Source organism: Mus caroli, unplaced genomic scaffold (assembly GCF_978045245.1).
Source record: "Mus caroli unplaced genomic scaffold, Mus_caroli_1 scaffold_2, whole genome shotgun sequence".
In the NCBI taxonomy this organism is placed as follows: Eukaryota; Metazoa; Chordata; class Mammalia; order Rodentia; family Muridae; genus Mus; species Mus caroli.
This window is the reverse complement of record NW_028227257.1, coordinates 29,412,596-29,473,543: the sequence shown is the minus strand read 5'-3', so window position 1 is coordinate 29,473,543 and position 60,948 is coordinate 29,412,596. Positions and strand designations below refer to the sequence as shown.

Below are 60,948 nucleotides of genomic sequence, written 5' to 3'. Positions count from 1 at the left end.
ATAGCTTATGCTTTCATTACTAGGCTTAGAGGTGAGATTTCCCCTTTCTCTCCAATAACTGTCTAAAGTGGGACTGGCCAGGAGTGCACAGGGGACAGGAACAGTGGAGCAGCTGGGACAGGATCCTTCCAGTTGCCATCTGCACTCTGGAGCTAAGACTGTTCCATAGCCTTCTGTGTATAGGTCCCGCCAGGAGAGAGCTGGTCTCCCTGGAGTGCTGTCACAGGCCTACAGGCTAACAGGAGGGACTCCATCCAGAGTTAGCAAGACAAAATAACACCAGAGATAACCAAATGGCAAAAGGCAAGCACAAGAACCTTACCAACAGAAACAAAGGCTACTTGGCATCATCAGAACCCCATTCTCCCAAGTACTGGATACCCCAACACACCAAAAAGCAAGACTGGATTTAAAATTACATCTCTGGATTCTAGTAAAGAACTTTAAGGACATAAATAGTTCCCTTAAAGAAATATAGGAGAACACAGGTAAACAGGTAGAAGACCTTAAAGAGGAAACACAAAAACCTCTTAAAGAATTATATGAAAATACAATCAAACAGGTGAAGGAATTGAACAAAACCATCCAGGATCTAAAAAATGGAAGTAGAAACAATGAAGAAATCACAAAGGAAGACAACTCTGGAGATAGAAAGCCTAGGAAAGAAATCAGGAGTCATAGATGCAAACATCACCAACAGAATATAAGAGATAAAAGAGAGAATCTTAGGTGCAGATGATACCTTATTTGATATTCTTAAAGGGAGTACTGGTCTTATCTTCCCTTGAACTTTAACATTGGATGGATTATTGATTTCACAAAAAGTAGAAAGAGCTATTGAAAAACAATTTGTTACTTATATAGATTATTCTTTGCCTTTATATTTGCTGATTTTTATAATGACTCATACACCTACAGAATTATTGTGGCAAAAAGCTCCTCTTACTTGGATATTATAAGGCAGTAGCTCATATGATAATACTTCAAAAAAAACAGACACTGGTTTATTTTGGCAAAGAACCAGACATAATTATTGAGCCTGTTAATGTGGACCAAAACATTTGGCTAAAGCAGCATAGTACAGATTTGTTGCTTGCTCAAATAGGATTTAAAGGCATTATAGACGACCATTACCCTCTATATAGGTTGATAAAAATTTTAAATGTACATTAGGTTTTATTTTCTAGTCTGACATCTTTACAGCCTTTACATAATGTTCTTTTAATTTTTACTGAAGGCTCCTCTAAAGTACATGCAGGATATATCATAACTAATCAAGAAGTAGTCATAGAGACTCCTGGGCTCTCTGCTCAGCTTAACAGCAGTACTATATGTTTTTCAGTCTGTAAATGGTGGCCTGACCTTGATTTTGATCTCTGTCAGTTCATAGCAGGCCTAGTTTCTTAGGACATACCTAACCAATTACCCCATAGGGATCTACCTGACTGTGATAGAAAAGAGTCCTGCTCCCCAGAGTCTTGCCCAAATGAAGGTTTAGATAGAAATTTGAGATGTGGACATTTGGTGCTTAGAGTCAATCTATGCGCTTATCTTTTTTATGTATGTCCCCCAGGATGGCAGGACTAGATCTCAGGCTCATAATTGTGGAGGTGCAGAAAATTTTTCTGTCCTGTCTGGGGATGTGAGACCACAGGAAAAGTTTATTGGAAGGCCCAAGAAGATTTAATTATAGTAGAAAGGAATTGAACAGAATCTGGCCTGTCTAGTTCTAGTTGTAAAGGTACTGACCATTATTATTGTTATAGCCTTAGTTGTGCCTCAGTTTTACTGTCTGGGTCCTGGACAGGAGTAGGATCTTGCATCAGCTCTTCTTGTAATCTCACTATAGTGAAATTCACTGAGTCTGGCAAAAAGGTTAGAGAAGACTGGCTTAAAGGAAGGACTTGGAGACTTAGATTATATAAAACTGGTTATGATGGTGGATTACTCTTTACCATTAAGCTTAAAACTGAACCTATCTGTTTTTCAGTAGGACCTAATAAGATCATATAAATAAGCCTTAAAAGAGGAATGATAAAGATAAAAAGAATACTGCTAATAATAGGAATACTGCTTCCCCATTCTCCAGTGTCTGGTATCCCTCGTAGTTGTATAGTTGCCACCACTACCTTTCCTACATTTGCGACTCCCCTTACAGAATTAATGGTGGGCATGTTTCATGTGCTTAGTGATACTTATCCTAATGTCACTCACTCATATTGACTTTGCTGTCATATAGCCCCTCCTTATTAAGAAGGTAATGCTTTATTATCCAGCAATGTTTCTTACTCTAATAGCTTTTCTGATTGTTGATGGAATCAGAAATCTGGCATAGGTCTTTCTCTACATGAAGTTTCTGGACTAGGTACCTGCATAGTGAAAATTCATAAAGGTAAAAGAGAGCTTATGCAATCAAATGCTTACTGTTTCTACCTCTTCATTCTATTTTATTCCTCCAAAGGTGGGATGGTGGGTTTGTTCCACAGGTCGTACCTGCTGCATTCACATACAAGTGTTTGAAAGCTCCAAAGACTTTTGTGTGTTGGATCAACTTACTCCTAGGCTCACTTATCATTCTTTTTTTTAAATTTATTTTATGTATATGCGTACACTGTAGCTGTCTTTAGACACACACTAGAAGAGGGCATCAGACCCCATTACAGATGGTTGTGAGCCACCATGTGGTTGCTGGGAATTGAACTCAGGACCTCTGGAAGAGCAGTCAGTGCTCTTAACCGCTGAGCCATCTCTCCAGCCCTCACTTATCATTCTTATGACAAGTTCTTGGATCACTGGGAGGCTTCTCTCACCCAAGAGAGAGCTTGCTACAGCATTAACTATTTCAGTACTATTGGGCCTCAGTATGGGAGGAACAGCTACTGGTGCTTCTGCCCTAGTTTTGTAAGGAAAAAGTCATGCACTCATTAGAACTGCAATAGATACAGCTATAGAAAAGATAGGATAGAAACTTCTATTTCCCATTTGCAAGAGAATCTAATCTCCTTCTCTAAAGTACTCCTTCCAAACACTAGAGGATTTGATATTTTATTCCTTCAATAGGGAGGACTATGTGCATACCTCCATGAAGCATGTTGCTTTTACATCAATCATTCAGGAGTAGTAAAGAATTCTATGGCTAAAGTTTGAAAAGGACTGGCCAAAAGGAAAATTAAAAAAGAACAGAATCAGGAATGGTTTGAATCCTGGTTCTCCACTTCCCCATGGCTTACAACTTTCATTTCTACACTGCTTGGACAATTTATTAGAATTTATTTTGATGCTTTTAACTTTTGGATCTTGTATTTTAAACAGATCAGTTGCCTTGATACAGGATTGCTTTCAGTGAGCTCAGCTATTCACCATGGCAGTTATTAATCACTATGAAGAAATGCATTTAGTGTATATGCAGCTCTGAAGTGTCCTTCGTGGATCTGGTCTTATTTGAAAAGAGTGCTATAGAAGACCAGTTAGCCAGAGACAGTAAGACAATTATGAGTGTTCTTGATCTCCTATCGACCTAAGGTAGAGACATACATCAATGCTATGTTTGCTCTACATGATAGGTAAGGAGCAATATAGACACTGACCTAAGACAGGCATGGTCACCTTGGCTATTTTTTACCCTAGATGGGATAATGGAAAACAAGTAAATCTTTTGCCCCCACCCAGCAACTTGTATTCCTCATCTTAAAAAAGGGGGGGGGGGGCGGACTGTAACATTCCCAGCCTTGAGCAGGCTGAGAAGACCTTGAACAACATTTGCCAACTGTTTTTGTTTGTTTGTTTGTTTTTACAAGTTTGCATTTAATAAGCCTGAAACCATTCTCAGCACATGGCATTGTACACGGGCATCTGTGCAAACAGATTCATTTAACAGGTCGTAGTTTTAAAAAGTCATAGATACTGTGAGTTCTATATAAACCGGTGGACGGCAAGTTAGTTCCTTTTGATTTATAAGCCTCATTGTCACCGCAGAATAAAGAATGTAGCCAAAGAAAGCATTATCGGTCACTCGTATAGGACAGTGTTGTTTCTATAATTTGAAGCTTTCTGAATGGACGGGTTCAGGCCTGATCCAACTGTAAAAAGACCACTCAGTGAATAGACTATATGGGAGCTGTACAAAGTGTTATTAACTTCCATCATTAATAGCTTACTCAGCACTATACCACTATTGCTAGTTAAAATAACCTGCTTCTGAGGCCCCACGGAGGGAGGCGGCCTGCGCACGCAGCCTCGATGCCCTGGCCACCTCACGCCCAGGGCGTGCCAATACAGCCCAACAGAAACTTTGGCTTTAGGAAGGAATCACAGACATTGAAAAGAATGGCTTTAATCGTTATTAAATGTGCAGTGGGAGGGAGTGTGCTTCAGATAGTCTGGGCAGGGCTGGCAGCAGGTCACTCCTGCTGCCACAGCTGCAGACACTAGTTTGTATATGACAAGACAATGAGGGAAAGCAGTCCCTTTCAAACAAACTGGAAAAAAAATTGTTCACAGTGGTTTGTATCAACAGAATGCATTTATGACAATTACATGTGGAGACTCACGCACTCTAAGGCTCTCTTTATATCCTAAAGAAAACAGGCATTTACATTACTCATGACGTATACTAAATTAAAAAAAGATCAATTTTACACTTTCTCCTCAGACAGGATAACCTGCCAGGGTGTACAGCTTAACACCATCATCAGAGCCATTCGCAAAGGGAACAAAGGTTCAAAACAAAACAAAATGCTCTCTTGAGAATGAAGTACTTCGCTCGCTGCTATAACCAGCAAGTGCCAGCAGTAATCAAATGCAGGAGGGCCGGACAGCCAGATCTACCTGGGCAAGCTGACCAGCACATCACGGTTTAAAAAGGAAGGTTATGAACGCTATGTTACAAGTCCCAACCAGGCAGTGTCAAGTGACATCTATTACTTTGTGATCATACCCCGTGGTGGTGTGACAGGTCTCGTGGCATTGGGCTCTTTTTCTCTTCAGGCTTTAAAATCTGGGAGGAACACATGAGGGTCTCATCCACACTCATCATGGCGCCTGCATTGTCAAACTCTCCACAGTAGTTGGGTGCAGAAAACAGAGTGACTAACTGCCTCTTTGCAAAAAACTCATAGCCATCCTCAACCACCTGATGGGCTCCACATATAAGATTCAAATCATGCTTATGGAGAAATTTTGCAACCACTTCTGCACCAAATGTGAAGGACACTCCTCTGTCATTTTCACCCCAGCCTAAGACATCTTTATCGGGGTGAGACCACAAAAGATCACAAAGAAGAGCTTGATCTGGTACGTCAGTTGGTCTCATAATTTGCCGAATCTGCTCCATAGATTGAAGATCTGGTGATAAACCTCTATGACAGCAGAATATCTTCTCGTCCACGATGGCTGCTATCCGCAAGCAGTTAAAACAGTCCGTGGATGTTTTCCACAGCTTAATGTTGTATCTTCTTTTACACTCATCATAAAATCCGTAGATCCTATTGATGCTGGTGCACTCGTGGTTCCCTCTGAGAAGAAAGAAGTTCTCCGGATACTTGATTTTGTAGGCCAGCAAGAGGCAGATCGTCTCCAGGGACTGCTTGCCCCTGTCCATATAGTCCCCAAGAAGCAAATAGTTGCTCTCTGGAGGGAAGCCACCGTATTCAAACAGACGGAGCAAATCATAGTACTGCCCGTGGATGTCACCACATATCTTGAGTGGTGCTTCAAGTTCTAAAAGGATAGGCTGACTGAGGAAGATCTCCCGAGACTTCAGGCAGAGTCCTCCTATCTCGTTCTCCTGGAGCTGGACATTCTTGCCTGGCTTGGACCCTCTCACTTCCAGTAGCAGTTGGATGATGCTGTCCATGTTGAGTTTGTCGATATCTGCCATTGCTGTCCTGCCGCCGACCCTCCAGCACTAGCAGAAGCAGTAGCAGCAGCAGCAGCAGCATCAGTGGCACCGCTGCCCACTCGCCCCGGGGTCTCACTCGTCCTCCTTCCTCACACCACGAGCTGGGAACCACCGCCACAACAGGTCTTAAGGCCATGGATAGAGACATCTGCCTTGGCTGCAGTTGCAAGTTCCCATGGGAACTTAGCTGTTTTGGCTACCTGTGCTGACCATGCTCTACAAAATACTCCAGCTGAAGCAGGGGATGGTGTTACATCCACTCCAGTAGTGACTTGCTTGACAGGTTTAGAAACCTGGAAGCAGTCCCGAGGTGAAGAGTTTCACGGAAACTTAGTCTCCTAGAACTTTGGCATCCCATAGCATGTATGCTCCAATTTTGTCCTTGTGAATGGATCTGTGTGCTGTCTTTCAGTATTGTTCTATTATAGTTGCCTCCAAGCAACGACTTGCCAAATACCTAAGCAAAATTGAACTTTGCTTCCTGACCTTCACCAATGCCCTAGGTAGTCCTTGAGCCAACCTTGGGCTTGGAATTCAGTAAGAATGTTGCCTATCAGTGACATCCAGAATTGCCTCTAGAATTGTAAGAGAGATAGTGAAAGAAATCAGGCTTTACTATCTACTACAGAGAGTTAGAAATCTCAGGGCAAGCCGGGCTGTGGTGGTGGTGCACGTTTTTAATCCCAGCACTTGGGAGGTAGAGGCAGGCAGATTTCTGAGTTCGAGGCCAGCCTGGTCTACAAAGTGAGTTCCAGGACAGCCAGGGCTATACAGAGAAACCCTGTATCGAAAAACCAAAACCAAAAAACATAATAATAATAATTATTATTATTATAGTTATGTATGGCAGACTACATTACTTATTAGTAGAAACGTCCCCCCACACTATCACTTAGAATAAAAGCCAAGTCGCTCCCATACACAGGAATTTACAATGGCTTAGGAAGTAGATCAGACTGTGGTTTTAGAGTATTGCATTATTCATGAGAAGGTTAGCTAGAGAGGAACTCCCTAATTAGAACCATGACTTGGGTGTGAAAGCCCTTGCCCCGGGAGTGTAAAGACCTCACACATGGCTTCTAAGAATATAGCTGACCTTAGATAGGGCTGACTGTGTCTCAGTTGTTTTATTGCCCAGTTCCTGCCAGTCTTTGTGTTTGCATTCCTCTGTCTTGTGTAAGACTCATTAAGCATCCAGTAATCTCATTGTACCTTGCCGATGTGTCACATAACTTCCCTATTTTTTTTCTGTATAAAAAGTTTGATGCTCAATTTGACATTACATTCAGATACAGCACACTCTCTTGTGCCCCGTATTTGTTTGTCATTTCTCGCCGACCTTTGCCCACCTGTCTGGAACCCTGAGTTCTCCCGAGGATTGAGGGGGCACAACTGAGGCCGGTCCACGGCAGGATAGGTTTTGTGGTTTTTCCCTTTATAAACACAAAGCTTATTATTAAACTATGAGCTTTGATCAGAACACAGACTTGGCTTAGTGCTTCTCTCGCCCTACTCCCTTTTTAATTTCCAGCCCTCTATTCAGGTGAACCCGGTTTGACCATAGGCTGCTGGATGGCTACAATCTAGAAGCAAATAGTATTAGAAGGAGAGTATATGAGGCTATGGAATTGCTAGGATGAGGAAAAGAGATTAGAGAATTAAAAGATGATGTATACACACATACAACACATACAAAGTCTTTTGTTCTCCTGGCTACTTAAATAATTGGAGATGATAATCCAAGATGCCTGGAGAGACAGTAGAGAGAGCTAACTGCATTACTTACATAAATTTTAAAAGTTTGTAAGGAATAATTTTACTAGTTGTAATATTTCTGTTTTTACATGAAAAGTAATTAAAGACTCCTGTCTGCTATACTAGAAAACCACATGAGCTATGCCCAGCTACCTGTGAAGAACAGGCTGGGTAAAACCTATAAGGGAATGTGCTTTTGTTTGTGTTTAGTTTCTGCTCTGAGGAAGTGGGGATTGAGACTATAAATCCTGAACTCATATATGTATATTTAGAAAATTTTTAAAAATTATTAACAATGAATAAAGCCTTGGGCATGTAATTTTATTTAGTAAAAGACTGGGTTCAGGCTCTCTGGTCAGAAAGGAGAAGGAAGAATGAGGAGAATTCTCGGGAACAGATAGAATACCAGCTTGCATCTACTATTGACTCTACGTCCTTACTCAGAGAGTACCAGCTTGCATCCACTATTGACTCTGAGTCCTTACTCAGTTAGTGCTGCTCCCCTTCAAACCTTTTTTTGGAACCTCCTCACCCTGAGGCTGGACTTTGGCAGCTGTCCTTGCTTCAGAAGCCCCCATCAACATTCCCCTGTAATCAATCTCAACCCAGGTATTACTAGGCTTCTGGGTCTCCTATATCATGGAAGCAAAAACACCACTCTTGCTGCCATGTAGGAAAATCCCCCAACATGGGAGCCAGCTGGTGTCTCAACATCTTCAGAAACTTGGTCTTTTTCTACTCCTATATTTCTTTAGTCTCTGCAGAGGACATGGCAGCATGGCACAGTGAGTTCTTCTGAGGGCCCAAATATGGGGACCACTGGTGTAACTTTTTGCTGAACAAAGTTGGTACCATAGTTCTCTATGTAGCTGCCAGGAGAGAATCAACTAGTTCTTTTTATTTAAGGTAGTTATCTACATATGCCTATTTGGTACTAGGGGATTGGATGGTCTCATTTGATATTCACTTTGCTTCTGAATTGTATACAATAATTTGTATTGTTCCTTCTGAATAAATTGATTGTATCAGAAAAAGACCACAGGGATTTAACTAAGCAACAAAAATGGCTGTTGTAATTAATTTTTAATGTTTTTATTCTTTATCTGTGTATATGTGTCTTACTTAGGATTTTATTGCTGTGAACAGATGCCATGACCAAGGCAACTATTATGCAAACAATATTTAATTGGGCTGGCTTACAGGTTCAGAGGTTCAGTCTGTTATCATCAGTGTTTGGACAGCATGGTGCAGGAGGAGCTGAGAGTTCTACAACTTCATCTGAAGGCCACTAGGGGAAGACTGGCTTCCAGGCAGCTAGGAAGAGGATATAAAGGCAACACACACAGTGACACACCTATTCAAAGTAGGTCACACCTCCAAATAGTGTCACTCCCTGGCCCAAGCATATTCAAAACATCACAATGTATATTATTATTGGGTTTCTGAAAGTCACAGTTAGCATGTAGAGGTCAGAGGACAATTTGTAGAAATTACTTCTTTCCTTCCATTAAGTGGATCGCAGAGATTGAACTCAGATCACTGGGCATGGTGGCAGGTGACTGTGCCTGCTCAACCTTCGATCAAATCATCTAATTAAATGTATATACAATTTTTATTGTTCCCATACTTTAGCAATCACATCAGAATATATAAAAACTTCCATTCTCTAGTTGTACTTTTAAAATTTGCGATACACATTTTATAAACAAATAAAATTCGATCACTTTATTTAAATTTGACATGTTATTCCTAATTGTAAAAGACCCACTAATTGTAAGGTAAAATATGCCCATTTCTATATTACCATCTTGTATGTGATTAGAACACATTCAGAGAAGTTATTCAAATGCCAACTGTGAATGTTAAACATAATACTGGAATTCTAAAACAGTTATGTGACTTTTACAAATGATTTCTATTCCATATTACTTGACTTCCAGGTATTTACATGCTTATCAATAGGATATATGCCATTTTTATGCAAATGCATTTGTACAGATAGAAAGTAAGTAAATTTCTGATTGAAATGAAATAGGAGTTATCAGTTTCTGTGAATTGCATGACTCTTTAAGTCAACTATAAGTTATTTTAAACAGATGAAGGAAACACTGCTGATGTAATGGCATGTACTAAGAGGCACAAAGAAATTCTTTGGTGGGCATAAAGGAAGGAGAAAGGAAATTTAAGAAAGGTTAGCTTAGCAGCAGGATGGTGTCAATTTCAGTACCTAGACGGCCAGACATGGAGGCTAGGATATATTTGGCATGTCAATGAAGGTACAGTTCTCAGAACTGAGAAGTATTGGATACCACAGTGTTCACAAAAATACTAAAAAAACACATAGATACAATTCTAAAAATCTTCAATACTGAAATACAAGAACAACAGAATATATGCAAGCTCTCATAAAGACAGGACATACACATGTAAGTATTGCAGCTCTGAAGGGAACAATTTCCCCTTTACAAGTTCTGCTCAACTGCAAGGAAAGGTTCCCCAATACAACTGAAACATCTCTGCTCTGCATGAGGATGGTTTCCCAGAGAAAGTGTTACAGCTCTGTTGTGGCAAGGGGAAAGTTCCAGAGAAACTGTTACAGCTCTGCTCCTGCCTGGGAAGGTTTACCCAGTGAAGGTATTAACAGCTCTGCTCTGTTACAGATCTACTCCTGAAAGTATTGTGGTGTCTCAGTCAAGATTTCTATTCCTGCACAGAACATCTTGACTGAGAAGGAAGTTGGGGAAGAAAGGGTTTATTCAGCTTATACTTCCATGTTGCTTTTCTTCTTTTCTTTTTTCCTTTTTTGTTTTTTTTTTTTTTGGTTTTTTTTGGTTTTTTTTTTTTTTTTTTTTTTTTTTTTTTGAGACAGGGTTTCTCTGTGTAGCCCTGGCTGTCCTGGAACTCACTTTGTAGACCAGGCTGGAGTTGAACTCAGAAATTCGCCTGCCAATCGCTTCTCGGCCTTTTGGCTAAGATCAAGTGTAGAAATTCACCTGCCTCTGCCTCCCAAGTGCTGGGATCAAAGGCGTGGACCACCACACCCAGCTCCATGTTGCTTTTCATCACCAAAGGAAGTCAGGACTAGAACTAAGCAGATCAGGAAGCAAGAGCTGATGCAGCGGCTATGGCGTGGTGTTACTTATTGGCCTGCTTCCTCTGGCTTTCTCAGCTTGCTTTCTTATAGAACCCAATATTACCAGCCCAGAGATGGTACCACCCACAAGGGGCCCTCACCTTTTCATCACTAATTAAGAAAGTGCCCCACAGATGGATCTCATGGAGCCACTTCCCCAACTGAAGCTCCTTTCTCTGTGATAACTCCAGCTTGTGTCAAATTGACACAAAAAATCAGCCAGTACAAGTGATCCCTCATCAACTGGACACACAAACACATCACTATTAAGCCTCAAACTTTACTTTCTTATTCATCCCCAAGATATAAATAACTTTAAAAGTCCTACAGTCTTTACATATTAAAAGAACAATCCCTTAAAAATATCCAATATCTTTTAAAATTCAGAGTCTTAAAAATTCCAAGTCTCTTAACTGTGGGCTCCACTGAAATACCTTCTTCCTTCAAGAGGAAAAAATATCAGGGCACAGTCACAATAAAAAATAAAATCAAACTCCAACCATCCAATGTCTGAGATCCACTCACAATCTTCTAGGCTCCTCCAAGGGCTTGGGTCACTTCTCCTGTTCTGACCTTTGGAGCACACACCTTGTCTTTTAGGTTCCAGCTGCCTGTAGTCCAAAGCTGCTGCTATTCTTGGTGGTCATCTCGTGGTATTGGCATCTCCAAAACACTGTTGTCTTCAGCTGCAACTAGGCTTTACCAAAAGCCTCTAATAGGAGCTCTTCACGGTTCCAAGATTCAACTCCTTTGCATGACCCCTTCAGTTCTGGGCCATCAATTGCAACCGAGGCTGCACCTTCACCAATGGCCTTCCATGGCCTCACAGTGCTGAGTCTCAGCTGCTCTTCACGACCCCTTCAAAACCTATTACCACCTGAGTGATTCTTACACATTACCATGTCCAGCTGCAGCAGTAGGTAGAAGAACCTTGGCTATATCTGGAACACAGCCTCTTTGTGCTCTCTGAAATCACTTTCCAGAAGTTTTTACCTCAATGATGCTGGTCTCTTCCTAATCACCACTAATTTCTTAGCTGAAGCTAACCAGCATCAGTAGTCCCAGTAATGCAAAGTTTTCAATTTAGTAGTTCTGGTATCTTGTTTATCACAGCTGATTCTTCAGCCCAGGGTAACCAGAACCACAGAATCTTTTCAATCAAAATAGCAACAATCCATAAGAGATTTTAATCTTCCCTCAGTAATTTCACAAGCCAGGTCTTCATCTTCTGCACTGTTCTCAACATTATCTTCCAAGCTCCTACAGAACATCCCACAGAGTTCTGCGGGTTTATTCAGCTTACACTTCCATGATGCTGTTCATCTCCAAAGGAAGTCAGGAGTAGAACTAAGCAGGTCAGGAAGCAGGAGCTGATGCAGAGGCTGTGGAGGGATGTTACTTATTGGCTTGCTTCACCTGGCTTGCTTGGCTTGCTCTTATAGAACCCAAGACTAGTAGAACTAGGGATAGCACCACCCACAATGGGCCATCCCCACTTGATCACTACTTGATGAAATGCCTTACAGCTGGATCTCATGGAGGCATTTCCTCATCTGAGGCTCCTTTCTTTGTGATAACTCCAGCTTGTGTCCAATTGACACACAAAACCAGGCAGTACACCTGGCAACAGACAACCAAGAAATGCCTCAAAGTCACATCACACAACAAACCTAACACAAGAGATATATTGGGAGGGACAAACCCAGGAAGATGGCTGCCTGACCAGAAGCAGAAGAGAACTGGGCAGAACCAGATGTAGAAGATCCAGGCTTTAAAGTATGTGCCTACTTTCAACCACTTGAGGATATGCAATAAACCTGGAAGGTATAATAAGAGCAGAGCTCAGCACAGGTGTGTATATTTACTTTATTTTGCTGTTGCTGTGAGCAAACAGCTAGCAAGAAACAAAGAAATCGGACATGCCTGTCATCCTAAGAGCAGGCAGTGAGGAGAAGATCAGACATTCAAGGTCACCCCTAACTACAGTACAAACCAAAAGTAAATGAAGACAGGAAAGAAAAAAAAAGGAAGGAAGAAAAAGAAAGAAAGAAACAAAGAAAGAAAGAGAGAGAGGGAGGGAGGGAGGGGGAGAGAGAGAGAGAGAGAGAGAGAGAGAGAGAGGAAGGAAGAAAGAAAGAAGGAAGAAGAGAGAATGTAAGTAAAAGATGGCAACAGGTAATGATGGAGGAAATATAGAAAAGATGAAAAGAGGAAGGAAACAAAGGATAAATGTTAAAATGTTTAAAAGTTAGCAATGATTATTGATGATGTGCTTGCTTTAACTTTAGTTCCTTTATTTTTCCTTTTAATTCAGCCAGGGACCTAATCCCATGTATGGCAAAACCCAAGATTGTGGTGTGCCTTCCCTTAACTCTCTAGAACTCCCCTCAGTTAGCTGTTTCAACATTCCCTGAGACTCTGTTCCACCCCCTTTGCCTGCATTTCTTGTAGACAGGATTTTAGGGTTGAACCTTTTGAGGGTGGGTTGGTGTCTCTATTGCTCCTCTGGGGTTCCTGCCTGGCTACAGGAGATGGCCTCCCCAGGTTCCATACCCCCAATTTCATGACTCACATCTAGGGTAACCTTCACTGATTCTTGGGTGCCTCCCTTATCCCAGTGTTTTTTTCTTTACCTGGAGATTTCCCCTTCCTTCTCTCCCATAAGTCACAGATTTCCATTCATATTTGTGGCCATCTAGCCATCTCTCCTGTTCTCTCCACACCTGAAGCCGCCATTCCGTCCCATCTCCCTCCCTCCATCTGCTGCTTATGACTATTTTGGTTGAGCCATCTCCCTCCCTCCATCTGCTGCTTATGACTATTTTGGTTAACCTCTTTTATAAGCTGCTTTAGACATAGTGTTTTTCTACAGAAACATAAAAAGCACTTTTGTAAATATATTTGCAAGACATATAACAACCTTCAATATCTACTCAAAATCTTTCAAAATAAAAAGCATTATACCTGGATGAGCTATTTCATATCATTGTTCAAGAATATGATTATAAGTGCAAACAAAATAAACAAGGATTATTGTGTTTGCAAGTGTAGACAAAAGAAAGAGGTACCTCACATCATAATGTTTGAATGGGTTGTTGGCCCTTGTCACTTTTTTTTTTTGTCTAATCTTGTGAAACTGAATGTTAGTGTGACAGCTATACATATCACAAATCCATTATAGTTATAGACTTTCTCTCCAGGAGAAATACTTTCATGATGATGAAGATGGCAGAAATGTTCAAATATTTGACCATATTAAATATATTCAAGTTTTGCCCCAGTATGAATTATTTCATGATGACTAAGGCTTGTGAAATGTGAAAAGGCTTGATCTGATGTAGTGTACATTCATAGTTTCGCTCCAGTATGGATTTCTTACGTAAAGATGAAGATAATAGAAATGTACAAAGGCTTCACCATATTAAATATACTCACAGAGTTTCTCTACAATAATGTTTCTTTAGTACTCTGAAGATGTCTGACATGCCAAGGCTATATCACATTGATTACAGTCACAGGGTTTCTCTCCTGTATGTGTTGTGTTCTTTTATGATATTGCAGACCACTTTGACAATTGAAGGGTTTACCACACTGCTTACATTCATAGGGTTTCTCTCCAGTATGTGTTCTTTTATGTACTTGGAGATTACTGTGATTTGCAAAGGCTTTGCCACATTGCTTGCATCCATAGGGTTTCTGTCCAGTATGTATTCTTTTATGTTTTAGGAGAAGAGTGTTTCGAGCAAAGGCTTTATCACATTGGTCACATTGAAAGGGTTTCTCTCCAGTATGTGTCCTTTTATGTATTTGAAGATAACTGTGAAGTACAAAGGCTTTACCACATTCACTACATTCATATGGCTTCTCACCAGTGTGTGTTTTTTTATGATTCAGGAGACTAGTTTGACATGCAAATGCCTTATCACACTGATTACATTCATAGGGTTTCTCTCCAGTATGTGTTCGTTTATGCTTTTGCAGACCACTTTGAAACCCAAAGGATTTACCACACTGCTTACATTCATAGGGTTTCTCTCCAGTGTGCGTTTTTTTATGCACTTGGAGATTACTATTACTTGCAAAGGCTTTGCCACATTGCTCACATTCATAGGGTTTCTCTCCAGTATGTGTCCTTTTATGTGTTAGGAGATGACTGTTTTGTGCAAATGCCTTATCACACTGGTCACATTCAAAGGGTTTCTCTCCAGTATGTGTTCTTTTATGTATCTGAAGATAACTTTGAACTACAAAGGTTTTGCCACATTCATTACAGCCATAGAGTTTATCTCCAGAATGTGTTCTTTTATGATACAGGAGACTAGTTTGACATGCAAAGGCTTTATCACATTGATTACATTCATAAGGTTTCTCTCCAGTATGTGTTCTTTTATGTCGTACAAAATGGTTGCTTTGTGCAAAGAATTTACCACATTGATTACATTTATAGGGTTTCTCTACAGTATGAATTCTTTGATGCCTTCGAAGATGACAGCGAAGAGTAAAGGCTTTATCACACTGGTTACATTCATAGGACTTCTCTCCAGTATGTGTTCTTTTATGCTGTTGCAGATCACTTTGACATGCAAAGGCTTTACCACATCGCTTACATTCATAGGATTTCTCTCCATGATGTGTTTTTTTATGCTGTTGGAGACCACTCTGACATGCAAAGGATTTACCACATTGCTTACATTCATAGGGTTTCTCTCCAGTATGTGTTCTTTTATGTAATTGGAGACTGCTGTTTTGTGAAAAGGCTTTACCGCATTGGTTACATTCATAGGGTTTCTCCCCAGTATGAATTCTTTCATGCCTTTCAAGATGACTGTGATGTATAAAGGTTTTATCACAGAATATACATTCATAAGGTTTCTCTCCAGTATGCGTTCTTTGATATACTTGGAGATTAGTATAACATGCAAAGTCTTTTCCACTTTGCTTACATTTAACAGTATGCATCCTTTCATGCTGTTGAAGATGACTGTGTTGTGCAAAGTCAGTACCACAGTGATTATATTCATAAGGTTTCTCACCTGTATGAACTCTTTTATACCTTTGAAGAGAATTGTGACATACAAAGGCTTTACCACATTGGTTGTACTTATAAGATTTGTCTCCACCATGTGTTCTCTTATGTATTTGGAGACTACTGTGATATGCAAAGGCCTCAAGATATTGAATAATTTCATAGGGTTTCTCAACAGTATGAATTTGTTGATGCCCTTGAGGATGGCTCTGATATGCAAAGACTTTACCACATTGAGTAAATTCAGAGGGCTTCTCTTCAATATGACTTTTTTCATGCCTGCAAAGATAATTGGTACATGTGAAATCTTCTCACATTCATTACACATGAGTCTTTTTATCTGTGTGAATTAATTTTAAAATTTGGTCAAATTATAAAGAGCAATCTGATATTAAGGTATTATAAGTATTTTACATTCATGGTGTTCACCTTCAGGCTGGGCTGCTATGCATCTTTGAAGATGCATGTCATGTAAGATCATTGACTAAATGGCTCACATTTACAGCATCGTTTTTCTGCAAGAGGCTTGTTAAATATTTGAAGAGAATGGAAGAACCCAGAACTTTATCACACGTATTGTATTCATTAATTTTGCTATATTGTGAGTCATAATACATTTGCAAAGTGATCCTAGGCAAACAGAAGTATTTCCACATTTAGTACTCATAGCAGATATTCTGCAGTGTGAGATTGTACATGGCCCCAATAAAGTTTGAAATTGAATTATTTGTAAACTTGTAGCACATTCAAAGAGGCTACTCCAAGTGGGGACTACTATGTATCTTCTAATTGCTGTTCTGGTTGAGACAGAGGTTCATTGCTACTTTCAATATTTCTATATTAATATGGCTGGTATCCATTGTGACATATGATAGTAATATGAAAAGAAGAACAGTAAGTGAAGAGATTCCACATTGCATTCAAATAATTTGCCCTTTTATCCTTATATACATGTGGTATAGGGATTAAGGTTTTTTACACATCCTTGACTCTAATAAGCTGTCCCTATCACTAAACTTAGCTACATTATTACAAGTATGTGAGTGATTTCAGCTTTACTGTGGACTATTTTCCTCTTAGAAGGTTTTGGACATAGGCTAATCACCTAATCAATGTGTGTACCCTTTGCAATATCTGAGTGGTAGTCGGTTGAACAGATTGGCAGTTCTACAGCATAAGCTCTACTGGGCTGTGGTCCTAATGGTGAGATCTGTTAAGGCATTGTTTCTTTGTCTTTGCATGTAGAGGAATGCTGCCCAAGCACAAATTAGATACCAGGCATTGGTGTACATGGTTTTGGGAGAATTTAGTGATCATCCATAACTTAAAGCAGTGCTTTTTTTCCCCCACCCTGTTACTTTTCTTTAAAATTTGCAGGACACCTTAAAATGTGTTCCGAGACATTCTTAAGAGTTTCCACATGCAGATTACCTTCCACGTCTTCTAGAACTTCGAAAATGTTCTTCAGTATTATGGTCTTCCCAACTGTAGCCTAAATATAATGCCAGAGAACGTATGTTATATTATTGGAAATTAGGCAAAATGTAAATTACTATCTGCAGTGAACCTTAGAACCATGCTTGATTTATTCACCTTGGTCTTCCTCATTCTCAACAGAAATTACAAGAGGAAACACCAATAAAAAAACAAAAACCACTTCTCCCTATATTTTAAAAAGTGAAAAAAATTCACTCTTACCTATAGCAGCAAGATTCCTGTAGGTCTCCAGCATCACATCTCTGTAGAGATTCTTCTGAGAAGAATCCAGCAAAGCCCACTCTTCCCGAGTGAAGTTCACATATACATCATCATAGGTCACAACACCCTGAAATATTCCATACATGTGTACATGAGAAAGCATAATATGGACAATACTGTAAATGTATACTTCATTGAGAATATGTTCATATAATTCTGGTGCTTCCTCCAATTATTTCCTGAAACAAATGTCCTTATGTAATTCCAAATTAATTTTATAAGGAAACTCAGTAACAAACAAAGTTCATCTGTGTCATTTTTGCACCCCTTTGATAGGATAAAGAGTTGCAAGAGAAATGGCAGCTAACAGCCAATAAAGACATACAAAAAAACAGATCAACAGTACTGACTACACATCAGATAAATTGTATGATCAATTGCTAACTACAAAAATGATGAGGATGCTGGTGTATTCTCTCATGCTACCCCAACACTCAGGAGGTAGACACAAGTGTATCTCATTGACGTGGATTCCAGCCCGGTCTAAGCAATGCGTTTTAGGACAGCATGAGGTACATATTAAGACACTGATTGCCCTGAAAACAAATCAATCAATCAATCAAACAAAGAGAAAAGTAGAAAGACCTCAGAGTTCTTTACTGGAGTTCATACAAATAATTGTACATTCATTCCGTTGTGTATTCACATTCCAGAAACCTGAAGTGTGCAAGTTTAAACAGTAATATTAATAAAATCTTAATAAAAGGGAATGCATGTTTAAACAGTTATAAATGGACAGATAAAAATATCAGCAGTATAAATGTTGACCATGAATTAGCAACATAGGCAAGGAGAGGTGCTCACTAGATGTATTGCCAGTTTTGCAAAAAATTGAGGCTAATTGCCAGTATTTCCATGGAGGCCCATAACTATCCATTATACCAAGTTCAGGAGTTCTGAGGCCACATTCTAAGTACTTTGAGAATGAGGCCATAACATATGATGTACATATTCATGCATACATGGAAAATACTCATATTTATTTAAAAATTTGAAAACAAACAAAACAGCTAGTAATAATGCCAATACTTGCTATCGAATGGAATACCCATGTAGATTTAGTGTCATAAATACAAGACATCCTGATAAATTTAATACATTGTCTGCCAAATTTTAAAATTCCAGATGTGGATGAAAGTCATAACTACAGCATATGCTTTCATGTACAAAAACTTACATTCTAGGCTCATAAGCTCATAATACAGAGACAAACCTAGCTAGTCATTTTGGCCCACATCTGTTCCCATCACTATGGAGTCAGAGTTATATGGATTATCAAATTCATAATTCCTACTTTCAAGGCAACCAGCGCTACACAGAGATACTTTGTCTTCGATATGAAAAACAGACAAAAATACATAGTAAAAAATACAAAAAAAAATCATTCTAGCAAAGTAGCATAGCATTGAATAACAATTACTTCTACAGCATCTTTGTGACTTATGGATAGAGTCTTTAATGGTCAGGACATGATGGCAGAAGAATGAAGCTAACTGATGAGTTTCAATGACAACAGAGTGGACACAAAGAAAAGGAAAAGGTATGAGTGAGTGTATAGATACTCAAATAACATCCCCATTTTGTAATTGAAAGGCTACTCTACAAATCCTTCCCTAAGGTCCTCAAAAAAGCCACAGAGGAGAGACTAGAAATCAAAGTCATCATACTATGTAGGAGCTTTTATGAGTCAATCAACTACACTGTAATTCTGGTCACTATAGGCTCATCGTCATCATTTCATGAAAATATATGCCTTCCGGTTGGTGCCAGCACCAGGCCACCTTGGGCCTGAACTTGGCGGACAGTCCCATGGTCCCCAGAGGACTCTCCACTCCTCAGCCACCCTAGCACACCCAGGATCACTGGGAAGTAGAACACAACATCTGTTCCAACAGAACGATGCCTGGGGCCAGTTGGAACACAGATGCAGGAACCCGCCTGAGCAATGGCTCAGGTTCCTTCAGGTCAGCGCTGGTCTACCTTGGTTTCAAACTCAGTGGACAGACCCATGGTCTTCAAAGGAGACACCACTTCCAGGCGATCTAACACAGCCAGGATCTTAGGATCCCAGGATCCCAGGAGCTTGGTCACACAAGGATCTAAGGGTCTCAGAGGAAGCTTGAGTGCCAAGAACTCTGACACACCTAGAATCTCAGCATCACAAGATCCCAGGATCCCATGATCACAAAGACAGCTGAACTCTTAGAAGTTCTGACTCAACTGGGATTACAGGAAGGACAGGCTCCAATCAGATATATCGAGGGTAGGGAGCACTTGAGATAATCAGATGGCTGGAGGCAAGGATAAGAACAGAAACACCAGATACCAAGGTTACTTGGCATTATCAGAATCCAACTCTCCCACCGAAGCAAGTCCTGGATATACCATCACAAAAGAAAAGCAAGATATGAATCTAAAGTCACTTCCCATGATGATGATGGAGGACTATAAGGACATAAATAACTCCCTTAAAGAAATACAGGAGAACATATCCAAACAGGTGAAAGAATTGAACAAAACCATCCAGGATCAAAAAATGGAAGTAGAAACAATAAAAAAAAATCACTAAGGGAGAAAACTCTGGAAAAAGAAAACCTAGAAAAGAAGTCAGGAGCCATAGATGCAAACATAACAAACAGAATACAAGAGATAGAAGGGAGAATCTCAGGTGCAGAAGATACCATAGAAAACATTGACACAACAATCAAAGAAAATGAGAAATACAAAAAGCTCCTAACCCAAAACATCCAGGAAATCCAGGACACAATGAGAAGACCAAATAGGTTAGAGACGAAAGATTTACAATTTAAAGGGCCAGTAAATATCTTCAACAAAATCATGGAAGAAAACTTCACCAACCTAAAGAAAGAGATGCTCATGAAGATACAAGAAGCCTACAGAATACCAAATAGATTGGACCAGAAAAAAAAATTCATCCTGTCACATAATAATCAAAACACCAAATGCACTAAACAAAGAAAGAATAGTAAAAGCAGTAAGGGAAAAAGGTCAAGTAACATATAAAGACAGACCTATCAGAATTACACCTGACTTCTTGCCAGAGACTATGAAAGCCAAAAGATACTGGGCAGATTTCATACAGACCCTAAGACAGCACAAATGCCAGCCCAGGCTACTATACCCAGCAAAACTCTCAATTACCATAGATGGAGAAGCCAAGGTGTCCAATGACAAAAACAAATTACACAACATCTTTCCACAAATCCACCCATTCAAAGGATAATAAAGGGAAAACTCCAACACAAGAAGAGAAACTATGCTCTAGAAAAAGCAAGAAAATAATCTTTCAACAAACCTAAAAGAAGATAACCACATTGTACTGACTGATTTTGTGAGTCAACTTGACACAGGCTGGAGTTATCACAAAGAAAGGAGCTTCAGTTGGGGAAGTGGCTCCATGAGATCCAGCTGTGGGGCATGTTCTCAATTAGTGATCAAGGGGAAAGGCCCCTTGTGTGTGGGACTATCTCTGGGCTGGTAGTCTTGGGTTCTATAAGAGAGCAGGCTGAGCAAGCCAGGGGAAGCAAGCCAGTAAAGAACATCCCTCCATGGCCTCTGCATCAGCTCCTGCTTCCTGACCTGTTTGACTTTCAGTCCTGACTTCCTTTGGTGATGAACAGCAGTATGGAAGTGTAAGCTGAATAAACCCTTTCCTCCCCAACTTGCTTCCTGGTCATGATGTTTGTGCAGGAGTAGAAACCCTGACTAAGACACACATGAATAAAATTTCAACTCTAATGACAAAAATAACAGGAAGCAACAATGACTTTTCCTTAGTATCTCTTAATATCAAAGGACTCAACTTCCCAACAAAAAAAACATAGAGTAACAGACTGGTTACATAAACAGGACCGAACATTTTGCTGCATAAAGGACACCCAACTCAGTGACAAGGACAGGCACTATCAGAGTAAAAGGCTGGAAAACAATTTTCCAAGCAAATGGTCCCAAGAAACAAGCTGGAATAGCCACACTAATTTCGAATAAAATCAACTTTAAACCTAAAGTTATCAAAAAAAAAAAAATAAGGAGGGACACTTCATACTCTTCAAAGGTAAAATTTACCAAGATGAACTCACAATTCTGAATATCTATGCTCCAAATGCAAGGGCATCCATCCACATTCATTAAAGAAACTTTATTAAAGCTAAAAACACAAATTGCACCGCACACAATAATAATGGGAGACTTCAACACCCCACTCATCAATGGATAGATCTTGGAAACAGAAACTAAACAGAGACACAGTGAAACTAACAGAAGTTATGAACAAATGGATTTAACTGATAGCTACAGAACATTTTATCCTAAAACAAAAGGATATACCTTTTTCTCAGCACCTCAGGGTACCTTCTTCAAAATTGACCATAAGCTGGGCGTGGTGGCGCACGTCTTTAATTCCAGCACTTGGGAGGCAGAGGCAGGCGGATTTCTGAGTTCAAGGCCAGCCTGGTCTACAAAGTGAGTTCCAGGACAGCCAGGGCTATACAGAGAAACCCTGTCTCGAAAAACCAAAAAAAAAAAAAAAACAAAAACAAAATTGACCATATAAAAGGTCACAAAAAAGGCCTTAACAGATACAGAAATATTGAAATAATCTCATGCATCCTATCAGATCACCACGTACTAAGGCTGATCTTCAATAACAACATAAATAATAGAAAGCCCACATACATGTGGAAGCTGAACAACACTCTACTCAATGATAACTTGGTCAAAGTAGTAATAAGAAAGAAGTTTAAAGACTTTTAGAGTTTAATGAAAATGAAGCCACAACACACCCAAACTTAATGGACACAAAGAAAGCTTTCCTAAGAGGAAAACTCATTGTTCTAAGTGCCTCCAAAAAGAATCTGGAGAGAGCAAATACTAGCAGCTTGACAGCACACCTAAAAGCTTTAGAACAAAAGGAAGCAAATTCACCCAAGAGGAGCAGATGGCAGGAAATAATCAAACTCAAGGATGAAATCAACCAAGTGGAAACAAGAAGAACTATTCAAAGAATCAACCAAACAAGGTGCTGGTTCTTTGAGAAAATCAACAAGATAGACAAACCCTTAGCCAGACTATCTAGAGGGCACAGAGAGAGTCTCCTAATTAACAAAATCAGAAATTAAAAAGGATACATAACAACAGAATCTGAGGAAATCCAAAATATCATCAGATCCTAATACAAAAGCCTAAACTCAAAACAACTGGAAAACCTGAATGATAAGGACAAATTTCTAGACAGATACCAGGTACCAAAGTTAAATCAGGATCAGATTAATGAGCTAAGCAGTTCCATATGCCTTAAAGAAATAGAAGCAGTCATTAATAGTCTCCCAACCAAAAAAGGCCAGGACCAGATGGGCTTAGGGGAGGGTTCTATATGACCTTCAGAGAAGACCTAATTCCAATAATTCTCAAACTGTTTCACAAAATAGAAACAGAAGGTACTGTACCCAATTCATTCTAGGAAGCCACAATTACTCTGATACCTAAATCACATAAAGACCCAAAAAAGGAAGAGAACTTCAGACCAATTTCCCTCATGAATATCATACAAAAATACTCAATAAAAATCCTTCCAAAACGAATCCAAGAACACATCAAAATGATCATCCATCATGATCAAGTAGGCTTCATCCCAGGAATGCAGGGATAGATCCATCAGCATAATCTACTATATAAATAAACTCAAAGAAAAAAACTACATGATCATCTCGTTCGTTAGATGCGAAGAAAGCATTTGACAAAATTCAACACCCATTCATGATAAAAAGTCTTGAAAAGATCAGGAGTTCAAGGCCCATACCTAAACATAATAAAAACAATGTTGAGCATACAAGTAGCCAGCATCAATCTAAATGTAGAGAAACTTAAAACAATCCCACTAAAATCAGCGATTAGATGAGGATGAGTTTTATTAGGTATTTTCTTCATTTACATTTCCAACGCTATCCCAAAAGTCCCCTACTCCCCTACCCACCCACTCCCACTTCTTGGCCCTGGTGTTCCCCTGTACTGAGGCATATAAAGTTTGCATGACCAATGGGCCTCTCTTTCCACTGATGGCCAGCTAGGCCATCTTCTGATACATATGCAGCTAGAGACACGAGATCCAGGGCGTACTGGTTAGTTCATATTGTTGTTCCACCACTAGGGTTGCAGACCCTAGAACACAACTTCTGCCAGGAGGCAGTGACCTTTCTATACACAAAGGATAAACAGGCTGAGAAAAAAATTAGGGAAACAACACCCTTCTCAATAGTCACAAATAATATAAAATACCTTGGTGTGACTCTAACTAAGGAAGTAAAAGATCTGTATGTTAAGAACTTCAAGTCTCTGAAGAAAGAAATTGAAGAAGATCTCAGAAGATGGAAAGATCTCCCATGCTCATGGATTGGTAGGATTAATATAGTAAAAATGGCTATCCTGCCGAAAGCAGTCTACAGATTTAATGCAATCCCCATCAAAATTCCAACTCAATTCTTCACAGTTAGAAAGGGCAATTTGCAAATTCATCTGGAATAACAAAAAAAGTAGGATAGCAAAGACTATTCTCAACAATAAAAGAACCTCTGGGGGAATCACCATCCCTGACCTCAAGCTGTACCATGGAGCAGTTGTGATAAAAACTGCATGGTACTGGTACAGGGACAGACAGGTAGATCAATGGAATAGAATTAAAGACCCAGAAATGAATCCACATACCTATGGTCATTTGATCTATGACAAAGGAGCTAAAACCATCCAGTGGAAAAAAGACAGCATTTTCAAAAAATGGTGCTGGCTCAACTGGTGGTTAGCATGTAGAAAAATGCACATTGATCCACTCTTATCTCCTTGTACAAAACTCAAATCTAAGTGGATCAAGGAACTCCACATAAAACCAGAGACACTGAAACATATAGAGGACAAAGTGGGGAAGAGCCTTGAAGATATGGGCACAGGGGAAAAATTCCTGAATAGAATAGCAATGGCTGTGCTATAAGATCAAGAATGGACAAATAGGGCCTCATTAAATTGCAAAGCTTCTATAAGGCAAAGGACACTGTCAATAACACAATACAGCAACCAACAGATTGGGAAAAGATCTTTACCAATCCTAAATCCAATAGGGGGCTAATATCCACTATATATAAAGAACTCAAGAAGTTGGATTCCACAAAACCAAATGACCCATTAAAAAATGGGGTACAGAGGTAAACAAAGAATTCTTGACTGAGGAATTCTGAATGGTTCAGAAGAACCTAAAAAATGTTCAACATCCTTACTTATCAGGAAAATGCATATCAAAACAACCCTGAGATTCCAGCTCACACCTGTCAGAATGGCTAAGATCAAAAACTCAGGTGACAGCAGATGCTGGTAAGGATGTGAAGAAAGAGAAACACTCCTCCATTGTTGGTGGGATTGCAAGCTGGTACAACCACTCTGGAAATCAGTTTAGCCGTTCCTCAGAAAGTTGGACATAGTTCTATCGAAGATCTAGCTATACTACTCCTGAGCACATACCCAGAGGATGCTCCAACTTGTAACAAGGACACATGCTCCACTATGTTCATGGCAGCCTTATTTATAATAGCCAGAAGCTGGAAAGAACCCAGATGTCCCTCAACAGAGGAATGGATATAGAAAATGTGGTACATTTACACAATGGAGTACTACTCAGCTATTAGAAACAATGAATTCATGAAATTCTTAGATCTGTGTACAGCTTTCTATGCCTTTGCCATCTCAGTCCTTATGTCTTCCACATTCCTCCAAAAGAAAACATTCACAGGTTTTGTCCAGAATCAAAATCAGTTTTTACGTATCATTTTTTTGTTGTTGTTGTTCTAACTTGCTACTCAGGAAATGAACAGTTTTTCTTGGTGCTTCTTTCAGATCATAGTCTATCATTTTGAGAGTTTAAGATAGAAATTTTAAGTATAAAATACAGGCCAAAATATGGGCATACACTGTTTCCTGGCTTGCTCTCTTGTTTGGTCACTGTCTCATGCTCAGCTAATTAGCTCTCTTACCCTGCTGAGACTCCCTTGCCTAGGGAGATTGCCACCCTCTGTGGAAGTGGCTTCAATCATCAGTCATCAATCGACACAACCTCTCACAGACATACTAACCAGCCACTCTGAAGGGGCACACCCTGAACTGAGGTTCTCTCAGATGAATAGATGCTCTAAAATGTTGAGAACTGAAGATGATTATGACACATAGATGATAATATATGAGAAAGTTTTAATAAACCTTAACTAATGTCTTTCCCACACCAATCATTTTATTAAACCCCAAACACTGATGATTATTACAACTGGAAAACATAGATATGTCAATAAATGCATAGAGGTGAATCTTTAGGATCAAGAAGGGAAAACTAAAATTGATTTTTCACAGAAAGTCCCCAAACCAACAAACTCATGACACAATAGATTAAATTTTCAGAAGACAGAATAGGCGGCAACACTAATTAAAGTACAGACAAACCAATAAATATAGACAGCCCCTCAAACAAGAAATATGGGATTACAGTCAAAATCAAAGAAATCACTGGCCAGCACTCACCCTGTAGGCCATGGTAGTTTCCTTTGCAAATAACAGAAAATGGATTAGGGGGCTATTCCAGTTAGAGAGATATGCTTAAAGCATACAAATGTTTCAACATTGGAGAAAACTAAAAAGTACTAAAAAATACTACTAAAAAGTATCACCCTTTTCATGATAAGGAAAAGATGTCTGTTAGGATCACTTAGAAGTCATTTTGTTTCCTATGATTAATGACTGCATACAAATATGCACCAGTGGGAGGAAATGCAAACTTTTAAAAACCAAATGCAAGAAAGAAGATCTTTCAAAAACAGTGCATGGTTTGTACTATACCCCAAACAGTTTCTTTGGTAGTAACTGCTTTATAAGTTATAAGCACATTTGAAAACATACTCTCTTCCCATTTTAATATGTGTTTGTGTGTGAGACTGAATGACTTCCACGGATGTAGAGGTGACACACTGGGGAAGAGGGTGTCAGATATCCTCATCTAGAGGAGCAGGAGCCTCTGAACTTGGGTTTGAATGTTTGTATATGAACTCACATCAACCCTATAAAGAATAGCTGCTCACTGACCTGCCCAGCCCACTTAGTACTTGTTATCCAATAAGCAAACAGATTTTCAATGATGAACAATATGAAAACCCTAAGTACAGAAGTAAATAAATGAACCCTGAGAACCTGGTGCCTCAGTATTAAGATGTTGGTTGCTGGACCAGGTAGGATGCCGCCAGACCTTCTCCACTTTCAGTTACCTAAGTCCAAATACTCCATATTGTCCCTAGTGTAGCAGCTTGTCTCCTCTTTCCATGCCTCCTGTAGATACAACAGACCATTCCCATCTTCCCTTCTCTTCATGCCCCATCTCTGTATCTGATACTGCAACTATGGGCAGACACCCCCTGCTCAACCACAAGCCATCCCTGTCAGAAGACTAGGTAGTCTGTCCAAAGACCTACCCTAGTGTCTGTTACCTCAGACCAAATTGTCACAGTTGACCTTAGCACTGGGACACAATTCTCAGGGGGAAGTTTCCTCTCCCTGTGCCCATGCTTCCTGTAAACACCACAGACCATCCATAACTGTCCTTTCCCCTCCTCAGCTATGTCCCAGCCCAAACTTGGACACACACCTCTTCTCAACCACGTGCCACTCTTGCCCGAAAACCAGGCAGGCTGTCCAGAGAACTAACACATTACCTAGTAGCCTAGATGCAGTTTTCTGTTTCTGCTACTACTGGTCTAGAACATAAGAGGCACTTGACCTCTCTTCTGTCAAGTGTCCTATTGATTCCTAAAGTCATTTTTCCCCTTTATTCCTCTTCCCCCAACTTCCAAAACCAGCAAACACTGACCCTGAAAACACCCCAAAATAGATCAGTAAATAAGGCAACCATCATCCAACAAACTGTCTAAAAATCCAGAGAACAAACAGAAATTCAAAAGCAAAATGCCACCCTAAGAAGGCAAACCCAGGCTTGAAAGATGGCTCAGCTGTTAAAGGCTAAGCTCACAGCCCAAAATATAAGAGAAGACAAACCAAGAAACCAGCACCTAGACCTATAATCACATCAAACCTAGATGCCCAGACACCAGCTTAAGAACATAATCAATAACTGCCAGGAAAATATGTCACCAAGGAACAAAACTACCCCCCCACAGCAAGTCCTGCAAATTCCAATATAGGTGAAAGCACAAGGAAAAGACCGTAAAACCAACTATGCGAAGATGATAGAAGTCCTTAAAGAGGAAATGGATAAATCTCTTTAAATGGAAAACACAACCAAACAACGGGAAAAGAAAAACGAATTTCATATATAAAGGGAAGAAAAATCAAGTAAAAAAGTGAAGAAAACATAACTGTTCATAACCTAAAAATTGAAATAGAAAAATTAAGAAAGCACAAACTGAGGGACCCTAGCAAGGAATCTTTTGGACTGCAACGAGGAACTATAGAGGCAAGGTTCACCCACAGAATAGAGATTAAAGACAGACTCTCAGGCATTGAAGGTACAATATAAGAAATAAATACACAGGATAGAGAGAGTTCCATCTAAAAATTCATAACAATTTATAACATGAACATTGATTCCAGAGCTATGCCATGAGAAAACTCAGAATTTGTAACAGGATTATAAACAGTACACACACTGGCACAATGTGACATCTATTCTTACAACAAAGATATAATAATCAAGAATGTATATAAGATTTGTGAAAAATGATGGAATGTGGGGAAAAAAACAAAAATATAAGCTTAAAAATATATTCACGGGCTGGTGAGATGGCTCAGTGGGTAAGAGCACCCGACTGCTCTTCCAAAGGTCCAGAGTTCAAATCCCAGCAACCACATGGTGGCTCACAACCATCCGCAACGAGATCTGGCGCCCTCTTCTGGAATGTCTGAAGACAGCTACAGTGTACTTACATATAATAAATAAATCTTTAAAAATATATATATATATTCACGTTATTACCAAAATACCTAAGGAAACTACACCAGCAATAATTTGAACTCGACCTATGTTACCTGTGATTGTATGTATATACAAATGAAATAAACACAGACATCATGAGTCCTGTACATATAACTCAAAGTGTTCCCTAAACTGCTGTATTTTGACCTTCCAGCTATTATTGATCTGTCTCCATGCTCTAGAGCTTTCTCTGTTAATGGAGGTGATCAGAAAGGTGGGCTATGAGTGTGCAGCCCCTCATGACCCCTTGTGTTTTCATGCAGACCCAGCCTTACTGAAGCCCACACAAAACAATGTTGAAGAATAACTAAGTGTTTGCTTCATGCCACATGGATTATGTCACAGGATGTGCAGTCTGTCCAATCCCACCTACCCAACAGCATGCACCCCTGAGAAAGCTCTGCATCTCAGAAACTCCTTTTGTACCCTGCAACTGAATTTCCATGAATCGTGCCATTGTGACTGGACATAGTGGAAAAGAAAAAGGATTCTTATCATACATTACGGAAGGATGAAATCTATCAATTTCTAAACTTCTTATAAAATTTGTCACAGAACACTGAGTGTGGAATGCAAGGGTCAGTACTTATGGAAACCAGCCCTCCAGTTCCCTAGGCTGTCTCCCTACAGTATGCACAGCAAACAACTGCCTTTGTGTACAAACTGGACAGTGATATTATAAGCACCCCAGCTTTACACTGCCAGTTCTCTTAAGCCTCCCCCTCCCAGGAAATCCACACTCAGGGAGGGGAATAGGAAAAGGGCTTGGGCTCAGATCACCACTCATGGCAGATCAGACTCTTGAGAGCTCAGCAGGCATGTTCTCCTGACCTGGGGACAGTGTTCCCACAGTAACCATGGCATAGCTTATGGTCTTCCTCACAGCTTGCTACAGATGCATGCTAGGAGAATCCTGGAAAGAACCTGCAAGCTACCTTCCACTGGTGATCTTGATTGCTAGGCCTGCCCGGCTGGGCCTCAGGACAGTAGCAGCTCCTCTACTAAGGGATCAGAGAGCAAATGACTCAGACAGCTGAAGCCTTTCTAACTCTGCCCTTCCACCCTAGGTGCAGACGGAGCCCTAGTCTGGGGAGATTGTATTTAATGGAATGTTCCAGTCTCCCAGAGCACTTATTTTCTTCTTCCAAGACACTGGGTCCTTTGTTTGCAAATTCCATTACACACACAATGTCCAATGCAGCCATCTCTACTCATGGTTGGGAAATCCTGCAGCCAAACTTCAGTCAAATTCAAACAGTAACAATAATTAAAGCCAAACATGGTCCTGAATTTTAAATTAAGTAGCTGTTAATGGGAGGTGAATGGAAAAAAAAAAAAAAGGACATGGCTGCTCCTAGGTAACATAAAGACAATGTTTACTACAGGAGAAAGGGAGAGCATAGCTAGAACCAGGAACATCTGGAGAGTGCAGAGGGGACAAATGTGGAGAGAGGAAGGAGGGGAGAAGCAAGAGCCAGACCAAGAGATCAGGCTGATGAATGGTAGATGCAAAAGAGCAGGCAACCAACAGGGTTGGATTACAGGAGGATTGGCAGCTGGGAGAAGGGCAGCCCTACCCCCAGGCTACAAGGCTAGGTATGCCCATATCAGGTAGGGACTGAGGCCTGCAGAGAGAACCTGTCAGGCAGGTTTGCTCTGATTTGTTAAATAGCCCTCTCAGCTGTTTGTTCCAGAGTTTCAGACTTAAAAGTAGGGAGAAAGGAGAGGATGAAATGATTCAACTAGACTCTCAAAGGTTTAGAGCTGGAAACATACATTATGGTCCAATATTTTTCAGAGACTAAACATATACTAGAACCTTCAAGTATTACTCATATTGTGTATTTTCAGACAACAGAAGTAATATTAATATTAGGCACAGCCACACAAGTTTGTCTAGATCTGTATAGCTTGAATCAGAGTAAATATAAAATTTGGTTACTAGACATAAGTTCAGTTCCTTATTCAGTTTCGTGATTGCCCTGCTTTAGGAGCCTCCTAGATGCCCTTTTGGGACTTTTCCTGATTGTCTAAAACTGACTACCTGACTACTCATTGCTATTACCAACTACAGTCAAAGTAGAAAGGCCCTCACCTTCCTTCTTCCTCCTCCTTTTCTGTGCTGTGATTACACCAGCTTCAAAGTTGGTCAGAGAACTCAATGCTTACATAGGTCTCTCTTTATTTGTAGTCCCCTCACCCGAATCCAGGGAGGTTTGAGGACACCCATTCACTGGTCTATATCTCTTCTCACTGACCAGTCGGAGCCCCGCCTGAAAGGAGCAGCAGGACAGTCTTCCAAGTACAGGACAGCAGAGGCAGGATCAGGTGTTCACAGCAAGTCTTAACTACACAGCAGAAGGGAAGGGTGAGCTACAGGAGATGTTGCTCTAAACACACACATATGGGAAACATCTTTAGAAAAAGGAATGAATTTCTCAATGAATAGGAAACACTGGCGAATAAAAATGAGGTAAGAATGGCGATGCATAAAGAATATAAAAATTTAAAAGTAATACCAACAATTGACTTTTTAAAAAAGACAGATATTGCTGAGGGCCAGCCCAATGTGGGGTGCTTCTTTTCTTGTGGGTTCATCTTAAGGCAGTGGTGGGGGAAGAGTGAAGGTGGAGGGTAAGACTTTGTCTTATGAGTTTCTGGGGTAAGACTTTGTCTTATGAGAAATTTAAGGTTGCTGTATAATAAAAAGTTTACTTATCTAAGTTTAAGTTACTATGGCATTGTAGCTGACCTGCCTTCTGTGATCCTGAAGCCAGAAACTGCAGTTTCTGGCACTTACACCTCTTCCTCAAGCCACAAAGGATTCAGTAAATAGCCTTTGTTCTATCTCAGTAGGGATTGCTGGGATCTAACTTTCAGCCTCCTCCTTGGAAGTCTCAGGAAGAGAAGACATTAGAGAAGTGATTATAGAGTTTATTACTTGTTGTAAAAAATTTCTTATAAAAACTAATTAAGGGGAAAGGTATGTGTGGGGGGGTGTTCCTAAGTCGGGGAAAACAAAAAGTCCTCTAAGATTAGTATAACTGGGGAAAGGCAAAGTCTCCTCTATTGATCTCCACTGCCCGTGATCTCTTTGTCCTCAGTACTTATACATCTTCCAGAATACATGATCACATGTTACAAAGTTCATCACAAGTTCACACACACAAAAAATCAAATCGTAAATTGAAATTGAAGTTTTCAACAGCGAATGTTTACATGCATATCCATTAGCAGTAATTATCTGGCTAAACATCCATCACCTGTCTCAGCTCCACAGGTTCACTGAAGGTTTAAAACCATAACTAATGTATTAGTGAAGTTTTGTATAGATAAAGCCAGTTGATATTTTATCTTCTGTCCTAGCACCTATAATAAATCATTAGCTGCCTTTTAATGACCTTTGGTTAATTGTTTTACAACCTCTTGGAATGTGCCCTGGGTTGGAGAAAGTCTGGTTACCATCTAACAGTAATTAACTGGTGACACCTGAGAGACTGGCAGAGTTCTCATTGCAGCTTTGACCATCAGAAAGGGACCTAATAGAAGTCCCATTATAAAAGAGCTTAATAATCACAGTTATAATTTTAGGAATTCTTATAGGATCATCATGAAGACTTAAGTCATCTATTAGTCTACATAGCATCACTACCAGAGAGTCCATCTTCGTGGATCTGCAGAGGGCTGTGCTCCTACTTAGTCATTGTTATATATGTCAAATAATAACAGGAAAAGCATATTAATAGCAGGAACCTTTCCCAAAATTAGTCCCTCACAGCCTTGCTTAATGAGGGCTCACCTGTCGCAGATTATATAATAATCCGAGGCAGGCCACTTCAGGATGATCACCTGCTAGTTATTAGCTTGTCCCATTATGGCTCCTGACAAAATATAATTGAAAGAACACATAGGAATAATTTTGAAAAGAGCTGGCCCTTCCCTGTTAGAAGGAATGGCATTAATATGAGAGTGTTTGACCTTGTCCCTATGTGCAAAGTTAGCTGCTGAGATCTCTAACCTGACACACAGCCAGTAACATCTGCCTCAAATTTCTGAGCTGACTTAACTGTGTTAACAAGGACTGGAAATATCTATATACATCCCTTTAATGGAAATTCAACATTCACTTATTTCAGGTTAAATTGTACACCACCAATTTTAAAACACTGTTGTGGTAAAATTCTTCATCTCAAAACTTTAGGAATTTTCATCAATAGGAAAGCAAGGTCATTGCCTGGGGATCATGAGACTGGGATCAATGGTACCTGAGTCAACATAGCTTGTCTTAGAAACACTTCTATTACAGCGAAGAACATGCAGCTCTCCTAGAATAAGATACCTTCCCCAGGGAGGAATCACTCCACAAACAATTACAAGATGAATTAAGAAAAATCTCTTTAATTGCAGCATATATTCAGCTCTGACTAATGCTTAGAGAAGAGACAGCCCAGAACAGACTTTACATTCCACATATGCTGTCTCATGTAAGTCTGTCTTAGGTTCCAGCCCTGGGCAATGTTTAAACAATTTAAATATGGACTAGAGACTGCAAGTCCCACAGATGGGAAACTTACACAGAATAGATATAATCAAAATTATTTCTTAAATAAATCAGTGCCCTGAAACAGCAGGTCATTCATCAGTGACAGGGTCCTGAGATAGAGGAGCCAGAAGATGTGAAGGTTGGAAAAGTTGAAGGGAGAAAGTATCAAAGCTGGGATGGGGATGTCTTGGACGGGCTCTGTCTTATGCCACACAGGCTTCTGAAGAATATCATCCTGTATACTTCTTACAGGGACAAAATGGAATAAAATAGGAGACTTGTGTGGAGTTAGCACAAACTACCATGAATGGGAAAAACACAGGAAGGATCTAATAGAAAAACGTTGCACAAAAGGAACACTGAACATCTCAAAAGCATTCCTGACCAAGCCCACACTGGCCTCGGGACTGATAACCATAGCCGCACATGGTAGGAAGAGTTGGGATCTCAGGATCTGAAGCAAGCCATCCCGAAGGCCCTGGCCCCAGACCACCACCAGCTCTCCCAAGCACTGTCCTTGCTTTAGAGAAGGAGCTCTATTTTATTCTCAATACACCAGGGCCTTAGGGGAAGCCCCTAAGCCTAAGCCCCAGGCTGTTACTGGCTCTGGAGACTGAGAAGGAGCTGTGCCATTCTCCATACATGAAGGCCTCATAGAAAGCCTCGCTGGATCAGGCCAGTCCTCAGCACAGCAGTGTTTTTCCTTTTTAGAGTTATCAGCAAGTGTAGTCTTGCCCACATGGCAAAACTATGCTTTGCTCAAGAAGAAAACGGGACCTTTTTATGGCACAACAGGCCTTAATGTTGGTCGTGACCCTATTTTGCCCCTTAGAGCCACTTGTTAGAGACCTGTTCTTTGATATCAGGATGGGCCTAGTTCATGATTGTAAACCAGATTTGTCTCCTTTGTTATGGTTTATAGACAAATGTCTGGACAATCCTGGTAAACAAACACATATACTAGCATCCTATTATCCGTGGGGTGTTTTAGAGGCAGTCTTCCCTCAGCTACATTCTACTTGGTGTCACTATAAGTTTTGGTAAATCCTTTACATCATCAATTTTATGCTTCTAAATCACAGGTTATTATTGGAGTGCTACCAAACACAGGAGGTGCCTTTTACAGCTTCCACAAAATCAAAGCCAAAGGAATCTTACACCTACAAACCTACATATTAAAGGGCTAAATGCTAAGGCCAGAACTTCCTGAAGATATCAGAGAAACTAAAGCTCTCCGCGTCTGGCTTCTTGCCAAGGATGTTTCTACACAGAAGCTCTTTCCCCAAATGCTTTGTGCAGATGCAGCCACTGTAGTGAGGTTATTCAGAGGCCACCTCCGGGTCCAGAGAGAGAACAGGGCCACAGGGAACCTCACAAGTCGCTGCTGTTTATCACGGAGCCCCAGGGACGACCCATGACTCCAGTTCCCTCGGCTCATCCGCCTTTTGTGGGACATGGCCCTGCACTTACCATTTCGGGACTTCTGAGCTTGTCTGAGTGGGCACACAGAACAGGCCAAGAAGATACACTCCAGATTGCTCAGCTTCAGAGAGGCTTCAGCTTTCCTTGCAGGAAAGCTCCCGGAAAAGCCCGCCTTCTCCTCCGATTACAGGACCGCGTATGTGTGCTGATTGGCTAGTGAGTCTTGAGTGACATAAGCACCACCTTTAGGGTTAGAGTGCGCGGAAGGGGCAGCGTGGAATAATTCCAGGCACAGGCTTCTAGTCAGAGGCCAGTCCTTTTGCATATCTGCAGAGCTTTTCATTTTAGTATAACTTGTGTCTGTTTTCCCACCCAGGTCCGGGGAGGATCCACAACTCCAGCTTCTGGATGGTCAGCTACCTGCTTTCCCCTTTGTGGGCAGTGACCCTCTGCTACTACTTGTTGCAAAGTTGGAGCTGTCCTAAATCCCAATCACAGCACCAGTACTTCCCCTTCTTCCTCCTGCATTCAGGGTCCCATAACTTGCATAGCCCATTTCTCAACTTACAGTGGAGTTATCATCCTGTCCCACAAGTGGAAGGGTGCCCAGATATTAACTATGAAAGAAGGATATTAGGAAACAAGAGTTTTGTTTTGTGTCTTCTTCAGGGTTCAGGTAAAGTGCAAGTACTTTTCGCCTAACAGTTACCAGTCAACCCTCAGAGCCAAGCAGGAAGCACAGGACAAACACTGTGGAGCATTCTTGTTAACCAGCACATCTTCCTCAGGGCTTTGGTAAAACAAACAAACAAACAAACAAACAACAAACCCCACAGCTATATTAGTAAAGTTTCTCTAGATAAAGAGAACTGATAGAATCAGTCTATCATGTTGGAAATGGATTTATTAGAATGGCTCAGGAGTTGTTTCGTTCTACTAGCCCAACAGTGGAAAGTTGAAGAACCCAGTAGTGGTTCAGTCCATGTGGTCACATGCCTCAGCTGGTCTTCAGTATATATCAGAATTTTAAAGAAATAAGCTCTAATGCCTGGATTTTTAAAAATTAATTTGCTAGACAGAGGTAGGGCAAGTAGACAAAGAGAAAGAGGCATCTATCATCTTTAGTGTCCTTTATGTAGATAAGCCACCACCATAAGGTGTGGCCTAGATTAAAGATGGATCTGTCAACTCAAATGATTCAGATTATATAAGGGTTTTTCCAGTTCAAAAGCTATAATTCAGGAAAATAAAGCCCACAATAGCCAACTATTTGGGCTTTAGCTAATTCCAGATATATTTAACGTGACTACCAAGAATAGCCAGTACAACTATCTAGACAAGGACAGATAAGATTTTTTTTTTTCTTGTGGCAGGCAAGGAAAGCATGAGAGCCATTTCCAAAGCAATGATTTTCTTCTAAAAAGGGAAACATTGAGTCTTTACTTAAAGGAAGGTGGATACGCTCACATAGAGGTTTATCTACTCCAAAGCATGCTAAGTTAAATCCTCTTCTGAACTTGATCTCAAGGTAAAAGCAGATATATTGAATGGCATTCTTAGCTCAAAGTCATGCAGAATTATATGTAAATTATAAAAATTATGGAAAGAAATGCCTGTGGGGTGTTCATCTTGAGAACTACAAGATCTGATTAAGAAAATGACACTATGTTAAGTAGATTGCTTAGGAGCCAATGCTACCTGCTAAACATGATATGTGATCTAACCACTAAATGTATCAATGCCACAAATCTCAAATATAGAAAAGAAAAAGAACACAAATGCCAAAATGCCAAGGACCAAACTTGCCTATGTACGGGTTCCTAAGAGTACGGTATTTGAGAGCAGCAGGAAAACAAGCAACTTGAAATCAAATCATGGGTCCAAGCTGGTGGCACTGCTTGCTCGCTCTCTCTCTCTCTCTCTCTCTCTCTCTTTCTCTGTGTAGGGGGTATTTCTGCTCTGCACTAGCTTTTTCTTTCTATTCTTAATACTTTCTGGTTGAGACAAGTATTTTTCTGCTCAAGACAGTTCTCTCTGTCTGCTAGTAAAAATTCTATAAGAATTCTTGGACCAACTGGCCTAGTCAAAAAGAAAACTTCCAAAAGTAATTCTTGGGGTTATTAAAATCAGAAAGCAAGTATAGTAGTAGTAGTAATAATAGTAACAATAATAATAATAGTAATAATAATAATTCTAAAAGAGCTATTTTTGCTGGATAGCTGCTAGAAACCATTTTAAAAGAGCTGTGTCAGCTGTCTAAGTAATTCTTTGGGTTTCTGACCTCAGAAATCCCTTTAGAAAAAATTTTTGATGAGCTGTGTTCACTCTCTAGTGATCTTCAGCTATCTCACTCTACTGTCACTACAGAAAAATTCTAAAAATGAACTGCTATCATTTCCTGCTAGCTCTTGTCATGAAGACTGAAAACTCAGGTTTATTTTTTAAATCATGTATGAATTTGGATATTTATTCCAGGATCCCTTTTGATTATTCTATGAAGCAACACCTGTGACTCCAGTCCCTTGAAACTTAGAAGACAGAAAGTGCATTTTTTAACACTGCAAAAGAATTCAGAGATCTTGCCTGCCTCTGATAAGCACAGATGAAAAAATGGCTGGTTGTGTGTGTGCTGGAGGGACATAGCATGGTTGAATGCAGTTTAACACTTCAAGATAGGAAAGGCCACTGCTGAAAGTATTTCAGTTGCAAGGGAATCTTGGCATGTCAGTGATTCTTGGACATTGGGAAGGCCATTTATATCACCAGCATTTGTGGGATAATTTGTACATCAGCCTATGTCATAACCTATGTATGTGTGCGATGTGGAGGGAAAACCCAGAGAATTCAAGCTACACAATCACATTTTGATACAGAATATTTGAGTCACAACATTGGACACTGAGGTCTTTATAATACTGGAATGTTTTCTTGGCTTCACTTTGGAGCTATCCAATGATTCTTCCTCTTGGAAGAATAAATTGTGTAACATGGGTTTGATTTATCTAGAGCCCACAGTTCAGAAATGGATATATTAAAGAAACATTGAACTGTTGGATTTTGAAAGAATGAAGCTCTTTCAAAACTTGGATTGTGTTATATTATGATAATAACATTAAATCTTGGGGGCAATATAGAAAGGAAAACTTAAGAATTGAAAGTGACATATTTGACAGTTGAGTTGAGTAGATGTCAATTGTTCTGGCTACATTTTTTTTTCATCAAAATGGCAAAACTTGGAAAGGAAACCGAAATTCAGAAAGAGCATGATTCAGATTGTACTGTACACAAGTGTGTAGGGAAATATCATGATAATGATTGCTGTGGACTCATTAAGTTCCACCTGGCACCAGGTGATCCTGAGAACGGTGGCTGACTATGAGTCTAGAGAGCAAGACAGTAGGCTGTATTCTTCCATGGATTCCACTTTCATTTCTGGCTCCAAGATTTCTATTCTGCTTCATTTTCAGACTTTTCTTCCTTCAATGATTCACTCTGAGCTAAATGTGTAAGTCAAATACACCCTGTCTTCCTCATGTTGCTCTTGGTTATGCTCTATATCACAGCAATAGAAAACCAAACAAGACATGGTCCTCTTTGTAATTGTTAACATTTGTGTACTAAGATTCCAAAGGACAAGATTTCATTCTTCACCCCTTATGATATTTAAGGCTTTGTTGTTGTTGTTCCTTAATGTATATTACAGGATAGGTGGCCCTGAATGCCCAGGTACTTCTGTCTGCCTAACCTGTATATCACTATAGAAGAACTAGGACGAGGTGTGTGCATTACTATGTCTGCCGAGGATATGGGCTTTGTGGGTCCAAATTGATGTCTTTACAGTATGATTGCAAGAACATTACACATGGACTCTGTTCCCATCTGAAGTAACCTATACTTTACAATATTTTTCACATTGTTAAGTCAGTGTAAAACACACAGCATATGCTAGTGAATAGCAATATGAGTTCTCTTACACAAGGAATACAAGACCCTTATTTCCTGGTAGGAAGTACTGCTGGTAAATTCCAGAAGTTATTTGAATTATTTACAAAGAAACATTTGAATGTCATTCTTAGTCTTTTCGTTACAAGGTAAAACATAACCAGGAGCTTAGGTTTAATATATGATCTTGATGAGTAGGTAAGTAAAAGACTAAAACTTAGGACCACAACTAACCTCCACAGACTGACATATTCATATTTTATGATGCAATAATGACCGGAGGAGGCAGTCTGACAAAGAACTTGGCACAAACCTATTAGTTGCAATCCTTTGGGGGTCAAAAGACATTTTTACGATGGTTGTCTGCAAATTTGTTGTTTATTTTAGGATTGGGGTCACCACAACATTAAAAAAAAAGTTGGCATTATTCCTGGTGTAAAAGTATGCACCAGGGTGGTGTCCCCATCCCTCTCAGAGGGGAAGGGGAGTGAGTCTGGGGAGGTACTGCGTATGGCGGGATGGGAGGCAACGATTGGGATGTAAAATGAATTCGATAGATTAATAGAAAAGTACGTTTCTCTTTACCTAAGGTCTCTTCAAACTAACAGAAAATGATTTAAATATATATGTCCAGGCTGGACTAAAACTTATGTTCCTCCTCCCTCTGCCTCCCTCAGCAAATCTTACCAGAATTCACCAAGCGGCTGATGGAAGCAGATGCAGAGACCCACCACAAACTTTAAATGGATCTAGGAGTGTCTTATGAAGAGGTGGGGGAAAGGATGGAGCCAGCCGGAGGGGTCAAGGATACAACACGAAGACCTACAGAGTCAAGAAATGTGGGCTGTTGAGGACTCGCCGACCAAAGAGCATGCATGGGCTGAAGCTAGGTACCCTGCACTTATGTGGCAAATGTGCAGCTTAGTCTTCATCTGGGTTCCCTAAAAACTGGAGGAGGGTCTGTGTCTGACTCTGTGACCTGGCTTTGGATCCCCTTCCCCTATCTGGGCTACCTGGTCTGGCCTCAATGGGAGAGGATGGGCCTAGTCCTGCAGCAGCTTGGTACCCATGAGGAGGGAAAAAGGTATAAGGGCATGTTATGTTGTTATTGGGTAGAGAGGAGGGGCACTGAGATCAGAATAAAGTGGATAAATAAATAAATAAATAAAACATTTAAGCTCAACATGTGACAAGTTTTGAAAATATAAACGAATATTACCAGACATATATCTTTGTCGCTGAAAAAAATCATTTCATTAGAATAAATTTCTAAAAATGAAGTCTCTGAATTAGAAAATAAAAATAAATAAACATGTCTAATATCTAACCTTCTTGTTTTTACTAGCATAGTAAATCTATACCTGTTTATTTATTCATTTATTTATTTTGGAAACTGAGTCAAACAAGAACCTGATATGTTGTGTAATGATATATCATTTAAGAATCAAGAAAGTTTCCAGTCTCTATGATATGGAAAGAGCTTTAATTATGAAATCATCATTTTTTATTTTAAACTATTAAGGATAATTCAGAAATGTAAGTCAATAGTCACTTTATAAATGATCAAATTGTTTAATATGTTAAGAACTGTATTTGTAGTAATGCTAAATATAACAATAAAAAACAAGGTAAGTTTTATTTAGCCATTTGATTTTGTTTGTTTGTTTTAATTATCTTTAATCTTTTTTTATAGTCCAGTTTTTACCCCCTCCCAGTTTGCTCTTCTTACATTTCCTTATCTCATTCCTCCTTCCAGTCTCCAAGAAGATGTACCCAGCCTCCCACCTTCCCCCACCCCACCCCATCCCATTCCACCAGGTCTTCCCATTCCCTGGGGCCTCAAGTCTCTTAGGGGTTGGGTGACTCTTCTCTCACTGAGGCCAGACCAGGCAGTCCTCTTCTATACATATATCAGCGGTCTTGTGCCAGGTAGTGTATGCTGCCTGGTTGGTTAGCCTTCTGTTTTATGACCAAACAACTAAAACTAGACAAAGATTATTTAACTCAGATATGCTTTGTAGATACTTACCCTCAAATCTGCCAGACATATGCTGAATATGACACATAAGATGCTTAAAAGTACTATGACAGAGCTACCCACGACACCCGCCACAGGATCTTGAGACTTCTGGTGAGTGGAACACAGCTTCTGCTCCAGTCCAATCGCGCGGGACCTGAGACTGCTTTGGTTGGGGAGGCAGAAAACCGGCCTGAGTAGGGCCACAAGCCTCTTCTGGTCTGACCAGCACCGGGGTAGCTAGGGCGCAGGGTCAGCTAACACCCGCCAGCTACCCACGACACCCACCACAGGATCTTAAGACTTCTGGTGAGTGGAACACAGCGTCTGCTCCAATCTTTAAACAGTGACAACGATAACAACTAACCCCAGAGATTACCAGATGGCGAAAGGTAAACGTAATAATCTTACTAACAGAAACCAAAACCACTCACCATCATCAGAACCCAGCACTCCCACTTTGCCCAGTCCAGGGCACCCCAACACACCGGAGAAGCTAGACCCGGATCTAAAAGCATATCTCATGATGATGGTAGAGGACATCAAGAAGGACTTTAATAACACACTTAAAGAAATACAGGAGAACACTGCTAAACAGGTAGAAGACATTAAAGAGGAAGCACAAAAATCCCTTAAAGAATTGCAGGAAAACCAGACCAAACAGATGATGGAATTGAATAAAACCATCCAAGACCTAAAAAGGGAAGTAGAGACAATGAAGAAAACCCAAATTGAGGCAACGCTGGAGATAGAAACCATAGGAAAGAAATCTGGAACCATAGATGCGACCATCAGCAACAGAATACAAGAGATGGAAGAGAGAATCTCAGGTGCAGAAGACTCCATAGAGAACATCGGCACAACAATCAAAGAAAATACAAAATCCAAAAAGATCCTAACTCAAAACATCCAGGAAATCCAGGACAAAATGAGAAGACCAAACCTACAGATAATAGGAGTAGATGAGAATGAAGATTTTCAACTCAAAGGAACAGCAAATATCTTCAACAAAATTATAGAAGAAAACTTCCCAAACCTAAAGAAAGAGATGTCCATGAACATACAAGAAGCTTACAGAACTCCAAATAGACTGGACCAAAAAAGAAATTCCTTCCGACACACAATAATCAGAACAACAAATGCACTAAATAAAGATAGAATACTAAAAGCAGTAAGGGAAAAAGGTCAAGTAACATATAAAGGCAAGCCTATCAGAATTACACCGGATTTTTCACCAGAGCCTATGAAAGCCAGAAGGGCCTGGACAGATGTTATACAGAAACTAAGAGAACACAATTTCCAGCCCAGGCTACTATACCCAGCCAAACTCTCAATTACCATAGATGGACAAACCAAAGTATTCCACGACAAAACCAAATTCACACATTATCTTTCCACGAATCCAGCCCTTCAAAGGATAATAACAGAAAAAAACCAATACAAGGACGGAAACCACGTCCTAGAAAAAGCAAGAAGGTAATCCCTCAACAAACCTAAAAGAAGACAGCCACAAGAACAGAACACCAACTCTAACAACAAAAATAAAAGGAAGCAACAATTACTTCTCCCTAATATCTCTTAATATCAATGGACTCAACTCCCCAATAAAAAGACATAGACTAACAGGCTGGCTACAGAAACAGGACCCAACATTTTGCTGCTTACAGGAAACTCATCTCAGAGAAAAAGATAGACACTACCTCAGAATGAAAGGCTGGAAAACAATTTTCCAAGCAAATGGTAGGAAGAAACAAGCTGGAGTAGCCATTCTAATATCTGATAAGATTGACTTCCAACCCAAAGTCATCAAAAAAGACAAGGAAGGGCACTTCATTCTCATCAAAGGTAAAATCCTCCAAGAGGAACTATCAATTCTGAATATCTATGCTCCAAATACAAGGGCAGCCTCATTCATTAAAGATACTTTAGTAAAGCTCAAAGCACACATTGCACCTCACACAATAATAGTGGGAGACTTCAACACACCACTTTCACCAATGGACAGATCATGGAAGCAGAAACTAAACAGGGACACAGTGAAACTAACAGAGGTTATGAAACAAATGGATCTGACAGATATCTACAGAACATTTTATCCTAAAACAAAAGGATATACCTTCTTCTCAGCACCTCACGGTACCTTCTCCAAAATTGACCACATATTTGGTCACAAAACAAGCCTCAACATATACAAAAATATTGAAATTGTCCCATGCATCCTATCAGATCACCATGGACTAAGACTGATCTTCAATAACAAAATAAATAATAGATAGCCAACACAAACGTGGAAACTAAACAACACTCTTCTCAATGATACCTTGGTCCCCAAAGTACACTCCAGGAGATCTTAGGATCACTGACCAGACAGCTTTATGATCCTCAAAGGAGATAGCACTTCCAGGCACTGTAACACGCCCAGGATCTTAGGACAACAGGATCCCAGGATAATAGAAGCTGGGTCACACCAGTATTTCAGGGTCTCAGAGGAAGCTTGACTGCCAAAAACTCTGACACACCCAGAATCTCAGGTTCACAGGAGCCCACAATCAAAGGATCACAGAGAAAGCTGGACTCACTCTGAGGAGTCCTGAATCAACCTGGATTATAGGAAAGACAGGCTCCAATCAGATATATTGAGGGCAGCAAGCACTTGAGATAATCAGAGTGCAGGAGTCAAGAGTAAGAACAGAATCATCAGAAACCAAGGTTACTTGGAATCATCAGAACCAAACTCTCCCACCATAGCAAGTCCTGGATACACCATCACACCAGGAAAACAAGACATGGATCTAAAGTCACTTCTCATGATGATGATGGAGGACTTTAAGAGGGAAATAAAGGAAAAAATAGGTAAACAGCCAGAAGCCTTTAAAGAGGAAACACAAAAATCCCTTAGAGAGTTACAGGAAAACACTACCAAACAGGTGATGGAATTGAACAAAACCATCCAGGATCTAAAAATGGAAGTAGAAACAATAAAGAAAACCCAAAGGGAGAGAACTCTGGAGATAGAAACACTAGGAAAGGATTCAGAAACCATAGATGGAGCATCAGCAACAGAATACAAGAGATGGAAGAGAGAATATCAGGTGCAGAAGATTCCATAGAGAACATGGACACAACAATCAAAGAAAATGCAAAATGCAAAAAGACCCTAACTCAAAACATCCAGGAAATCCAGGACACAATGAGAAGACCAAACCTATGGATAATAGGAGTACATGAGAATGAAGATTTTCAACTTAAAGGGCCAGTACATATCTTCAACAAAATTAAACAATAAAACACCCCTAACCTAAAGAAAGAGATGCCCATGAACATACAAGTAGCCTACAGGACCCCAAATAGACTGGACCAGAAAAGAAACTCCCTACTACACATAATAATCAGAACAACAAATGCACTAAATAAAGATAAAATATTAAAAGCAGTAAGGAACTCACACAATATGTATTCACTGATAAGTGGATATTAGCCCAAAACTTAGGATACCCAAGATATAAGATACAATTTGCTAAACGCATGAAACTCAAGAAGAATGAAGACCAAAATGTGGACAATATGCCCCTTCTTAGAATTGGGAACAAAACACCCATGGAAGGAGTTACAGAGACAAAGTTTCGAGCTGTGATGAAAGGATGGACCATCTAGAGACTGCCGTATCCAGGGATCCATCCCATAATCAGCTTCCAAACGCTGACACCATTGCATACACTAGCAAGATTTTGCTGAAAGGACCCAAATATAGCTGTCTCTTGTGAGACGATGCCGGGGCCTAGCAAACACAGGAGTGGATGTTCACAGTCAGCTATTGGATGTATCACAGGGCTCCCAATGGAGAAGCTAGAGAAAGTACCCAAGGAGCTAAAGGGATCTGCAACCCTATAGTTGGAACAACATGATGAACTAACCAGTATCCCGGAGCTCTTGTCTCTAGCTGCATATGTATTGAAAGATGGCCTAGTAGGCCATCACTGGAAAGAGAGGCCCATTGGACTTGCAAACTTTATATGCCCCAATATAGGGGAATGCCAGGGCCAAAAGAATGGGAATGGGTGGGTAGGGAAGTGGGGGGCGCTATGGGGGACTTTTGGGATAGCATTGGAAATGTAATTGAGGAAAATATGTAATAAAAAATATTAAAAATTAAGGGGCTGGTGAGATGGCTCAGTGGGTAAGAGCACCCGACTGCTCTTCCGAAGGTCCAGAGTTCAAATCCCAGCAACCACATGGTGGCTCACAACCATCCGTAACGAGATCTGGCGCCCTCTTCTGGAGTGTCTGAAGACAGCTACAGTGTACTTACATATAGTAAATAAATAAATCTTTAAAAAAAAAGTATTTAAAGAAAAAAAAATATTAAAAATTAAAAAAAAGAACATTTCACCGACAGACATTCAGGTCAGTCTCCTGACAAATGAATATTTGTTTAAAAAAAAAAAAACAAAACGTATGCTTCTTGATAAGTTGAATACTTAAAGAAAAATGGAACTAAGAAGAATGCCTTTATGAGTACTAATGTTAGTCAGCAAATCCTACAGTGGGCAGATGAAAATAACACAGCTTTATTAGTCAAGATTATCTACATGAAAAGGACTGGTGCAATGAATTTCTCTATATATTTAGAAAGAGCATTCATTAGAATGTCTCAGAATGTGGTCCAGCTAAAGAATGGCTGTTTACCTATGGAAAGTTGAAGAATTTAGTAGTTGTTCAATATGTAAACAACTGGTCTTCAGTATATACCAGGATTCAAAAAACAAACAAAAAACAAAAAAGCAATTTTTATAAATGTCAGTAATGAACTTTCTTAACAGATCTAATACAAGAATTCAAAGAGTGAAAGCTTCCTTGTTTAATATTCAATATATATGTAGGCAGTCACTAAAAGGGTTAGCTAGATTAAAGATTAACCTTTTCATCTGAAAAGATGCAGATTAAAGAAGTGCCTTTATACTTCTAAAGCTTTATTTAATAACAATCCCTTATAGATGAATTCAATTGTTTTAGTTCATTCCAGATATATTCAGTTTGACTACAAGAATATCATTCATAGGAGCCAAGATAGAAGAGCTGAGAAAGATTTCTTACCTATAGGAGGGAAGGAGAACATGGGAGTCATCTTCAAAGAAAATGCTTTTCTTCCAAAAGAAGGCATGGGATTTTATTTAGGGTGTCTGGGGCAAGTTCATGTAGAGATCTGTCTATTTCTACCCTTGTTCAATTAATTAATCAATTTCTGGATATGTTCACATTGTAAGAGCAGAAGCAATTTTGGTCATTATATGCTTAAAGTTATGCAGAAACATATTTATAAATTGTATTTGTAAGTTATAAAAATGATGGACAGAAATTCCTCTAGAATGTTCATCTTGTACCAGAAGATTTTGGCTGAAATTCAAGTAAGTGACACTGAAAGTAGGTTGTTTGGGATCCAATGCTACATGTTAATCATGATGTTTGATCTAAAAGACAGATTTAATAGATCTATACCTCAATTCAAAGAAATTGAGAATATACCTACAGAAAAACATCAAGAAAAGTCACCTAACAGCACTGTGGAAATTGCTATTCTATCCTCCGAATAAAACTGCTTTTGCCTCTTTAACCTTTCTTAGATGGCTCCAGACAAGAAAAGGATGACAGTTTTCCAATTTAAGCTTGCTCAATATCAAAATGAGACTTGTAAATATAAATATTGGATACATTTTTAAATATTATATGCTGTTTCATTATAGAACATGACAGTTTTCTTCTATGACTCAGTTTGCCAAAAAGCAGCTAAAGCTTTGCAATGATTGTAAAAACAAGGTTAGATATATATGTTATTTATCCGTCTGTCTGTCTGTCTATCTGTCTAACTATCTATCTATCTATCTATCTATCTATCTATCTATCTATCTATGCAGAGACTTTGATTTTAAGAATTGATTCTAATGAAATTATTTTTCACAGGTACAATTTTAAATCTTTGTACATTTGATTATATTTAAAAAACTGCACATGTTGAAATTAAAGGGTGTGTTTACTGAGTGATTGATTGATTGATTGATTGACTTTACATCCTGATCACAGCCCCACTTCTCCTTCCAGTACCACTTATATCTCCTTCCCACTTTGATGTGTCCCCATCGGTACCAACCTACTCTGGCACAACAATTTGCAGCAGGACTAGATGTATCCTGCCCCAATATGGTCAGACCAGGCAGCACAACTAGCAGAAAGGAATCTAAGGCCAGGCAAGAGTGTCAGACACAGCTCCTGCTCCAGTTGTTAGGGAAACCATATGAAGCACAAGCTGCGCATGTACAATAAATGTGCAAGGGCCAAGGGCCAGCCGATGCATGCTCTTTACAGGGTGTTTTAGTCTCTGTGAGCCCCAAAGGGACCAGGTTAGTTGACTGTGTAGATCATCTTGTGGTGTACTTGACCATTCTGTCTCTTTAATCCTTCCCCCAACTTCCTACAAGACTCCCCGAGCTCTGTCTAACATTTCACTGTGTGTCTTTGTATCTGCTTCCAGCAGATGCTTGGTGAATGCTGGTAAGATTTGCTGAGGGAAGCAAATACAAGATCACAAGTTTGAGGACATCCTGGACATATATGTTTAAATTAGTCTCTGTTAGCTTGAACAGACCTTAGAAAAAGAAAGACATATTTTAAAGCCAGTGATAATTCAAAAAATTTTAAATGTTTTGGTGACCCCAAGTATAAAATAAATATCTGATTTGCAGGCAACCATAGAAAATGCAGGGAGTGGGATGGAGGAGAGACTGACGTCAAGGCCAGTCAATAATTAGTCCAACTTGGTTTCAATCCCACAGGCAAGGACCAATCCCTGACACCATTAATGATACTCTGTTATGCTTACAGACAGTAGTCTAGCATGTTTGCCCTCTGAGAGGCTCCACCCAGTAACTGGACTCAGAGCGATCCAAAAATCCACAGCCAAACAGTAGATGGAGCTTGGAGACTCTTATAGAAGAGTTGAGGGAAGGATTGTGGGCCCCAAAGGAGATAGAACTTTACAGGAAGACAGAAGAGCCGAATCAACTAACCTGGGCCATTGGGGCTCTTGAAGATTGAACCACCAACCAAAGAGCATACACAGGCTGGACCTAGGCCTCCATGCACATATGTTGCAGGTGTGCAGCTTGATCTTAATGTTGGTTCCAAACATTTGGAACAGGAGTTATCCCAAAAGCTATTGCCTGTTTGTGGAATATGATCTTATAGTTGAGCTGCCTTGTCTGACCTCAGTAGGAAAGGACATGTCTACTCTCACAGAGACTTGAAGTTTAAGTGTGGGGGGATACTCATAGGGGGTACCACATAGTCAGAGGAGAAATAGATGGGGAAATGGGGTAAGGATTGTGGGAGGCAATGACTAGGAGGGGGCAGTGAGTTGAAAATATAGTGAATAAGTTAAAAAAAAAGTATCTGGTCTATGTAGGGTATTGGTTCTAATGTTTTGATTTAGTCAGGAATCTGTGTGTTCAAATGCTAAAGGTCTTTTTTACCATTTGTTTTCTGATCCATCAATGAAGATGCCAACAGTCAATGGCTGAGCACAGGTTGGAACATTTAGAGTTGCATGGATAGGACACAGAGAGGACAGAGAGATTTGCCATGACCCAGGAGAACAGAGATGGGACAGACTTGGAGCTGAAGAGGAGATCATCTAACATGTAGGTGGAAAGTGAAAATAGAGCATCAAGGGGCATTCCAAAATCTTGGGCAGCAAGGACAATAGGCTTCATAGAAAGTAACCAGGCAGCTAAGATGAGGGCAGATTGAGAGGTGTTGAGCTAAGAGTAAAGGTAACCTGGCAACTAAGCTGAGGCAGATTTAGAGGTGTTTAGTCAGAAGGACCAGAGGGAAGGGAAATGTGTAAATGTACCACATTTTCTGTATCCATTCCTCTGTTGAGGGACATCTGGGTTCTTTCCAGCTTCTGGCTATTATAAATAGGGCTGCTATGAACATAGTGGAGCATGTGTCCGTTCTGTGTTATCTATTAAATCCATTTGGTTCATAACTTCTGTTAGTTTCACTGTGTCTCTGTTTAGTTTCTGTTTCAATGAACTGCCTATTGGTGAGAGTGAAATGTTGAAATCTTCCACTATTATTGTGTGAGGTTCAATGTGTGTTTTGAACTTTAGTAAAAATTACTTATGAATGTGGGTGCCTTTGCCTTTGGGGCATTGATGTTCAGAATTGAGACTGCATCTTGGTGACTTTTCCATTGATGAGATGAAATGTCCTTCCCATCTCTTTTGATCCCTTTTGGTTAAAAGACTATTTTATTGGATATTGTAATAGCTAATCCAGCTTGTTTCTTGCTTGGAAAACTTTTTTCCAGCTTTTTACTTAGAAGTAGTGTTTGTCTTTGTTGCTGATGTGTTTTTCTTGTATGTAGCAGAATGGTGGATACTGTTTAAATAGCCAGTCTGTTAGACTGTGTCCTTTTATTGAGGACTTGATTCCATTGATGTTCAGAGGTATTAAAGGATTCTTAGTTCCTGTGATTTTTGTTGTTGGAGGTATAATATGTGTGTGTGATTCTCTTCTTTTGGGTAGTTTTGTGTACTGGCTAGTTTTGTGTCAACTTGACACAGCTGGTGTTATCACAGAGAAAGGAACTTCAGTTGAGGAAATGCCCCCATGAGATCCAACTGTAAGGCATTTTCTCAATTAGTGATCAAGGGGAAAGGCCCCTTGGGGGTGGGACCATCTCTGGGCTGGTAGTCTTGGTTCTATAAGAGAGCAGGCTCAGCAAGCCAGGGGAAGCAAGCCAGTAAAGAACACCCCTCCGTGGCCTCTGCATCAGCTCCTGCTTTCTGACCTGCTTAAGTTCCAGTCCTGACTTCCTTTAGTGATAAACAGCAATGTGGAAGTGTAAGCTGAATAAACCTTTTCCTCCCCAACTTGCTTCTTGGTCATGATGTTTTGTCTAGGAATAGAAACCCTGACTAAAACAGAGGTAGTATTATGTATGTATGATTCTCTTCTTTTGGGTTTGTTGTGAAATAATTAATTTCTTGTGTTTTCTTGGGCTTAAATGCCCTCCTTGAGTTGGAGTCTTCCTCCTACTATCCTACATATGGCTGGATTAGTAGAAAGATATTGTTTAAATTTGTTTTTTCATGGAATATATTGATTTCTCCATCTATGATAATTGAGAGTTTTGCTGGTAGCATAGCCTGGTCTGGCATCTGTTGTCTCTAAGGGTTTGCATGACTTCTGTCTAGGATCTTCTGATTTTACAGACTCTGTTGAGAATTCTGGTATAATTTTAATAGGTCTGTCTTTATTTTATACTTGGCCTATTCATAGCCTTACAGCTTTTAATATTTTTTCTGTGCTTTTAGTGTTTAGGTTCTGTAGGTTTCTTGTATGTTTTTGGCCATTTCTTTCTTTAGGTTAGGAAGTTTTCTTCTATGATTTTGTTGAAGGTATTTTCTAGCCCTTTGAACTGGGAATTTTCTCCCTCTTTTATTTCTGTTATTGTTAGATTTGGTCTTTTTGTTAAGATCTTTTTACATTTTGCATTTTCTTTAACTGGTATATGAATATCTTCTATGGTGTCTTCTACACCTGGTATTCTCTCTTACTTTTCTTATATTCTGTCAGTGATGCCTACATATGTAGTTTCTGTGCTCTCTCCTATGTTTTCCATCTCCAGGGTTGCCTCCATTTGTGATTTCTCTATTGCTTCTATTTCCATTTTTAGATCTTGGATAATTTTGGCCAATTCCTTCACCCGTTTGATTATATTTTACTTTATTTCTTTAAGGGATTTATTTATTTCCTCTTTAAAGACCTCAATCATCTTCATAAGATGAGCTATAAAGTCAGAATTTTGTTCTTCATGTGTGTTAGGATACCCAGGGCCTGCTGTAGTAGGAGTGCTGGTTTCTGATGATGTCTCATTGTACTGGCTCTTGTTGATTATGTTCCTGTCCTTGCCTTTAGCCATCTGGTTGTCTCTGGTTTTGTCAGCCTGGTAGTCCCTGGGAGTAGGAGTCTTCTGGGACTGTTCTTCCCAGGTGGCAGTAAGGTTTGGGGCATGGGTGTCACACCTGGTTGTTGTGAATGGGAGCAGTCCTCCCAAGAGGCAGGCAGAACTGTGTCCATGGGAGTGAACTGCAGATCTGAAATTGCAGGTAGAAGTGTGAACTGGAAGATAGGGATCAGGAAGAAAGAGTCAGACCTTATGCCTGCTGGATTGCCAGGGGGCCCAGCAGGCAGGGGATTGGGTGTGGATGTCTCACCTGGTTGTCTAGGTGTGGGCACCGGCCTCACAGGAGGCAGACAGAGCTGTGGGTTGAGGAGTGGGATGAGGATCCTTGATTACAGGTAAATGTATGGACTAGAATATGGAACTCAGAAAGGACAAGGCAGACCATAAAACTTCTGGGTCCCCCGGGCCTGAGTACAAACTTGTATTCAGAAAAAGTGAAGGTGAAGTCAGTCCATAGAATGAATCAACTCATGTTTCAAAGTGGTGTCTAATTGCAGACAAAGTGGCTAATCAGAGAAAGATTTGACAAAACGGGATAAGCCCAATTCTCATGAGAAGAGACAGGAAAGAAAGCTACTTAAGAGAGAGTGAAGAGAAGGGAGGCAGGCAGTTTTACCACAACAGTTATAGAGACTAGTTACAGAGAAAACAATATAGATATACAGAACAAACAGGGGAATGAGAAAAACCCAGACAATTACAATTGACTGTCACAGTTAGTTTGAGGCTATTCCGATTAATTCAGGAGATGAGAGAAACCAGACTGAATCAGTCAGCTTGGTGAGGAGTTTGAACCAGAAGAGCTGAGTTGAAACAGCCAGCTAGAGATCAGAAAGAAGTAGGAAGGGGTGAGTTTATTCAGCCGAATCTCAGGGGCTGGAAACATTGTAGGCCTAGATTAGATTGCACAGAGGCTAGAAGCTTCTAATTAGGCCTAAGTTACCAGACTGAGGCAGTAAGCCTCTGAGATAACAGTTAGTACAGAAAAATAGAAATTAAATTCATAGGGGTGTATCCTGTGACATCTAATTTGTTTCTTAATTTTACAGGATATCACAGCAAAGACATTGTCTGGAGTGTCAGTAGAAACTTTCAACATTTGATCATTATTGCCGCTATTACAAAATATGGGGATCTTTGAGGTTAGACTAAATGCATTGAGCATAAACCTATAGTAAGTTGGATGAGGATGCAGTTGACTAAAGTAAATTCTCCCAGATAGGATAATACATTTAAATGCATGTATCTTATTGGTAACTTTCTTTGAGGTACTTTTGGAAGCCCTAGGAGGAGGAGTCTTTGTGGGGGAACATTCTCACTGGATATGGGATGTTAGCATCTATATCCTTACCTCATTCTCATTTTTTTGTCTAAATTCCTGTGGTTGAAACTGATCAATCAGTTTCCTTGTCCTGTTGTCATGATTTCACCTGTCATGCTTTACAAACTACCCCTAAATAAACTAAGATGCAGTAGAAGAAATTGCATTTTACTGCTAAGCCATTTTCCTAGCCTGAAAGTTTTTCTCTTTCTTTCTTTCTTTCTTTCTTTCTTTCTTTCTTTCTTTCTTTCTTTCTTTCTTTCTTTCTTTCTCTCTCTCTCTCTCCCTTCCTTCCTCCCTTTCCTTTCCTTTCCTTTATTTCTCTCTCTATCTTTCCCTCCCTCCCTTTCTTTCTTTCTTTCTTTCTTTCTTTCTTTCTTTCTTTCTTTCTTTCTTCCTTCCTTCCTTTCTCTCTCTCTTTCTCTCTCTCTTTCTTCCTTCCTTCCTTTCTCTCTCTCTTTCTCTTTCTTTCTTTCTTTCTTTCTTTCTTTCTTTCTTTCTTTCTTTCTTTCTTTCTCTCTCCCTTCCTTCTTTCCTTTCTTCCTTCCTTCCTTCCTTTCTCTCTCTTTCTCTCTCTCCCTTCCTTCCTTTCTTTCTTTTTCTTTCTTCCTTCCTTCCTTCCTTCCTTCCTTTCTTTCTATCCCTTCCTTCCCTTCCCTTCCCTTCCTTTCCCTTCTTTCTTTTTGCTTTGTTTTGTTGTTTTGATTTGTTTCATTTCATTTTATTTTGTTTTCAAGACAAATTTTTTCTGGGTAATCCTAGTTGTCCAAAAAATATGTCTCAAGATCATGGTGGACTTGAACTCGGAGATCCTCTGCTTCCCAAGTGCTGAGATTAAAGTTGTGCTCTAAAGATCACATAAGGGAAGAATATAGTAGACATCTGTAAGTTGTCCTGCCAAATGTACATCATGGAACAAGTGTATATATGCAGATAACTTACTTCCTTTAAATAAAAAAAACATTCTTCTTTCATGCAATATATCCTTACACATCTTTGCTTCCTTTCACTCCTCCTATTCCTACCATCCTCTTTCTTAGAGAACCACTGTGTCTATATTACTTTTCAGAAAACAGTAGGCTTCCCCAGGATATGAACCTAACACAGCATAATAAGTTACAGTAGTAGTAGGCAGAACACTTCATATCAAGGCAGGACTAGGCTACCAGTAGGAAGGGATACCAAGAACAGGCATACGAGTCATAGATACTGTCCAATCTATTGTTAGGAGTCCCACAAAAACACCAAACTACACAGCCATAACATATATGCAGAGGACCTCCTCAGTCCCCTGCAGCCTCTGTGATTGCCATTCCAGTCTATGAGCCTGAATAAGTCCTGCTTAGTTGAATCTGTGGACCATGTTCTGTTGTGCTCAACCCATCTGGCTCCTACAATGTCCCCTCCCTACGGTCTTCATGGTTCTCAAGCTCTGCCTAATGTTTGGCTGAGAGTCTCTGCAGCTGCTCATATCAGCTCCTGGAGGAAACCCCTCTGATGAGAATTGGGTTAGGCTCTGATCAATTAGTATATCAAAATATCATTAGGAATCATTTCATTAACATTCTTTCTGAGAGTTATGTTTGATTCTACCCTAGATCTCAGAGCAATGGAGCTTTGGGTTGATGACCATCCAGACAGTGTTATTGGCCATAAGCACGAACTCCATCTTCTTGCTTGGGCCTCAAGTTAGACCACTTATTTGTTGTCCATTAAGATGCCAAATCTTTTAAGTTCAGACCCCATTTTATAGAATCTGACCTAAGTTTGAAGTCAGGGAAACTAACACGCTTGTACCTAGCATTAGTTTCCAAGTTGTCCCACAACGAAACCCCAGCCTGTCTCCAGTCTCTAGGCTAATCCCCAACAAGACCAGGGTTTCCAGGTTATACCTTCAACAAGACAAGTGTCTCCAGGTTATTCCCCTAACAAACCCGAACCCCGGGTTACAAGCCCAACCCTGCATAACAACCACCAAAGCAGAGGAGAGCAGAAATTAAATTTATGATATGACTCCCAGCACCAGGTGAATATGTTAAAGGCCACAGTAGCTTTCCAATTAGATGCTTGCGCATGTACTCTTTACTTGGGGCTTACTATAAAGCCTTACCCTGATAGACATTCCGGGCTCTCCCACCACCAAAATCAGCCTGTGTGACAGCAGTGCATGGCGGGGAAGGGGTGTGTGAACTACCTCTAATAGAATAAAGACACTGATGTAAGTTGCCTCAGATCGGCTCCTGTCTGTTTTGGGAGGGATCACTAACATTTCCCTGGCACAACACACTTCAACAAGCTCTGACCCACCATTACTCCAGGAAATCTTACAGGGACAGGTTAGAGTTTTTGTGGCTATGATGGTGTTGCAGTCTCACCATTGGAAAACTTGCCTGGTTACAGAAGGTAGCTGGATGAGGTTCCATACCCTCCATTGCTAGGACTCCTCACTAGGGTCACTCTCAAAGGTTCAATGAAGTTTCCACTTCATTAGGTTTCCACATTGCCCCTCAAATGACCCCTAATTCCAATTATCTTTCCCTGTACTCTTGCCTCTGTCCCTCCTTCCCCTAAGTATTCCCATCCCCTCCTGCCCCCAGTCTTACTTTAAAATCTAATCTATTTCCCCATCTCTGGGAGATTCATGCATTACTACCCAGACTCCCTAGAGCCCCGCTTTGTACTTAGGCTCCTTGGATGTGTGGATTTTAGCATGAAATTTACTTAATAGCTATTATTCACTTGTAAGTGAGTATAAATCATGTTTCCCTTTCTGAGTCTGAGAACCTCACTCATAATGATTATTTTCCAGTTTCATGTTTGCATAAAAATTTTGTGTTGTTGTTTAAAAAAAGAAACCAAGTGTGTAATACTCCGTTGTGTAAATATGCCACATTTTCTATAAGCCATTCTTTAGTTGAGGGATGTCTAGGTTATTTCCAGTTTCTGACTGGTAAGAATAAATCTTCTACAAACATAGTTGAGTAAGTGTCCATGATGTATTATAGAGAATCATTGCAAACTAATGTTTCTGTTTTCATTTTCTACTTGCTATGACATAAATATGCTAGGAAAAAAGATTCTAGTATTATTCTTTATCCATTATGCTCTATATTTTGATCTTTCTGCATCCAATGTTTTCTGGTTTGTAGATATTTAAGCTAAGACACCAAATGCTTAAGTGTACTAATCCTGTTCTAATTCAAGGTGCCTGACTTAAAGACAGTCAACTCTAAGAAGGAGAATTTAGCCAGGGTGTTATCCAGCTTGCCTCCTATCTAGAGTGAGAAATGCAACAGTGATTACAGATTATAAATTTGGAGAACAGGGTTACAGGAAAATTTCAAGGAAATATTGGAAGTTTAGCCCACAAGACAATCAAAATTCTCCAAACCCAAAAGTCATTAGAAGGTTACTGGTTGTTTTGGCATGGAAGTTTGAATATTCACTTTTCAGGGGTTTGCTAGATGAGGATTGAGCAGCCAGCTAAAAATTAGACAGACAAAAAAATTCAAGTATTCCTGAGCCAAATGTCTAGAAGTCGATGATCCATACAAAACCCTGTTTTCTAATTCACAAACAAATAGGAAGAAGTTATAGGTTTCCAGTTACACATTTGTAAAGCAGCTAATATGAGAAGTGGATCCTTCTACTTTTCTTAGTTAAGATTTGATGACTGAGGAGAGATAACATTGACCATGGAACTCTTATAAAGGAAAACATTTAATTGTGGCTGGGTCACTACTTCGGAGGGTAGTCCATTATCATGATTTTAGAAAGCATGGTGGCCTGTAAATAGACAGGATGCTGGGGAAGGAACTGAGTTCTACACCTAAATCCATAAGCAGCAGAAGGAGCCTGCGAAATGAGCCTTACCTTAAGCATATGAGATTTCAAAGCCAGTCTCCACGCTGACACACTTCTTCCAACAAGGCCATAACTCCTTGTAATGCCACCCCTCACAGGACAAGCATTAAAAAACATGAGGATATGGTGGCCATTCCTATTCAATCCACCACAGTAACTATGAAAGTAGAAAGATTAGCTTAAAACTCTGCCAAGTACAGGGGAATACCAGGACCGGGAATGGGATTGTTTGGGTTGGGTAGCAGGGGGAGGGAGGAGGGGATAGGGGATTTTTGGAGGGGAAACTAGGAAAGGGGATAAAGAAAATATCTTTTAAAAATAAAAATAAAAAATAATTAATTAATTAAATTAAAAAAAAAAAAACCCTCTGCCAAGGATGCTCTCAAGGGGCAGCCAAAAAAGATATAGCAAATGTTCTAGGTTACTTTCATGTTTCTATATAGATGGGTAGCTCTCAGTAAAAGCTCCATGTCTATCTATTTTTATTCTTCAGTATCTCTTCATTTCTGGGCCTTAAGAACAGAGTCATGAGTTTTCTGGACACAGGCATGATTTGAATATACACTGTTGGATAAAGTATGCACCTTATAGAAAAATATCAGAGTATTTTATTTTTTCTACTACCTGATCTCTTTACAGCATTGGGGTTACAGACTTAAGTTTTCCAGGTTACCTGCATCTACTTACAGATGTACCTAAACTGATTGTTGGTATTGGTCACAAGACGTCTAACCAGGAATCATCCAGAGGGTGTGCAATAAAATTATTTCCAAATAGATCCTAAACCTCATTGATGAATGCATGTGCAGAACCTCCTGAAGACACTAGAGAAATTCCTCCTCTGAGTTTGGCAAACTGACTTACACAGCTATGTTCAAAGCACATTGAACAATGATTGCAAATGACAAATATGTCTTTAGGCACAGGCACTTCACCCCATGCTAGAGGAAACTCAGTTTGCAGAACAAAGTCGTTAAGAGGCCAGTGCCCTGACCCAGGTAGATGCAAACACCACTTGAGTAACACCTGGATACTGTACCTAGCTTCTTGTTGCTTCCCCAATCCTTCATATCTCTGGAAAGCACCTCCTAGCTCTCACTACGTGAGGTCGTCTGAGCTAAATGGACTCACACATACTCTCCACACAGATCACAGCAGTGGTTTTAGAGTGCTTCCCATGCTCCTACATGAATGGTGGACCAAGCCTACAACTTGGAAGCTAGAAGAGCCCTCTATTTTTCAAGCTGGTGGACATAGTTGGATGCCATGATTGGCTATTAAATCCTGAGTGACAAGTACAGCTTGCTTTAGGACTCAAAGTACTTAAAGACACACAGCACAGTCCTTACCTATCCTGGCTTCCACCCCAGAAACCGATTAGGTTCAGTTCTGCAGAGACTTGCAATTCACAGTCCTTCATACCTGTCCTCCAAAAGCTGACTGTGCTGTCTTCCCTCACTTAACCAAGCCCCAAGTAGCTGTACAGTCCTCAAGGCTGGATATATCAGCTATATAAGCAGGATTTTGAGAACTTTAATACCATTAAAGAAATGAGCTTACTAGAGAGTACTTGGGTAAACTGAAAAAGAACAAGAACTTCCTTCTTCCATGTTTCGTATTTAGACCACTAACAGGTAAAGCCCAATTTAAAGGTGGATTATCTCACCTCAAAAGAACAAGATTAACGATGGGTTTTCCCACTTCATATAATTTCATTAAGAAAAATCCCTTAGAGGTGTACCCAGATGAATGAGCTTTCATTATTTCCAGATGAATTTAAGTTGACAATGAAGAATAGCCATCACATGTGCTGATACTGGATCGATGAGAAACATTTCTTATTTGTAGCAAGCTAGGAGAGGACAGTAATCATTTCCAAAGATTTCTAAGCATGCTGAAGATCCCTTCTGATCATGATCAAAATGTAAAAACAGAGACGTATATGAGCATTGTTAGCTCAAAGTCATGCAGAAATCTTTGTAAAATATAAAAATGTTGCACAGAAATACTTCTGTTATGTTCATCTTGTGTCATAAGTTCCTAACTGAAAAATCAAGTAAATGATACTGTGAAACATAATGGCTAAGTATCTAATGTTATTAAATATGATGTATTATCTAAAAGATACATGTATCAATGCCTCAATTCTCAAGACCAAAAAGGACAGAGGACACAAATAGATAAAACATTAAGGAAAAATCACTTATCAGCCCTGTGGATGATGTGGTTAGATGAACAGCTACTCTGAGATGTTCTAACCAAAGAATATAGCTGTTTCTGACTCTGAGCACGTCGGTTCAGAAGAAGGCCACACTTGCTTACATGCAGGACAAAAAAAGAGTTCATTTCAGCTAGCCTTGGCTGCTGTGTTACTATGGGCTTTGACATTATTGTTCCTTCTTTTAAAGTTCATTTTATGTATTTAATGGTTACTTATATGTGTTGTGCTTACTACCTGAAGAGTTCAGAAGAGAATATCAGATTCCCTAGAACCACTTGTTATAGCCGCTTGTTAGCCAACATATGAATGCTGGCAATAGAACCTAGGTCCTCTGGATCACCCCCCCCCCACCCAAGACCTTAAACACTGAGCTATTTCCCAATGTCAGATATTCTTCCCAATGCTTCAACATTTTAATACAGCTTCTCATGTTTTGTTGATCACCAGCCATAAAACTTATTTCATTGCTACTTCATAAGTGTAATTTTCCTGCTGTTATCAATTATATAAATACATGCTATGCAGAGTATGTGATATGATAACCTCGCAAAAGTTTTATTCCACCACCAAAGCAATTGTGACTGTCAGGTTAAGAACCCCTGATCTAGACCCTCTAATTTTCATTTTATTTTAATTCAATTTCAATTCAAATATAACTTCTCCAATTTCCTTCTTTCTTGCCACTCATCCATTTTTTCACAAGTTCCCTACTCAGCCCTCTTCCTTGTCAATTTTCTATATACAGTTTTATGAATAACTGTGCACAGATATATGAATATAACACGATGAGTCAAATTTTTTTTTGGTTGTATCTATATAGTTTCAGGGTTAACATCGAACTGGAAATTATTTATGCAGTTAGAGAGTTCATAAACTCTACAGAATATACTAACATGATAGTCAATTTTGAAAATGGTGGATGTTATAGGAACTTGTGAATAATCTTATTCAAACCACTAGATTCCATTCTCTGCCCTGCCCATTGGCTTTAGCCATGTCAGAGTGCAAAAATGCATTCAGTCCAACTTCAAATGTCCCCATGGTCTACAATAGTCTCAACAGCATTTAAATTTCTGAACCTGTGGGTTCTAGGGTCTTAGTGAAATCAATTATCACACTTGAGGGAGATTCTACTCTATAGCCGCCTGGGGCCACGTGAACTGGGTTCCCCTGAAAGGCAGGCTGTGGCTGAAAGAGATCAGATGGTGAGAAAAGAACGAGGCCAAGACAAACCTTTCTGTTCAAAGCCTCTGAAGTTTACTAAGAGTCGGTGCTTATAAAGAGGGTAGGCCCATCCCCCTGCCAGCCCATTCTTGGTGCCTGGAGCCAGTCCATAGGCGATCTACAGGGTGTGTCTCTGGAATGTTTCAAGGACCTTTCAGCAGGAAGCATAGTCTTGGAGAAGAGCAAATAGAGCCATCAAGGTGAGAAGGCTCTACCCTAGGTAATCTCCTTAGTGGCAGCAAGGTCAAAGTCTGGATCAGCCTGCTTCAAGTCTTAGGGAGGCTACACTACTCCATAATGATGAAGAAGAGTCTGATCCCCTTGTGATCCAGGCTCCCTTAGACAGAAAACATAGTTTAGAGTAGAAAACAAGAGCTGAAGAAATAACTCAAATATAAGAGCCCTGCAGACTCTTTTTGAGCCTAAAAGATCCATTCCACTCCAAATATGGTGGTTCAAGCAATCTGTAATTCCAGTTCCATGGAATCTGGTATCTTCTTTCTGCTTCCCTTACCACCAAGTAAGAACTGGATACACAGACATACTTACAAGCAAAACAACTATATGTACATTAAATAATGACTAAAACAACAATAACAAAAAGACAACTTGCAGCATAAGATTTATTTTTCAGCCTGTGCATGTTACCGCACAAGTCCTTAAATCACAGGACTTGGAATGTAGAGGCAAAAAGACCATTGTCATTTGAGGAAAACCCATGAACCATTAACATACACTCAAAGAAGAGAAAGACAAGGAGAAGGAGGGAGAGGAGGAATAATAAGAAGAGAAGGAGGGGGAGTAGGGAGAGGGGGAGTGTGAGGGGGAAGGAGAAGAAAACTTAGTAAGCAAGGAAAAGGCACAGTGAAATGGGAAAATGTCTCTTAAAATATTTTCAGTTATTACCCACCAGTTTCCATAATATCAATCATTTTTTAAAATTTTTATTGTTTATTTTATTTATTTACATTTCAGATGGTATCCCCCTCCCCAGCATCCCCTCCTCTAAATCCCTATCCCATTCCCTCTTCCCCCTGCTTCTCTGAGGGTGCACTCTACCCACACACCCACTCCCGCCTCACTGCCCTAGCATCCCCATACAATGAGGCATGAAGCCTTCACAGGACCAAGGGTCTCGCCTCACATTAACACCAGATAAGGCCATCTTCTGCTACATATGTAGCTGGAGCCATGGGTCCTTCCATGTGTATTCTTTGGTTGGTGGTTTAGTCCCTGGGAGCTCTGGGGATCTGGTTGGTTGATATTGTTCTTCTTCCTATGGGGTTGCAAACCCCTTTAACTCCTTCAGTTCTGCTCCAAAGTCCTCCATTGGGGTCCCCGTGGTCATTCCAATAGTTGGCTGGAAGCATCTGCATCTGTATCAGTAAGGCTCTGGCAGAGGCTCTCAGAAGACAGCTATATCAGGCTCCTCACAGTAAGCACTTCTTGGCATCAGCAATAGTGTTCTGGATTGGTGACTGCCTATGGGATGAATCCCCAGATGGGGCAGTCTCTGGGTCACTTTTCCTTCAGTCTCAGCTCTGCACTTTATTTCTGTATTTCCTTTAGAAAAGAGCAATTCTGGGTTAATAATTTTGAGATGGGTCGGTGGCACCATCACTCAAACAGGGGCCATGCTTAACTTCTGGATATGAATCTACAGGTGCTCTCTCCCCTTTGTTGGGTACTTCAGCTAATGTCATCCCCACTGGGTCCTGGGAGCTTCTTGCTTTCCTGGCAGTTTCTGATGTTACCCCAGTTCCCCAT

The 60,948-nt window shown here is 40.0% G+C and overlaps 1 protein-coding gene and 1 pseudogene across 2 annotated transcripts; both read right to left on the bottom strand.

The window, feature by feature from the left end:
• Positions 1-3,702: 3,702 nt before the first annotated feature.
• On the bottom strand, positions 3,703-8,926 carry LOC110288037 (serine/threonine-protein phosphatase PP1-gamma catalytic subunit-like; annotated as a pseudogene). Its single transcript, XR_015046051.1, has 2 exons — positions 4,937-8,926; positions 3,703-4,079 (listed from the first exon to the last, which is right to left on the bottom strand). The product of XR_015046051.1 is annotated as a serine/threonine-protein phosphatase PP1-gamma catalytic subunit-like (transcript).
• Positions 8,927-8,975: 49 nt separating this feature from the next.
• LOC110288038 (uncharacterized) lies at positions 8,976-17,674 on the bottom strand. The gene is made up of 3 exons (XM_021154494.3): positions 17,512-17,674; positions 17,245-17,305; positions 8,976-16,092 (listed from the first exon to the last, which is right to left on the bottom strand). Exons 1-3 carry the CDS (start codon positions 17,672-17,674, stop codon positions 14,280-14,282), a joined length of 2,037 nt encoding a protein of 678 aa, XP_021010153.2. The 3' UTR covers positions 8,976-14,279.
• Positions 17,675-60,948: the final 43,274 nt, after the last annotated feature.

Coding starts and splice junctions, on each gene's coding strand:
- LOC110288038 (XM_021154494.3), bottom strand. CDS start 17,674: ATGCTTTCTCATGTACACATGTATGGAATATTTCAGGGTGTTGTGACC. Junction 17,306..17,511: donor CAGGAATCTTGCTGCTATAG/GTAAGAGTGAAT, acceptor CATTATATTTAG/GCTACAGTTGGGAAGACCAT. Junction 16,093..17,244: donor AGTTCTAGAAGACGTGGAAG/GTAATCTGCATG, acceptor TTATCTTTGCAG/GCATGAAAAAAGTCATATTG.